Source organism: Haliaeetus leucocephalus, unplaced genomic scaffold (genome assembly GCF_000737465.1).
Source record: "Haliaeetus leucocephalus isolate CR32 unplaced genomic scaffold, Haliaeetus_leucocephalus-4.0 Scaffold656, whole genome shotgun sequence".
NCBI lineage: Eukaryota > Metazoa > Chordata > Aves > Accipitriformes > Accipitridae > Haliaeetus > Haliaeetus leucocephalus.
Window position 1 is genome coordinate 5,668,239 of NW_010973092.1, and position 72,089 is coordinate 5,740,327.

General features: G+C 43.5%; 1 protein-coding gene across 1 annotated transcript; it reads right to left on the minus strand.

Annotated features, from left to right (window-relative positions):
* Nucleotides 1-1,090: 1,090 nt before the first annotated feature.
* Nucleotides 1,091-29,333, minus strand: RASGEF1C (RasGEF domain family, member 1C). The gene is made up of 13 exons (XM_010578895.1): nt 29,157-29,333; nt 27,406-27,528; nt 24,675-24,812; nt 18,561-18,773; nt 16,337-16,411; nt 12,586-12,681; nt 11,382-11,484; nt 11,201-11,280; nt 10,467-10,562; nt 5,176-5,271; nt 3,689-3,812; nt 1,598-1,670; nt 1,091-1,167 (listed from the first exon to the last, which is right to left on the minus strand). Exons 1-13 carry the CDS (start codon nt 29,331-29,333, stop codon nt 1,143-1,145), a joined length of 1,419 nt encoding a protein of 472 aa, XP_010577197.1. The 3' UTR covers nt 1,091-1,142.
* Nucleotides 29,334-72,089: the final 42,756 nt, after the last annotated feature.

A 72,089-nucleotide genomic window follows, 5' to 3' on the forward strand; every position in this document is an offset into this window, starting at 1 on the left:
AGAGAGAAAAATGGTTATCTGCTCATGAATGACAAAGTCTTTAGTGCATTCATTCTAGTCTGAAACCCTTTGTCTTCTTAAAGCATACCATGTAGTTCCCAAATTCAGAGCAATTACCGCCCCCATCCTCTTAGTATCATGTTGCAAAATAAACAGTACTGTATTAATTGGAACCTGATAGATTTTTTTCAAATGGTAATGCAGTATCTTTTTTCTTTAAGTGTGATAAAACCTTCTAAAAGATGCAACTCAGCATCAACGAAACTAGGGAAAACACTACGTACATTAAACAGAGGTAAGTTGAGTCCAGAGTCATTTGCTTCTTCAGTTCAACTTTAGATGGGGGGGGGGGGTCTTTAAGCAATACCGGCTACACTCTGTGCCCTCCTCAGATCTGCCAAGATTCACAGTAAGAAAAGGAACAACAGTGGTGGGAAGAATAACTAAGCAATAGCCATACTTCAGATTGTTCTCTGTAAAAATTCATGGGGTTTGTACGACTGTCCCATGCTGATGTGGTCTATATGTGACATCCGTGTATACATATGAGCGAGCAATGTCAGTTTTCATCTGCTGGAAGCTTATACCTGTAGCAGTCAGTGCTTTGTTCAACAAGGCTGGGGGACTGCTAATGTAAGATTAAGTTCTTCTTTCTTCATTCAGCAATTAACCAGATTGCTGCTGTGTCCGTGTTTGATTTAATTTTACAATCCTCAGAGGGTTTAAAGAGCTGCTGTCTGAAGCACCTGCTTCTGAAATATTCATGTGTATTTTTTTGCTTTCCTTTTTTTATACTTTTCCATTCTCCTTTGCAGTACCATGGTTCTCCATGCTCCTGATTTTCTTATGTTTTCCTTCAGAGGCAAAAGTTACAGTGATCCTGACGCATTTTGGGCACAGCCACAAATAGTCTGTTTGTCCTTCCTCTCTCTGTCTTAGTTAGAAAAGCGTCATTGTGCACACAGTTCTGTTGATTTCAGTGGATGAATCCAGTTCATCCATCATGTTAGGCAGTCAAAAAAACCCAACCAAAAACTCAAACAAAAAAATTGTCTAAATCCCAAACAGGCATCTTTGGAATCAGTAGTGCAAAATGTTTGCGGATTTCTTTTCCTTGACCTACTGCAATAATCTCTTAATCTTCAAGTCTTTCCTAAAATAGTGGATCTGTAAATTTAAAACATAAGAATAATGAAAAAAAAGCAAATATAAAGGTAGGTTGTTTGGTTTTGTTGTTTTGTTTTTTTTTAAATCACTCTCTTCAGATTCTCACTTATACCAAACCATTATACATCTCTTATAAGAGATATAAACTGTAGGAAGATCCAGTTAACCTAGGGCATTTTTCATCTACACCAGGCCTCTTTTGCATGGGTACAGCACTCTATAAATGCACAAATGGAGGGTATTCTTTAAATGGTGGATAATTTGAGATTACGATAAGCTTTTATCAGTGCCTCAGCTCTGTAGATTAGCTTTAAGTGGAAAAGACCTCCATCAGAGGTCACATTTTACATGTCAGCACTTGACAAGTTTTAACTATCAGTGCAGCATTTTGGAGGTGCTTTAGAAATGAGCTGATAAAATGAGTGGTTACCTTAAGGATTTCCACCTGTCTTTTTCTGTCTGGTTTTCCGGACTTTCACTTTCATATGAAGCCAGATACAACCCTGGAAAAGGTAAATATGTGTTATTCCAACAGCAACAGTAACCCCCTATCACTCTGCATTCTCTTATGTCCTATATTGTAACACACAGCAAGAGAAACTTTAAAATTTCATGGTCTGCCAGGTAGCTGGTAATCAGTAGGACACTGATGTTTAGCTCACATGTCTACCTTTGGAAAGCTGTTAGGTTCATTTTGATGGAACAGTAAAGAAGCCTAGAGTTAAAATATGTTAGCATGACCTTCTTATAACAATATTCAGCAGTTAAATGGTCTCTGGTTTTGCGTATAGAGCTTTGGGCCTATTTACTCCATTGCAGCACTGCTACCAAAGTGTTATATGAACATTAAAAAAGAGAGACCATGAGAGCTGACAGCTAAACAAATAAACTTTTTAAATTAAGGATATTCTCATCACTTCACACAACCTTATCTTCCTCAATCTTTTTAAAGCTTATGGGGACATGGTATCTTAAATGGATACAAAACACCCTCAAGGTAAGAATGAGTTATAGAAACCAGAGAGGGAACACAGTAGAAGAAAATAAACAGGTCTTTTTTTTCTGCAAAACTGTGCACTCTAGGATGCATTTTATGACACCAAAATGTGTCTAGGCTGTAGAGTCTCCTCTGCAAAAGCTGGCGGTGCATTAATATCGCACTGTCTTCACAGAATTTTTTTTAAGTAGGCTGTGATTTGTGTTCACACACATTTCCTCATTTGACTGTTTAGCGATGCTTTATTCTTTAATGCTGGAATCATCTCAGTATTCAAGTCTGTGCTATGATTCAATTGCATTTTAATATTCAAGTGTTGGCCTGCTATTCTGCCATGCTGTGACAAGCACAGTACAGCTGCATTTCACATACCACTGCTGCATCTCTCTAATATATTCTCCCACCTTTTACTCAGGGCAGGTCTTTCTGCTCAGCACTTCCCCTGGGTAACAGGGGAGGCCTGCTGTGACTTCTGCAAAGGACATCTCATGAAAGCAGTACGAATATAGGGGAGGGCATGAGAGAGAAAATCTGCAAACAATTAGTGGGTTGAGGTCATCCTTTTTTGGTCCAGCAGCCTGAAAACTGCACTTCTACCCTTGACTTTCACTTTCTGTCCCTTTAGAGCCTAAAACCAGAACAAATGCCTCCATCCTATCTCCTTTCAATATGTATTACTTTAATCACATTAATTATTCTATTTTGGCAGTCATTCTTCTTAGGATTTAGGCAGGATTTTTGAAGCAGTATTTTGTGTTCCGAAGTAGTCCGTGAAATAAAAACTGTCTGGTCTGATTAACTTGGATTAGTACAGAAAACTGCCTATAGAATCAAGAAAAAATAAACCCAACACCAGTATAGCTTATGGGAATATAGCTATAGACAATTCTGTGCGTGACAATGTACCAAGAGGCAACTGACACAAACCAATATGAAATGACACAGTCTGACATGCTGGATACCAAACTGAAGAGGACAGATAAGTATAAAAAGACAATCAGAGAAATAATTTCAGAACAGGGCTTTCATAGCTACAGCTTAAATTAATTACTAGAAAAGATTTTCTTAAAAATTCTTTTCTGCAGATAACATATTTCTTTGCTGTAGTAGAGGAGGTCAGCTGGACTACCATCGCCGTGGGCTGTGCTCACTGAAGGGATGACAGTGTTGGGTTTGCGGAAGAGATTAGTTCTGGCTCCATCAATCACAGAATGAGTGGCTAAGGGACAGCTGACATTCATAGCAGTCCACAACATGGTTGTGTGGCCTCTTTTTGTGATTACAAAAATAGGGCCACAATGGCAACTTCCTAGACAGTGCCTTATAGAGAAGTTATGGGCAGGAGAAAAGCAATCAGGCAGCAGCTTCATGAGCTAGAAGGTTATATTTGCAAAATCACAAGCTGTGTGACAGGAAAGCTAGGAAAGAACCAGGACTGGTCAGTGAGAGAGGTCACCAAAGCATGGACCAGGGTGTTAGTAGTGATGAAGAGACATAGTGATAAGAGATTGTACAGAGTCTTACCATCTTCAGTAAAAATGGGCGCAGTATGCAAGTAGTGGATGATGTTAGGGTCTTGTTCAAAGGGACATTCCACTTGCTTCCATGTTATAAATTCTCCTACTTGCTTAGCCAGTTCCAGAAATTTCTGTAAACATAAAACCATTCTACTCAGATACAGTAAGATTATCTCAGTAAAACAAACACATCCAAGCAGAAGACTGTGATCCAGGATCCATCGTGCCAACCACAAAGACATTAGGAGAAAAGACCCTCATATATATTAGAAGGGTACCTTTTCACAGTTCATTTACAGGGGAAAGAGAGAGGAAAGGTGTGCTACGTTTCTTCTTACAAGATGTCTCAGTTTGTACTCAAATGAGAATGTATCCATGAACAAAGCTATGGGTTACACATGTATATTTAGGAATAGAGGACATAAACATTGATGGAACAGGAGGGAGCAGAATTAGATATAAATTACACAAAGTGCAGTGACTCCAACGCCTCACAACTCTTCAGGCCTTCTAACATTTCTGATACAATTTAAGGCGATGCCAGGCTCAGTGTTTTAGGCATGACTCACTATCTCACAATGCCAATAACTGAAGGAGAAATTTAATGCAACCCAAGTGACACTGAAGAAATGATTTACAAAGAAGTTGAGAGCTCAAGAACTGTTTTCTCATTGACACCGGGCAGTTCTTTCAGAAGCACCTCATCCCTGCCCCTCCACCAGAATGCAAGAACACAGCCATCACAAGGCATAGCACAATGCAGAGCACCTGAGTGCCTGCACACTGCCGCTAGCAACGAGTTGTACCAGCGTAAAACCATCCGCTCCAGCAGAGAACTGGGGTTACTCAGGATACGTGACTAACACTACCTAGTGCCAGGGCTGTGGGGGAATATAAATCTTCTACTGCATTTAATAGAAATTCTTCTGTGTAAAACCTACAGACAGAGGATAAGACATTCAAATCCTTACATCAGCGGCATGACATTTACCTCATGGACACAGTGATTCTGTACTCTATATGTAATTCTGCTTGCATTCTAACTTTTCTTTAATGACCACAAGTAATTTATGTCTTACTTTGCCAAACCTCTTTATTAAAAATACGAAAGGGTTAAAAAGGCAGATAAAGTATAAAGCATTTTATACTGACTTGTTTATGTGTGTATATAAGAAAAATAGTTTTCCATGTTTTCTGAAAAAGTCATCTTCCCCTCCAAGCCATAAGTATAGCCATTTATACTACTGACACTATATTTCTAGCAGCCAACCAACATCAAGCAAGTTAGGATGATCTGCTTGTAATGTTTATGTAAAACATACATATTAATTCTTTTAAAAAACATTCTGGGATTGGTTTAACCTTCATGCAGTTACTTGAGATGGTCCATTTTGGCATATTCAGTCTTTGCTGGTCTGCGCTGAAATTGCAGGCAAAAGGTCTCAGATAGTGCTATCAGAATGGGATAGATAAAAACATTTTTTCAGATCTTACTTCAAAGTTGACATGTCCATTTGGAAGGCGATTAGCACATCCTTCATTCAAAAAATAAATGTCTTTGATCAATAGGCTGAAGAAGGGGATCACAATCTGTGAAGAGAAATGACATAACTATTATCTTTCCAATTCAGTATTTTCTCTGCACGAAAGAAGAACTCAATCAGGAGAGAGGAGAAAAAAAAATACTAACTTTTCAGTGTGCTACACAGAAAGCAGTACAGTGAAAGGCAAACAAAAGGGCAGTAGGGTATAGAGACACCTTCAGCCATCAGAAGAACGTAGGCTGAAATGAACTGAACACAACGTTCACTGAGCAGAATAACATGACTAAGAAAATGCTAATATTCCAGTTTATTATCAACAGCATCACTGTCTGATGGCACGATCAGACAGCAAAGAGCAAAATAAAATTGCAGAACTCTTCCCTTCTCTGTTGGGTCTTTGTAAGCAAAGATGTTGAATACACAAATCGAGCAATTTAAAGACAGCTGGGAACCAAAGAACCAGTATTGTCCCTGAACAAGGAAAGACAGAATAAAATTTGATGACCAAGGACTTGTGTGTAAACAGTTAATCAGGAGCCGTTTCATTTTCAGCAGCTCCATGTATAGCTACCTCTTGAGGCACGCAATTTCCTTCCTGGTGCCTGATTAGTACAACCTGTTTCTCCAAATTAACCTGCAGACAGCAGGATTGAAAATATTAATTTAGTTGGCAGGAAACTGCCAACAGTAGCCAGAGAGATCATTGTAGCACTCAAAATAAGCCCTGGGCATCATCCAGGGCAAAGTGGCATATAGCAGTGATCCAAGCTTTCTCTCTAAACCAGCAGAGCCAGGTCATAATTTGCTATAGGAAAAGTCTACTTCTAGGTAAGACTCCTGAAATTAATGGAATTACAGGAGGGATAAATTTGATGCCAGATGTTCTACAGCAGAAAGCAGTAACAGCGCTTCTGAGGTGCATCCCCAGCACACCAGCTGAGACCCAGAGTGGATTAGACTCCCTCCAGGTCCTCTTGTGTCACAGCTCAAAGGGAAAAGAAAGATAACACAAAGGACCAGTCCATGACAAAGCTGACCCCCAGGGCTCTGGGATTCGATATTCAAATCTGAGTCTACCCAGCTCTCCAGCAGTGGCACTGTGACAGAAAAAGGCCACTTGGAACGTTTGAGCTATAAGGTCAGCAGCCACCTCTGTGAGCATTTTCCTGTGGCAGCAACACCTGTCTTTTAAGCCACTAAGTACAAACTTAATGACCATGAACTTAAAGGAAAGCACATTGCATGGCAGAGTGTCCAAATGTTTCCACTGGCCTATTTGTAAATTAACTGAACTGTAGCTTGTTAAGTGTGCACCAAAGTTAAAGTGCCTTCATGGCGTGCAAGACCAGCCAAGGGAGCAATCCTTTAGTTAAGTATTTAATGTCGTACTGTTAGTCCATCTCATGCTGTACCTCAGCTGTAGTGGGATATGAAATGGACCTAGAACAGGATTGGCAGCTGTTATTTTTCAGTCTACAGCCTTCACAAAGCAACGGTGAGTGCAAGCAAGTCATAGACGCAAAAACGCTTACTGAGGAAAGGAGTCTACAAGCTACTACCAACTCTTGCTGTGAAAATGGAAGCCAATTTCTGTTTCAGCTAAAATACCACATGCAGTAAACTGCTAAAGATCTGCATCTCTGCTGGCTTTTTTATGGGACAGCCATAGATAAACTCTGTAATGTCAGTGCGATAGCCGTAAAAAAGCCTGGACTGATGCTTCAAGAGCCACTGGCATTATTCTGATACATCCCACTGATACAATATAGGAATGGAAACAAAGCACAGCCTAACCCCCCAAAAATCCTGAGCCCTCCTATCAGGGTAAGGTGGAACAATTTTTAGTCAAACTGAGCTAAGTGTGTTTCAGGATTCATGTTTATATCATCCAAACCAGATCAATCAACGTGAGGTAAAGAATACAATTCAGTCGATGTAGTCTGTTTTCTACCAAAAATGATGATAACTCTGTAACCACTGTGGTCTTATAAGGTGGAAAGATACAGAGAGCCGGAGCCAGATACTGATCCCCAGCTAGAAATTACTGCCAGGTTCTGTCTACATATTTTTTGCAGGCACATGTGAGCTTCTTCTGCCCTGCACCACACTGCCTGGGAGCTAGGTCACCATCATTAGTGGTACTAAACATAAACGAAAAGCCTTGCTGAGAGGGAAGGTATAAGAATGTGGGCTCAATGCCATGCTAATACAGCTACAAAGCCACCAGTCAGCTCAGAGCACGGGCAGAGCTTGTTCTCATCTGCATCCAAAAAGCGTCAAAGACATACCCTAGGATACCAATTGTCTACACATTTCCAGGGGATTTCTGTCTTTGGGTCACCATTTATTTCCCCAATAAAAATATGTTACTCTGTATGTTTTGTTTTCCAAATTTCTGTAGGAAAAGCAACAAAAGTGGATATAGTTACATTCTAATGTTGGCTTCAGTCCAGGCACTTTGCTAGCATAAAATCTGGGTTAGTGCCAGAAACTCGTATTTCACTCCCTTTTGAATCACCCCCCTGTGCCATCCAACCCACCCACATGCTGGAGGACAATTGCCTCCTGCAGAAAGAAGCAAGCTAATGAGATCGGACATGTTCTTCCTCCATAGTATCAGATGGCAACAACACACAGTACTGCACTGTACATACTCCCAACATTTCAAAGCCAGAGACATGTCATTAGCACAATGCAGGGTTTCCCAGTGGAATGACTTAATTTTGGAGGTGGTATAGGTCAGCTGACTGCATAGATAAAACCAGACTTAGTTCCTAACAAGTACACGCCTCTGAATTCTGCATGAAACATCAGCCCTTCTTCATTACCAGTTTTCTTGCCCTGCACTTTGGCAGGTTTATTTCTGTTGCTGTATTGCCCCTCTCAGCTTTGAGAGCTGCCTTGCCGTGCCTTTTTACAAGCCTGCTTGTGAGCAAGTAACAAGTAGTTATGACTATGCCATTTACACACTGAGAGAAGGGCTGGATCAGAACAGTGCGGACTGAAGTCAGGGGATCCTCCACGGGTATATTGAGATCCTTCTCCTACAACCTGTGCTGCAGTCTCGCACAAGCACCCTGAGGATGAGGATGGAGCGGGTGACAAAATCAGGCAGTGTTCTTTGTGCCAGAAGGCCAGTGTCACATGGGGAATTTGGGTGAGATATGTGCACAGAGCAGGAGGAGGGAGGGTGTCCCAGGTCACTGGCTCACCCTGTCTCCCTCTGAGGATATCATTTAGCCCCTGAGCTGTGCTTCTGCTCAAGTGCTGCGCAAAACTCAGCAGCCAAGACACCAGGCCTGAGAAGAGAAGAAAGTAACACTTCTGGTAAGACTGCCAATTACGTATTAGCTCTTTTGAGCCCACGAGCAATTTTTCTTCCTGCGAGACATAACCCACTGCTTAGTCTGTTGGTCTGTGACAAGAGTGCTCCCTCCAAAGCACCTTCCTTCTCAAGCAGATGGACTGAGGCCTGAAGCCTCTATCTGTGCTTCTGGGGTGTCCACTTGTCAAGAAGAGGGGTGGAGGGGATTGGGATCTCAAACTTTTGTAAGCACAATTCAGTTTGAAGATAAAATTTTCTTCAGAGTGAGCTTTGCTGCAAGTTTGCCAAGAAACAACATAATATTCTATCAAAAAAGTGATCATGTTCTTTCAATTTTATTCAAACTCATTAAAACAAATAACTGATAATCCTGCTTATAAAAAGAAACAAAATTCCTTAATTCCTACAGCAAGAATTACACGATCTGCTGTATCTGACACCGTAAAATACCCAGTATGAGTAGCTACCAAATCATATGCTTGAGCATTTTCTTGAACTAATGTTATCTACACAAGGGAAACAGAATATGGACTTTTTCTTATGTAAAATAGATTCCTTTCAATCTAATAACCTCTCTGCCCTCAGTCTTAACCAGCTAGGGGTAGAGATATAACAGAGATTGCTAACTTCCACAGGAAATTAAGTCAAACGATAAAGCAACTGGTTTGAATATATATGATGGTTGCAGAAGAACTAAACTGCAGAAGCATCTCAGACTGACAAGTCCTTACTGCCGTGTGTGAGTTAAAAGAATTTCTCTGCCGGTCACAAACATCCAAAGCCATCGTCTCTTCCTTGCACACAGAAGTGCTTTTCAGAACAACTCTGCGTACTCCCATTGCAGCTGAGCCAGCCTGCGACCAGATGCTGATCTCATTTCACTGTAAATGCTGTGAGATTCCATTAGCTTCAGCAGATTTACATCAAATTTACATGGATGTGAGATTAGCATCTGGCCTGGCTCCTTTAGTGAATGAATACTAAATTCCATATTATGCTTGTTCATGCAGCATCTCCTTTACCTTAGCTATGCTCTGTGCAGAGATTACCTATTTATGACTATGAGCAATTGCAATGTTAAAAATAAACCCTCTTTCACAAAACAACAACAAAAAAAGAGAATTGAACGGAGAAATAAGAAAATTAACAAGAAACACACTGGGGCACAAAACAGGAGAATCCTGCACTAACATCTTGCCAATCTGATTTTTGCAGCATCAGTGACATCTCAGTAAGCTACGTATCTGCCACGAGCACTGATAAAATACTTCAATTCTTGTCACTGAGATGGCAGCAACAACCAAATGAGATGAAAATTCACAAGGACAGAATCTCACCCCAAATTTGCTGCAGTGGATTCAGAACAGACTTCTTTGCAGGACTTGTGGTAAGTCATCTTTCCCTCATGTAAGTGGAGAACCACCTCATCTCTGAGTGCTGCGCCCTTTGCTCTCTATCTCAAATCACACACTACACAATAGGGGCTTGTCTGCACAGAGGCCTGGCTGGCACAGTTGTAACAAAAGCACAGTTCCACCTGGGCCTGCCAGGCTGATGCTCCATACCAAAATAAAAGTCATTTTAGTCTGGAATACCTGTTCCATCAGGTTTATCAATTTAAACAATGTGAATTTTCCAGGGATATAGAGATGCTTGCAACAAAGTCCTCCACGCTGTGCATCCGGCCCTCTCTAGCTCCCCAATGTCCGAGAGCAAGTCCACAAAAGCCCTGTGATCCATTTCAGACTCCTTTCAGCCACCGATTTACATTTCTAATTGCATTTAGCAGTGCACGAGCCTTGCATTGGTGACTCAGGGAAGGGAGGAGAGCATTTGCATCAAGTCTTTGAGCTGCTGACTCTCAGCAGCAATGCACACCACCCATTTGGAGATAAAAGGGATGTGGTCACACTTACCTTCTCCCTGTTGCTGTGTGCAGTGAGGGATCTGTGAGCAGCCCCCCGCAATGCTGTTCTGTAGTTATAGAAGTTACCAGTAGGGTCCATCTGGTGCTAGATACACAAAAGAAGACACATTGGTTAGAAAGCAACCTGGGTCCTCTGAAGATAACCTCACCCACAGCTGTAGTAAACCCCGAACAGAGCCTAGCCTACACCTTAAAAAATCCACATACATACAAAACCCATGAGCCAAAGATACAAAGAGAGATCTACAGATCATGGCTGTTTGTACCTCTGACTGTTCTAGTAACAGCTTACTGAGCTTCTATGTGAAGAATAAGGACTGCACATTTTACATATGCCAAATCCTGGAATCCTCAATACAAAAAACCAGCCTTGGGCCTTGTTCACTCGACGTCCAAGGTATAGCTTGGGAGCTTTACACTCAGCGTTGTGTCTGTGGCCAGACAAAACTGGCATCAGTGCAAGCACTATAGCTTGCGTATGGGCTCATATTTTGGGGTTTTTTTCCTCCTCCTATTTGAGCGCTCTGATTCCCCTCTACATATCAGCAGCTTCACACCTTCCTCACTATAGCTGGGAAACTTCAGCCAGAATCTGGCCCTGTGCCTATGAAACATGCCTGCAAACATCTCATACCTGGATAACAGTGTGAAAATTCACAAACAAAAAGATCCAGAATATAATTCAAGCAGTGTATCAGCACCTTGTGGTAGTTTTTTTTTTACCTCAAGAATGAAAAATTTGGCTGTTTTTACTTTTGACCAAGTCTTCTTTAGCCTGGAAACTGGACTCATGTTCATTCCAGCTACGAGTGAGAAAGAAGAAAAGAGCACCATGGATAAGAGTTGGGTTTCCTGTTTCATCTGTGACAGCTGATGGAGAGACCTGGTTAGAAGCTGTACTTACAAATGATTGCCATCAGCGAATTAAAATTCCCTATGTTAAAGCACTCTCGGGCAACGTCAATGAAGAATTCAATGACTTGTGCTCGCTGTTTCTTTTTTGCAGGCTGCAAATTAAAATAAACAAATATCTGTAATAAGCATATGCAGAATTGGAGGGCATCTTAGGCATTTGTTCCATACATAGCATGGGTCCAGGCACAGCTTGGACCATCTGCTATCAATCACTGGCCCTAATTCTGTTCCAGCAATCCAGTGGATGCTGGTGACTGGCAGTCTCTAAAATCAAAGCTTTCATTGCAGTGACACAGAAGAAATTCAAGGCAATTCCCAGGCTCGCCTCAGTTAATGTCTTAGCGCTGGAACAGGCAGCCCCAACAGCCCTGAAGCAGTGCCTCAGCTCCCTGCTGGCCTCCCTCAAGCCAGTGGGCACATCAGCACAGACTTTCCTAAGGGCAGGATTTCACACCAATGTAACAGCAGCATCTTTGTCCCAGAAAGACTTTGTTTCACTGCCTTAACCCCTTTTCCCTCTTCTGGCCCTTTCGGCAATATGGCCAGGCCAAATGGTAGCTTGCATTTTAAATACACATTTTAATTGGACTGGAACCACCCCACCTTTTCCAAAGATGATCTTCAAATGGTAATGCTTTTGAGTTACAGGCTATCTAGGCTATTTATACTATTACTATTTCTCCCTTGCACACCCTTTTCAAAGGAGAAAACATTAATTTCATTCTGATGGGGCCAAGTTAAACAAACTAAAACCACTACCAAGTTAAAAAACAACTAGTCACAGCTACAGTTAATGGGCAGCAGGACAAAAAGCCATGCAATGGGAATTCACATGCACAACACAGTTTTAGGTGACAGATAACAAATACTGCTCCACTAGAATCTTTTTCAGCAAAAATCTCACAGGATAATTCACAGCATTTTTCCCTCTCTTTTTCCCTGCAGAGTTCATTATTCCACACTGTGCTCCTGATACATCAAGAGAACAGTGTATCCCCTGTGTGTCGCCAGCTCTGTTTTGCAAGATGTTTGTGATTTATCAGGTCACTTCTGTGAGTGCAGTATTACTAAAACTAACCACCAGATGCTTAGCTAGGTCATAAGAAATAAATCCCTAGGTTTTCTTATTAATGTAAAATCTCAAACTGGTACTTCAGGCATGTGATAAAACATGCCATGTACTTTTCACTTACCATGCAAATTTCTGTTGCTACAAGATAGCAGAGTCTATTGAACCATTTCACATAGGCCTCAAGGTTACTTGTCTTCTTCTGTTCACTGAAACAAGTCTGGGAGAAAGAAGCACAGAAAGACATATAACTGTGTTTCGGTTAGCTGCCTGGTCGCTAAGATAAATACTACACAAAGGTAATTATTGGCCACATCTCTCACACACATGGAAGACTGTGCATTGAGGGCCCCCTTCAAAAAGTCAGTAGGTAGGTGGGTGGTTGGCAGATGCACAGGGTCTAGCTGAGTGTGTCACACTGCACAATTCACACTAGTGTACACAAAACAGCCTCATTTTGCCTGCAGCAAGTGTTTGCCAACACAGTCTGCACTGACCCTTGTTCACTGGTATATTAACAGCCAGGGCATTGCAGGATTCAGACAGCAACAAGAATATGCAGAAAAAGTAAGACAAGCACAGTCTTCCATAGCACGCTTGGTTTGTGGCTTTGATTCCAGGACTTCCTTCACTTCAGTAAATGCAATCACCCACAGCCCTTTTCTGGAGGGGAGAGACCATAATTTAGTGAAGTGAACAAGAGATAAGCAAGAGAAAACACAGTTCTAGTTGCTTCTTTATGGAAAAAAAAATATTTCCCGTATTGAGGTTTCAGGATAATAGGCTCTCTAGCGACCAGCTCTATCTTGATGGCTGCTCTTGAACAGGTCACTTACATGCCAGAGATACTTCATCGATAAAAGCCATTGCAAGAAGCACATTTTTCACTTTTTTTTAATGAAACTTAACACAAATTCCCATAACCGATACAGGCTGTGGGAGCAGATACTTGGCTGAACTCTTCCAGTTCCTTTGACATCAACAGATAGTTCGACTGCAGCAGAGTGATAGGGCAGTTCACACAGCCTGAAGATGTTGCTTGGGATTATAAGAATTCAAGTCCTTTTCCCAGCCCTAAATTCTTAGGCTGTCCATCTAGGACACACTGCTCTCTAGAGTTCACGTGATTTATTTGAACATTCATTAACATCCACTAGAGGGTATCAGAGAATACTGATTTTTTGTTTTATTAAGAAGATCATTTCCCAGAGCTACCATAAATATGTGCCCCTAAGAAGAAAATCACAGTGCATAAACACAGATCTGTTAATGTCAATGGTACTACCCATATTATGTAAGTTAAACAAGTGACTAAAACCCCTTAAGAAATGGGGCTTAACATGATTCCCAAGGTAATTCAAAGTAAGAAAATATTCACCTGTGATTCTGTACACAGGCGTGTTTAGAAACAGAAATCACAGTACCATGCTACGGAGCACATCTTAACAATCCTGAAATTCCTAGCCACATTATGAATAGCCCACATATACAATAAAAAATATATTTTAAAAGCATCTCAAAAGTAAATGTCAGCAAGCAGCCTGTAAATATCAAACGACACAAAGGAAACCCAAAGCAGCCCCAGTCTACCCATAGCAGTTGCCTTTCATGCACTCTTTGCTATTTCTCATTCCCTGTTATAGCAAAAAGTACACAAAACCTAGGTTTTGTTCTGAATATGGTATTTCCATCTCAACACTGTTGTCCTGTGCCAGGGCATAAGAACCACAGCTAATACCACAAAACTTGTGAAAAATGTGCAACAGCTGAAGTTGCAACAGACTGCTTTTTAAAGGTTAAGCTTTATAAATGGCAACAATATTTAGCACCTCCCTAGCATCTTCCATCTGCAACTCAAAGTGCTTGATAAACATTCACAAGTGAAGCCTTTTGAAGCCCTCGTACAAGAAAGATGTTTAATATGATCTCCAGCTGGAGAGGATTCAGACCAGAACCAATTCCCTGTGGTTAACAGGGGTGCTCTCCACAGGTCAGGGAATGATATGTCACTCCACGTAAGGTTTGGACTACTATGTACAATGTTCTCCCAGGTCCCACACAATCCCTCAGCTATACCTTACCCTGGTGCAGAGGCTCTTCTAAACCATCGCTGGGACCTCTGGTCAGCCCAGGCAGAGGCTGCAGAAAAGTTCCAGACTACCTCTGCTTTTATCAGCCTTGCTGATTTGAAGCCCAGTAATTTGTTAGTACCATGTCTTGTGTGAAAATGTTACAGCAGTTTTGCTTTAACTAAGTAGGTCCTCCTGGGGGAAGACATTGCCTTGAACTTAAAAGGCAACACAGTGGTGCATTCCTGCTTTGCGCCTATTATTTCCTCTGTTACTGTGCACTTCCTTGAAGTCACAGAACTGTTACTGACAGCACCTCAGTGTTCAGATTTGCATCTGAAGAACATGCGTAACTGTCAAATAGCTTGTCATAGTCTGTCAAGATGATTTGCTCGGATTTCCCATCCCACCATTATTTTCAGGCTCTCCACCTCTCATTCTAATCCTTCCCGTCCACTTTAGCTGACGTTTCCTTATGTTTACTTGGTAACCTCAATTTCTCTTCACGTCTTTGTGGTATTCTGTGCTGGCCCTGCATTTGAAATTCTGGAGACAGCTGCAGCCATTGTGCATACACTAGTTTATTACTGAACATTTCCTTCTTCCTCTTAGCATCCCTTCCCCTCTATGGCTTTATGCAATTTGATTTCACTCACTGCTGCTTCCCTCACACTCTTCCAGAATTCACTCAAATTTAGTGCCCTCATTTGATGTCTTTCATTTTACTTTGATACAGATAATGACAACTGTTTATTTTCAGTCTTGTCCCTCATGTTTGCAGCAGGTTGCTGAAATCTCACTGTGGCTGGTTTGGTATTTCATGCTTCTGTCACATCTTTGCTACCTTGGGGTTCCTTCCTAAAGGATGTGATCAATGCTCAGAATATTTGAAACACCAGCTCTACCCACTCCCCTCTCCCCAAAACAAACTGCAGAATCTCCATAACTCCAATAAGAGATGGAAAGAGCCAATGTTGCACTTTCTATTCATCTATCCATCCATTTTTTCACCATTACAAGCTATTCTGGTGCTCTTTGGGCAGCACTATAAAGAGAGGTCTTCCTGTTATGTTCAGCATCCAATGATGAAATTCTGCCATTGATGTATGATCTCAGTGGGAGCCCATATGCAGTTCTGGGGAAGAATTTTCCACCCTCTTTCTTTTCTGGCAGCCTGTGAAATCTCTGACTCTCCCTCTCCAGCCAGGAAGTCTCTTTCCTTATTGAGGCACTCCCTGAGATGCTGCTTCAACCCCCCCCCCCACCACTGGAATCACTGGAAAGGCTCCAACTGGCTTCCACAGACTTTGGATGAAGCCCTGATCAGGCACTCTCCATTCCCTATGGTGCTTTGGGTTAAAAGCTATTGTGTAGAGAGAGAAGAGTGTGTTGATTCATGACGCACTGACTCATTACTGTGGTGTCTGGGCACAGATTATGGGCATTACATCACATCCAGAGTCTTTACGCCTTCAACACTGGGAACAGACGTTCCCTGGCCGTGTACAGCCGCAAGCCATCTGCCCTGGTCAAAGCAGGTTAGGAGGAACAAGCCAGAAAGCAGAACATCAGGGTGCTGGCCAGTCCCAGGCCAGGACATACTCTCACCAGGAAGGAATGGCAAGGACCTGCCAGTGTGAGCTCTACCAACAGGTCCTATCCTTGCCACAAAAATACAGGTCATCACTTGGCCTGGCCATCATCAACATGTGCCCCAGGCCCTGCTCTTATATGGATCTCATCACATCGGTTCATCTAGAACAAACAGTGATCCCAGGAGACACTTCGCATGCAGACAAATCATACCTTGGTGCCATCCAGAGGGTCTTTATGTACAAATGCCTGCACAAACTCCTCAGGTCCAATGTGACTTAGCCTTTCCTATTGTGGGGGGGGAAGAGAGAGAGGAAGAAATAAGAAGGCACCCCAGAATCTCTTGTGTTTCTCTTGGTAAGGCATCCCCGTTATCTGCCAGCTAGAATGGTGTTACTGAACTGGTAGACAGCCAACTAGCACCAGACATTAAAATTCGTAAGAACAATCAGAGTTATTTCAGCAGAAAGAAGAAAATGAGAATAAATATGTCTCATTACTGACAAGCCAGAATAAGAGCCCTCTCCACTGCACAGAGAGAAAGGTACTGGATGCACAAGACCCCATCTGGGAGCCAGCAGACCTCAGTTCTGTGCTTGGCACTGCCACAGACCTGCTGTGGTCCAGCATTACTCAATAGCCTTGTTTCCCAGCTGTTAAAATGGCAGTAATGCTGTGATCCGGTAACCATAGCAATCCCTTGCTTATCTGCACACACAGTGCTCTGACCCTACCTCCCTACTCAGTGAAGCTCAGGTGATACCCCAGGGTGGTGGCTCTGTGCCACTGGGGAAGGAAGGCATTGAAGATACATGTGCTTACATTAAAGGCATTGCTGACACTGTAGAGTGGTACAGGCATTAACCAAACCAAGACTAAATAAAGCATCCAGATCTCTCTTAGTAACTAAGACAGGCCATCTCCACCAGCTTCTGAACAAACCTGGCAGTTCCAGCCACACCACTGGCCTTCTTAATAGGCTTTTCAATTCCCTTAAACATGTTTATTAGAAAAAAATATTTTCAGCAGGTTGTAGGTCACAAAGGTATTTCAGAGGAGGTATTTTGGAATTCCCACAGCCCAAACTTAGGACACTCAAGCAACAATAAAATCAATGGTAGTTTTGCGTAAGTGAAAATTTTACAGCTACTCACATGCTATTTCCCTTGGCTTCTCACCTTGCTACTGATAACTGAACAGGACTCTTACCGACAAATAACTGTTACTAAATAAGTAGCAGATAATTCTTACTAACAAATAAGCATCAGACAGTTTTAGTGCAGAGTAGCTGGTGTACCGGATACAGTAAGTGAAAGAAAAGGTAGAGAGCACTGATTACAGTAAAGTGGAATGAAAACCTCTGGCTGCATTAGTTTTAAAAGTGCCGTGGTGCCCTGGTTACAGGGAATCTCCCCTTGGAAGACAGCTGTACTGCAGAGGAAAAGAAAAGCAAGAGACAAACTCCAGGCAAAAGGTCTTCTACTCTGGGGCTTAAGCTATATAAAGCAAAAAGAGACAAAGTTGCACGTTCTGAAAACTAACCAAGGTGAGAAGATGATCCTGAATTTGGGGTTTCTGAGCTGTTCCACTTCTTGACAAATAGAGTGTCAACTACCTTCAGAATTCCCAAGGCTAATTCCATGATATTCACTCCAATCCACAGTCCATTTCATGGTTTGTTTTTCCAGCCTTCCTCTCAAGGATGAACACTGTCTACAGGAGGACAGGCAGCAGGGAATCATTACAGCATCAAGAGATCTGCAGATGGCAGCAATGTTTTATGTTCTTCTGTGAACATCCAGGAGGTCTACACAGAGGACCTGAACCTGGGAGAAGGCTGTGCAACACAACAGTCTGTCCAACATCCTGGTACTGCAATTGGAGTGATTACCATCAAAAGCCTGTTTGAGAGTGAACTGCAGTCCAATGAGGGAAACAGCAGGACTTTGGGTGGGTGGTATTTGCACACCCTTGTATGTCCATGCACAAAGTCCCAAAGGGAAGAATGAAAAATGCATCAGACAACTCAGATGCTTTGTGTATCTGTAGGAACAGATCTGAACTGTTAACATTTCTTCCAAATTAATAAAAGGGCTAATGACCAGCCATTTCAATAGCACCTTCAGGTTGTGGGGCTCAGAGCACCTTACAGAAGTAAGAACCTCCTGACCTTGCTGGGACTATGACTTGCATTTCACAAATAAACAAGCTGAAAAAGTAAAGTGACCCACCCCGAGATGCACAGAACACTCTGATATATAGCTTGCTTCTCAAGCATCTCTTAACCTGTCAAACTTTGCCTCCTGCTGCAGTGCTCATACAGCATGGGATGTGCTGCAGCAGTGCAGACATTTTTTGGTTATGTCTGGAATACTTAGCAGCTGATGGCTTAAAATAATACCTCTGACTGCAGAAGTTGGGAACCATTCCCACTTACCAGCTCCACATGTGTCAGCTGCTGAGCCAGAGTGTAAGGGTCACTGCAGACACTCAGGATTTCTCTCTGAATTGATGGAGGTTTACTTTTAAAGGCAACCAGCTTATCAGAGACAGCAGCGCTGATCTTGACAATCCCTTCTTGCCCATGGCTGAGGGTTGCAAGCTTTTGATTCAGGGTTTGCAAAAGCTGATTCATCTTTTTCCAGTAGGCCTGGAAAGACAGGGAGAGAAAGAAACATAAACCATCCACAAAACTTGACAAAGGAGTGTTTTTATGCTGAATTTTCCCTTCTGCAAAATACTCCTAAGCCAGCAACAGGTTACCATTTTATTTTCAACAAGCCTATTTCAGAATAACCAGTCAGCTTAATTACAGTTCTGTGCTCCGGACCACAGAAACAGACTGCAGTCAAGAGATGAGGCAGGCAGGACTGGTGGGTTGGGCTGGCACTGATACTCACATATTCCTGCCAACATCAGGATCAGAGGAGAGGTAATGCTACAACATGAGTTACTGCAGCTTTCTGGAGCACAGCAGCATTCGATACCTATCCTTTATGTCAGCTACATGTTGGCTGAGAACCGTACCTGTTAGTGGTGCCTAGTCAACTCCTATTTATTAGGAATAAGAAATGTTTCTAATGCTATTCTCTCCATCCTTTTGAGCTGAAAGCAGCAGAAGCATGCTGCTACTTGCTACCCAGTTGGAGTGGTCTGAGCTTCGTGTAGCTTTGGGTATTTAATATCCAGAATGTTAATTACTGCTGAAGGAAGCTCATATCATATTCCAAGCACAGCCGCGTGCTCAGCAGGATGATCATTACTAAGTTGCTCAGGTTGTTTTCAGAGCTGGAGCAGCTCTTTAACAGACAACGAGTGGAGCTGCTGGCCACGGAGGATGGGCAGAAAGAAATGACTTCAACTCTTCACGACTGACAGATGCAGACATCATAAAACTGAGATAACTGAGAGAACTGGTGGATGGGCTCTAAAGACAAGGATTAATTGGAAATGTCCTTGGGCAAAAGCTTCACAGGGAACACGAGGTGTAGCCTGCTGAGGAACACGGCCTCATGGGCTTTCCCAGCCAGAGAAAGGAGCATCAGGCAGGGGTGCAATGGGTGCTTGCTCAGTTTCAAAGAGCACGGTCACTTGGGAAAACAGTTTGCAGGCTGGCCTACTGCCAGCTCCTCTTCCAGCACAAAGACACACAGTGGAAAGATCCTCTGGCTCCCCACAAGTGGAATAACTCCTTACTCCCCATCCAAACAGAATTTAGTAACATCAAGTTGCCAGTAACATCAGTTTGTAATCTGTCAGTATGAAACCAGAGCTGGCAAGGAGCCCTCTTCTGTGACATCTGTACTGTACAGCAGATGTACACCCCGGCACCCTCCACGTAGTCCTCATCATCGCAACAGGACTTGGCCAGATTGTGCCTTCCCAAGAAGACCAACACACACCTGTGTCACATCCCAAGCTGGACACAGCCCAAGTGAAGTCTTGGGAAGTACTCCTGAATCCCATGGTTTAGATCCAGCCTTTGTCTTCTTCAGACTTTTGTAGACTGTGGATAGTCTTCAGTGTCAGGCATTGACAGCACTCATGTTTCAGGTGTTCAAGGTACCAGAAGCCAGAGTCAGCGCTCCTCTCACCTACACAGGATCCCATCTGCACACTGGAAGTAGCATCTCCTGCTAGTTCACAGTGAAAAATAACATGCGTACATTTACCCTGTTTCCATTACAGTCTGAGGCTGGAAACCTTCAGAACATCTGGTTCTTCAACTTTTGCTGCAACACTTTGTAACTTTCATACAGCGTTTCTAGCAGAAGGTTTCACATGGCTGAGGAAGCTCTCATTTCATTCCAGGAAGATGCTCCCTTGAGCTGGGCTGGGGATGTAGTCAGGCGTTTTTTTTGCAAAATAGACCTGATAAGTCTGAAATGAAGCAAGTACCTAGAAGGCAGGAGGGACTTGTCTGGGAGAATGACGACACATGTTCTGTTCGGAAGCAAATCACACAGGAGGAGTGAAAACTGAGTGAGGAAGATGTAAACTTCCAGACTACTGGCCTTCTTCACGTAAATCCTCAAACAGATGGTCACACTTTAGATTTACAAAGACTCCTGAACCCACTACTGACCACCATCTAAATATTTCTCCGGTTTACATCCAGGTGTGTTTGCAAATCTCAGAGCTTATGAAGCTCTACGAGTAAAATGTTATTTTTTAGTGGAAACTCAAATAGCGACATATTTGGTATTTTGTGAACATATTTTGTAAACAGGAGAATTAATTTCAGGGGTGAGGCGGGGGCATGCCACTGAAATCCAAGTTTTCTACTGAACATAAAACGTTTGGCTAAAAAACTTTTAGCTGAAAACCCAGTTCTCTTTCAAAAAGGAGTTTGGATGAGAAATCTTGGACCAGCCATGTCTGTGCAGGATCAAATTCTTCACTGTTTGGATGAAAAGCCAAAAAGCAGCATAAAATTGCTTGAAAGACATGCATATTAGCCAGTCTTTCAATAAATCCTTATCAAGAGATCTAGTTTCACCTAGTTTTGTAGGGAATATGGCACAAAAATATAGATATAGACAACAGTAAACAAAGACTCAGGTAAGCCAATCGCCTAATAAAGAATTAAATGAGAGACACACTTAATGAATACAAAAAAATTATTTAGAAATTAGAGCTCTTGAAGAGACTCACTGAAAATCGGTTGGGTGCACCTTTGCCTAGAAAGCTTTTCTGTGCATGTTTGGGGAGAAATTAAAAAAAAACCCAACAACTGCTTTTGTCCTTTTAAAAGCATTTCCTGCCTTCTTTAAACTATGTTCACTAAGTGAAAACAATATTGTTCATTACCTTCAACATGCTGGTAATTATCTTGCCACAAAGTGACCCCCCATTGTACCGGGGCTGCATGCTGGACTCTATCAACTGATTTCACTTCATTGCCACATTAACAGTCAAAAGAAGCATATTACTGTTTAATATTTAAAGAAAATGTTTCGTTCTTAACTGGGAAAGTTCCTCTGAAGACAGCAGGCCTCAGCAGGTGGCTTAGGAGCTCAAATTTTAATTAAAATTTCTAACTCTAAATGCAAATCACAGCACTTACTAAGAAATGCTTCTCAGCATGGACACCTTTATAAGCACATCACAGAGCCTTTAGAAAGTGGACTCTACAAAGGACAGGAGCATACGCTGCAGGGGAAAATCCTGCATTGACCTACATGGACTAGATGACCTCACAAATCTTTCAATCTTTAATTTCTGTGATTTACAATGGGAACAACTTTCTTCCAAACAACTAACAGACACCACCACTCTTTTGTGCTGTCCCTTAAAAAAGGAAATTTGCATTTGTAGGATACGAGCTGTTTCTTAAATTAATTATTGATTTTGCTTAGGCATAATCACTTGCAATTACAATGCCTAGTAATATTTGAAAAACAATGATTTGAACCTAATCTAGTCTAAGGCCCCCCAGGGCACCCATAAGCATTGGTACACAGCTACGCATGCTCCAGAGCAAAGGTGTGCAGCACTTGCTCAGGTTAGGCAAATAAACTATTGCTTTGTATGCAAAAAGTTGATTTTTAGCATTTATGGCTCTTCGCCAGGACAGTTACTGCTTTTAAGAAGCACCCGCAAAGCCCCTGTTCTCTGCCCTTTTGGCTGGTTCCTTCTTTCCAGCGGACATGATTTTGGTGGGTCTGTATGGGTTTCTCTCACTTCAGATGCTGAAGGGCTGCAAGGCACCTTTTTTGGTGGCTGGCAGAAGCAAGTTCATTGCCTCTTCCCCTTGAGGGAGAAGTTTTACTGCGCTGGCCAATGGAATTGAGGCCACCTTGGCTCTTTCTGAGAGTCCTCTGTGTTCCCTTCACCTCCATCAAAGTGTCACGCAGCTTCCCCTTCCCACCCCTTCTCTCCCACGTGCTGGCCAGCCCAGCCAGCCGATCCATGCCAGCCTACAGCTATCCAAAAGTGCCAGCTGTGATGCCAGACCAGCCCAAGAGCAGCTGTTTCCATTTCTCTTGTGTTTCATGTGGGTAGGAGGGTCCAATTTCATTTCCGTTGTGCTGCAAGCCTGCTAGTTCCTTCTCTCTTCTCTCCACCCCTCTCTTTCTCAGCCTTATGGGTATGTGCTTTTTGTTCTACTGAATTGCACCCATCTGTGGCCTGAAGCCAGGCCTTGATGTAGCCAATGGAACTGAATTCTTCCACATCCCATGGTTAAGCTAGAAGTAATTAGAGACTCTCTACGTACTATTCGCTCTTAAACTTATTATTTTAATGGACTTGTGGTATTTTTAATGTTTCGGAATTACTTGATGGTGTTGACCCACCTGAACTTGCAAGCAGGTCTCCCAGAGACTCCGCTCACTGTGTCCTACTCTGCCACACACATGGCTCATGCATTTGAACACCAAGACCATACAGCCATCTAGATTGAGTTTCTGCCCAGCAGGCCACACACTGCTGTCTTCTGCCACTTCCACGCTCCCAGAGAAGCTACATGTCCATAAATATTTGTATTTTCTTTAAACGTATGGACTGTCCCTTGCTATGTCACCATAGCAGCCAAACAGGATCTACCTCAGCCCATAGATCCAGTGAACTTTGATGGGGATTCCAGTGGCATTAGTCAAACTGTGATCAGGGTCTGCTGCTCTGTGCCTGCTTGCCTCCTGTCTGGGTCCCTGCTTTACAATAGCAACCACCTCAAGCATAGGGCCTGTGGTCTCTTTTACACAGGACAGGAAGAAGTAAGCCAAACCCTTGTTAGATTCACTAAGAAAAAAGATAACAAAATGCAAAGATTGATTAAAAAAAAACCTACTAGACTGAAGACATGTAAAGTAAGGAGTGGAAAATTAGATTTCAGCACAGGTAATGAAGGACATAAGCAAATGGACAGGGTGAGACATAAAAGGACCATAAATGCCCTTAGAGAAAGGAAGCCTTCAACAGGTACCTTCAGGCAACTGATGATCTTTCTTAGCTCCCCAACGCAATCACTTGACTGGCTGCTTGCTCCACTCCTCATTCACTAAACTAAACATCCCGGAGCACTCCTTGAGCCACTGCTTGGCCAGGATGGTTGGTCTCAGGTCACGACACTTGTCTTGGTTTTGGATGGGTTAATCTTCTTTCAAGTAGCTGGTACAGTGCTATGTTTTGGATTCGGTATGAGAAGAATGTTGATAACACACTGATGTTTTCACTTGTTACTGAGCAAAGTTTAGTCTAAAGTCAAGGATTTTTCAGCTTCTCATGCCCAGCCAGCAAGAAGGCTGGAGGTGCACAAGAAGTTGGGAGGGGACACAGCCAGGACAGCTGACCCAAACTGGCCAAAGGGGTATTCCAGACCATGGGACATCATGTCCACTATATAAACTGGGGGGAGTTGGCCCTGGGCAGGGGATCGCTCCTCGGGAACTAACTGGGCATTGGTTGGTGAGTGGTGAGCAATTGCATTGTGCATCACTTGTTTTGTATATTCTAATTCTTTTATTATTATTATTATTGTCATTTTATTATTGTTATTATTATCATCATTATTATTTTCTTCCTTTCTGTTCTATTAAACCGTTCTTATCTCAACCCACGAGTTTTACTTTTTTTCCCAATTCTCTCCCCCATCCCACTGGGTCAGGGGGAAGTGAGTGAGCAGCTGTGTGGTGCTTAGTTGCTGGCTGGGGTTAAACCACAACGATACTTCACTCCTCTGCTAGACTATAACTCGGGAGATCACAGCTCTGTTGCTATTTGAATTGTGACCACCACGTTCAGTCTATGGTATGCCTCCAGATCTTCTGTTTGTAAAATGGGAATGTTGTTATCTTACAATTCAATGTGCAGTAGATAAATTCCACTGATCACTCCAATGTGTCCGCACATCACTACCACAGGGGTACTTAAACCGAGAGATGTCGCTTTCAGGGAAGCGACAGGTTTTAACCATCAGAGGAGAACAAAGCTGTGAGAGTTCCCAGGAAGAGGCATGGAACAGTACGTGGCAAAAGAAGGAAAAAGGAGGAACCAAGTGGGAAAATGAACTTAACATCTCCACACAACATCCCAGGTCAGACATCCTCACCTCATCACACGGGGCTATCCTATGAATCATGTCTTTCAGATGGCCAATCATCCGCTCTTCCTGAAAGTCATACGGGAATGTCTCTGTCCACTCTGTCAGCAACTGTAAGATTTTGGGTCCAAATTTTCTGATCCGAGCCTGAAATGGAAACCAGAATGATGGATAGGGATTGAAATGTGTTTACTATTAAAGACTCCCAGCATACATGTACGTCACTGAATGTGGGGCCAGATTTTCAAAGAAGGCACTTATGGTTGCACCTGCAAAATCTGCACACATGCAAACAAATAGTGTGGTGCACAAATCATACATTTTGGCATGCAAAATATACCAGAGCTTAGATGCATGCACACCTGTCTGTTTTACATGCAGATTGAAGTACTCTGCACATGCAATTGGCTGGTTTATGGTTGGATGGACATTTTGTTGGTGCAACCTCTATACCTTTTTTAAAAACATCTGGCCTTTTTGCTGATTTGAACTTTATGTTATTCCCTTCTGTACTTAAAACCCTCCTACATTTTCATCCTTCCCTGAAAAATTGATTGGAATGTGGTTCTTGACCAACAAAGAGGTGTTTTTTGTTTCTTTGCTTTCTGGCTGTATGAAAAAACTGCTTAGTGACCAGTGGCAGATGTAATATGAGGAAGAAGAGACGGACAAAACATCAGCACTTTAGTAACTTTACCTGGGCTACTGATAACGTTGCTCTCTTCCCACATGAGCTCAAGGTCATGATAGGACAAGGATGCCCACTCACATAACACACAGCTGATGCCCACTTTACTTTTGGTGTAGATTTATCTGAGAATGCAGCAGTGGGAATAGTCAGGAAGATATGGGGCAAGGAGGGAAATGGGGGGAACAGCACAATAGCTGCATTAGTGTTATCTCAAAAGACAGCCAGTGTGGCTGCTTCCAAAACTTTCATCCTCCGTTATCCAAGAACATGTGAAAACGAAATTGCATTAAACAACAAACGGCATTTTTATTTACAGAAAACGCAGACCAAAACAAACAGCCCTCTTCTGCATCCTATGTACTGTAGCTAAAGTGTACCCTGTAATCAGGAAAAATTACACTCTTGAGCTCCACAGCTCTCTGCTTTTCAAGCAAGGTGGTTAAAATGCATATTTCAGCTTTCCACCAACAACAGGTTTCAATGAACCACATCTCTAAAAATAACTGCTGTCAGCTAGCATTAAGCTCATGCTCAAAGACCAGCAGGTGGCTGCTAAAGGGAAAGCTTTATTGGAAACTACAAAGGTCTGGGGAGACATTTGCTCCAGATGTGTAAACTGCTATTATGAATTGAAGGAGAGGACTTTGTGCAGGTCACAGGACACAGGGGATGGGAGGTTGCTTGTGTGCAAAGTTTTAAGGTCAGCCCCACTCTCAGGAACACAAAATCAGCTGTGTCCCACCACCTCTGTGTTACTACAGGCCAGTCCAAAATGCAGATTCATTTCAGGCAAATAGAGAGATCTTCGTAATAAGACAGTGTTTCTCATTTCTTGCAAAATTTAATGAGCAGCAAAACTTTGCAATGGTCATATTTTAATCCTCCTAAACTTGCATCTGTCAATAGCATCGGAGAACAGAACCCATCACACCTTAGTATGGTGCACCTCATACAGATATTTCTATTAACACTGACTGTATGGGCAACCCAAGTATCAGATTTCCAAGCACTCTGGCTGATTGCTTTCCATAGTGAAGGGAGAGCTCCTGTTACTCATGCAACCAGCTGCCTGGGCAAAAACAGGCATATGTGTTCAGGTGTTGGTGATTCAGCATTTGATGCCAAAAACACTGTTTCAAAGCTGGGAAGGCTGATCTTGAGAATCATTTCAGAATTTGGGGGTTTTTGGAAAGTTGCAACTAATGCACGTTCTTCTCCCCTCCACTGCGCTGAAGGTGCATCTCCTGCTCCAGGTAATGTACTGGATAGGTCTTCATCAATGCACCAAGGAGAGCTTGGGTGGAATCCAGCACTGAACAGGATCCAGTGGGATCCATCTCCACCGCACTGTCTGTGGGACTGCCAGAGGATGCACATGTGTTGTTACACACTGTACCAGTCTGCACAGTCCCTAGGGCAAAACAGGAGGAGTGCGGACGCAGTAACAGCTTGGATTTTCTCATTCTGTTAGCTTATCACAGCCTCACTACTGCTTCAGCTCGTTCCTGGTGTGCCAGACAGCGCCGCTCTGCAGCACGGCTGTGTGGACGATCTGTCAGTGCTGGCAACGGGAGGTTAGTGGGTAGCTGCATGCTGTTATGTAGCGTTCAAAGTGACAGGTAAGGCCAAGAGGAAATATTACTGCACCAGAAGCAAGAAAGCAAAAGAGCAGACGCATTAAGTAAAAATGGGAAAAAAGAGTGGTGTGTCAACATCTGCAATTGACAGTGTGTGAGGTTTACGTCCTACCTCCTTGCATCCCGCAGGCTTCATCAGAGCCTTAAAGAAGTTAAGAAGGGAAGTCACCTGGGAAGACTGAGATGGGGGAAAGGGAAAATTAGAAGAAGATTTGAAGTGACTAGTGCCTGGAGCACTGCTCTTGGACATGGATACTAGGATGCCTCAATGTCAGGATCTCAGCAGCAGCTGTCATCCTTTATGAGAAAGTTTCATTCAATCCAAAGGGAGGCAAAGGACACACACCAGAGCCCCAGAATTCTCTGCCCGTTGGAAATATCTCACATTTTTCTGCTGTAAAGATAAACTAACCTTGTCCAGCACGGGGTCGTCCAGCCGCTGCTGCTCAATGCACTTGTGACAAACACGGGACAAAAGTTCATGGGGTTCGATGAAGAGTCTGGAACTCAGCAGGAATGTAAAGATATAGGCCTTCTGCAGGAGAAAGACAAGCAGACCTGCTGTAAGCATCCGCACAGTGGGTAGTATTAGCCATAAAACCCCAAACTCCACAGTTTTTGCATTTCCACTGGGACAGACCTTTAAGTCTCAAAGATGTAAGGATTCCTGACCCTGAAAATGGAACTGGTTACAGTGGGTGCAGGACGTAGTGGCATCTCCTTCCTCAACAGCATCCACTTCCAGCCTTTGGTTGCCCAAACCCTACGCAAACATCCAGCAACGACAGTGTGTAGGTCACTCTACAGGAGCAAGCCCAGGTATAGGAGACAGCGCAACCAGGGATGCACGGACACCAGTGAAAGCTAAATGTGGAGACACTCAGGCATCTCTGTGTCGTACTGGGTTGGGAGCTGCAGATGCCCCCAGATTAGTCACATCTTGCTACTGCCCTGCAGGTCTCACCCAGACTGTTTTAAGGAATACTTCATTTATTTTACTAACTCCCCAAATTTCATTTCTATCAGCCAAGCCATATCATATGCAGTCCCACATCTGTGAAGCTGTGGGAAGCAGGCCTGTTGGATAAATCCTTGGATTATTTAAAGTATTCCAGCAGTGAATTTAAAATATATGCATGAATCCTCAGTTGTTTGCATCCTGACCCCTCCTGGCACCTGAATTATCTTCTTTCCCCCAGACCTAGCCATGCTCCTGAGCAGCAGGTATAATATTACACATCACACGTGGCTTAATGAAAATCTCACAGCCTAATCTGTCCATTACCTATTTTTATTGCCTTTCTGTTCTTTTTTTTTAATTGATATGCTTCTCTATTGCTTATTTTTAGCTGATCAGAAACTGAGCTGTGGGTAATTTAAAACATGCTGTCTGCTCTGCATTGATAACTTTCATGGTCTTCTAAACTGCCCAGAAGTCAATGCTACTCTGTGCTTTGAAATACAAGCCTTTCCACAGAGATATATTAGCACTTAAAAGTCTTCCAATCAAACTCTGTCCTGAATTCCACTGAGGATGTGCAAAATCCAGTGAAGTCAATGGCTTGCAAGACCATAAACCTGCTTCCAGTTTAGATCCTGACACTGTTGGTGAAGAAACACTGACTATTCACTGATGGAGCAAGGATTAGGATCTGGACCGTGCTGTCAGCAAAGTCAGTGTGAATACAACCCCAGGTAAATTATGAACCCATCAGAAGCAGCATCTCTGTTGTCACTGAGGGAATGCTTTGTACATGCAGACAAACCTGGATGACTTCAGCAGCCACTGAAATTCAGCTAATTTAATGCCAGTTCAGACTTGAAGTTTTTTGCTTCGGTCTTCATCTAAACCTCTCTGGGATGCACTGCTATTTTTGAAGTGCTCCAACTGCTAGATCACTAATTCATCACCACCACAGCTTTCCCCCTCCACCCCGTTCTCTTATTTAAAAGCAGTATCAAGTTGGGATCTGCTTTTTCACAGGAACAGTTATAGAGCAGTGAAACAGCATTTAAAGCAATGCATCAATTTACCAAGCTTTAATTGTATGCAGCTTTTTAATTAGCCCTCTTAACTCAAAATTTAACACATTTGCACTTTTGCATGAAGTGCTGCCCCAATTCATCAAAATTAAACTGTTTATTATACTGTGAATTGCTTACTTCAGGGTAGTAATCAGTGGTAGGTATCAGATGCTGGATTAGAGCATCCAGAGATGCTGAGGTAAGGTTTCCATCCTGGAAGATCAGTCCTCCTTGTTCATCTTCTTTTGAAGTATGTAGATGAGGGCTGAAGCCACATGGGGTAAACATACTGGTAGAACTCAGTGTTTGGGGCATGCCTTCCTACAACAGAGAGAAACTCACATCAGGGACAAGATCCATCAGATTCACAGCCACATCTGTCTTCTGGTTGATTTGAAAAACACAAGCCACTAATGAGAGCTTCCTGTTCACAAAATTAACATGATCCCTCCATTATAACCTCTTTTATCGTTGTCATTGGCACATCATGCCTGCGATAGGAAATACACAGGAAAATGGGACATTTTGATTTATGCTTTTGGGCCAGAAAGTGATGGCAGCTACTTTGGGCTCCCACCCCAACTGAGAGTGTCTGTGATGATTCCCTTTTTGCTGCCATCCCTGGTCAGTCCCACGTAGGAGAGGCAAGATACTTGGGGCTTGAATTCAGCAGGTTCCTGAGCAGAACAGAGCTGTTTGAACCTCTGTACCCCCTGAGAATGAGGCAGGGAGAATTTAGGGTGAGAGAGGGAGAAAAGAGTGGTGCCACCTAAGGCTTGCTCAGGATGGACTTGGAGAAATGCTCTGTGGCTCCCACGGGACAGGAGAGGTGTCAGAGTGAGCGAGGGGGTCGAAGCAGGAGCAGAAGTCAACTGGAGGAGGATGGAAAAATGAAGGGAGTTGGAGGGAACACAGAACATGGGAGCTGAAGAAGAGATTAGAGAACAAGGAAATGAGAAATGAGGAAGAGGGAGAAGGCAGACACCCGCGCTATTTTTGGAGCCTGAAGTTAGTCAGTCCTGGATCTATACTTAGGTACTAAATAAATGTTTCAAAAAGATCCTGAGCACTCATCGACTTCACTAGAGATGCAGAGTCCTCCACACCTCTGAAAAGGAGGCCAGGCAAACACGGAGCGCATAGTCCAGTTTTAAGCTCCCTATATTTCAGTTCTCTTGGTTCTTCAGGTTGCATTCTAGGCTCCGTCTCAATTTTGTGGCTTACAATCAGCTTTAAATGTTTCTTCTGCTGAGCAAAGTTGTTTTGTTCCTGATTTGATGCAGGGGGATGACAGATTTTGCCCTGAGAGCTTTAAAGCATCTCCAGCTGCTCTGAAATCCCCCTAGAAGCTGCTCCACTCTCAACTATAGGCAGCATTATAGGATGTAGACTGGGAAAAGGACAGCGCATGCTCACTCCCAGGTCAGCAAAGGCATCATCCAGAGCAAGGGACCCCTCTGTGACCCAAATATTTGCTTCTAAATTTGATTTTACTCAGTGCGATGGAGGATGGGAAAGAGATGATGGAAGGGAAGAGTCCTAAAGCCAACCTCTACTCCTCTGAGCAGGTACAAAACTTCTCCCAGGACTCCAGCTCTCCCTCCTGAGCACAGCCTCTGTCTGCTGGAAGAGCAAGACCTGCACCCTGCAGCCTGCTGAGCCGGCATCGACCTCCCACGTAGGAAGGCACAGGGCCACACGCTGACACTGCCTGCCTGCTGCTACGCCTCAGCCTGCTGGTGCTCAGGCACAAGCAGTCAGCAGATATGCATTATTTTTTAATTTATTTCTCTGCCCTTTTCTGTATCCTGTTCCGTCTGCTTTTCTGCCTCTTCACCACCCCGCACAACTCCAAAAGCTGCCCCACGGATTTGGCTTAAAAATTTGAGTTTGCATTTCTCCCTCGCATACATCGGTAGATGTGCTGTGACTCAGTCAGGTCAGCTTTAGTTACACACACAGTATGTTGTATTTACTCCTGAAAAAGCACCTCTCTGCCTGGTACAACCCATCTACTCCCCCAGGCTCACTCAGGCTGCTGCAACTTGCCAACTCAGAGCAACCTTGGGCCGCCGAGGATGAGAAGGGCAGTGTGCCTGTAAGCCAGGCAGGGTGTGAAGCCCTGGGAGAGGCTGGGAGCTGGGTCCCAGCACCGTGGGAGATCAGGCTTTATGAGCAAAACTTGCGTGACTTCATCCTTCAAAGGAGGGACTGTTCTCTGAGAGCCAGCGGTTCGGTTATTGCATCTTATCTCCTTCTGGGAGGCTCACATGGGCTGGGAGCGCGGAGTGCCTCCAGGATTTGCAATCAAAGAAAAAGGAACCAAAATGTCAAAACCAACAAACTCCTGCCTTGACTGAAAAATAAAATAGATGTCAGGGATTTTAGTTTAGTTTAAAGACCAGAATATCTGAATGTCATCCTAGCCAGAATGGAAGTTGAAGTATCTAGTTTTAATGAATGTGCAGATGTGCCTGTTAATAAGGCTCCAAGAGCAAGTAATTGCTGCTTTTTGTACACAGCTCAGACTCTGTGTAGTAAATGGGAAAGACTGCCAAATCCCATTTGTTACTTCTAACACGCTCTATGTTATATCTTGTTTCTGTAGCAATAATCCCAAGAAGGATTGTATGTCCATATAGATCAACAAATAAATCTCATAGACATATAACTGTCTAGATGAGGAAAAGAAAAAGTTAAAACAGCTGTGAACTTACAGGACACATCCTGGCTTCAGCATAAAACAGAACTAAAGTAATAATTTATTCAGTGCAATCCCTCACTGTCAATGCCATTTTTATCATCAAATAGAAATGTATCTAAACAGGATATTGCCTGAACTTTTGCATCTCATTACATGAGAAATCTTGCTGAAATACATAGTAATGCTTCTTAAGAAAAAGTTACCTTTTTTTTTTTTAAACTGAATAAAACCAGCTGTCCAACTGTCACCAAGATATCCATCTTGGATATTGTTTAGAAATTAAATTTGTCTTTTTATTATGACGTTCCTGGTCTAATCTCAAGTTTTTGGGCAAGGCCTGTGTCATATCTAAGATGGTGCCTGGTTGCCACCTTACTTGCCCCTGAAGAAGACCTGAAGGTTTTAACTTCATGCATTTTTGCTCCCTGTTAACTGATACTGTTATGTTCACAGCAGGATAAAGGCCAACTGTATACAGACTAAAAACCTGTTGTGCTACTAAGCTTGATAATAACTAACATCAATATTTGGCAGACAGGAATTTAGGACAGGGACTTCTCTGCTGGCAACACCTAATTTCTTTTTTTGTTCAGGCAGTTTCCAAAGTACTCTTTTCAAAAGTACTAAATAGAAACAAGATCTTGCTTTGAAAGAGCCCAAGTATGTGGTTGCCTGTGGTAGGTGGAAGACGAGGTTTTGCTGTCAATCACTCGCAGAATAAACAACAAGGGAAGCACTAAGAGAAGAAAACAAACAAGCACACAACCTCAAGAAGATTTGTCTTATTATACTGACGGTGGTTTGGATGATGGAAAAGGTAGGCAGTGTAGACAGAGCCAGACTCTTCTCAGGAGAGCACAGTGACAGGATGAGAGACAACACCCCCAGGCTGCAGAAGGGAAATTCCAGTTGAATGTAAGAAAAAATCCTCCCCTGAGCACCACATGAAATTGGAAGAGGGACCTGGAAAGGATGTTCAATATCCACCCTGGGAGATTTTAAAAACTCAACTACACAAGGCCCTGAGCAACCTCCACAAACTTTGAAGTTAGCCCTGCTTCAAGCAGGAGCTTGGACTAATGACCATGAGAGGCCTGTTCTGATTAATTTTTCTGTGATTCTAATACACATCTTTCTCAAACTGTTGCAGTATTGCCCCATTTCTGGGCTTTTTAATATAAACCATGGCAAGTAAAAATCGAGTCCAGATCATCAGATATTTATAAAGAAGTCCATTTTGGGTGTAAAAACTTTTTCCACTTTTCCTGGAAACAACAGCTCGCATGTGGCAAAAATGGCCCAAAACCTCACTTGAAGACCACTTGGAATTAACCTGAAGTCAATGAGATTTAAGCACGTGCAAATTCAGTAGGTAAGTGCTTCCCTTAACTTTAGTCCGATTCAACATGCAATGTTTTGCTGTTCCTCTCATTTCAGAAGGAAATCAAATGCCATCTCAACCAAAATTTGCAGGATGATACAGAGATCTCAAAAGCATCTGAATTCTTCCACGTGCCATAAAGCTGAGCAGCTGGTAGAGAAGAAAGATCCAAATTAGTGACCTTCTGGGCAGAGAGCAGCAGTGTAAGCTAACCTGTCACTGGACTCAAGAGGACTTGTATGGAGGTGAGAAACCTTATAAATACATCAGCTGAAGGAATGACGTCCGCCAACCTTGCTAAGTACAGGGAAACCTAATCATGCAAGAAAAAGCCAAACCCCCAAGTGTCACAAGTTCTGCTGCTCTTATGCATGCTTACTAAGACCTAGAAATTTCCAGCACTAAACGTACTGGAGGGCTGGTGCCCTGACTTTGGAAAGAGATACTGCTATACACATGTCCCAAAACCAGACTTCATGCTTGTGGGTTCAGAAGGAGCAGAGATGCTTTGCTAACAGCACACAAGCTCTGGTAGCAACAACAAGGGTAAAATGTAATGTGTGCCTTGAAGACCACTTTGATAAATGGTGCTCTGGAGGGAGCGCTGCTGGTGAAGGAATCTTAGTGAAGGGCAGACTTCCACATCCCGCCATGCAAAATCACAGAATCAGAATGATTTGGGTTGGAAGGGACCTTAAAGACCATCTAGTTCCAACTCCCCTGCCATGGGCAGGGACACCTTCCACCAGACCAGGTTGCTCAAAGCCCCATCCAACCTGGCCTTGAACACTGCCAGGGATGGGGCAGCCACAGCCTCTCTAGGAAACCTGTCCCAGTGCCTCACCACCCTCACAGTGAAAAGTTTCTTCCTTACATCTAATCTAAATCTACCTTCTTTCAGCTTAAAGCCATTACCCCTTGTCCCATCACTACATGCCCTTGTACAAAGTCTATCTCCAACTTTCCTGTAGGTCCCCTTTAGGTACTGGCAGGCTGCTCTAAGGTCTCCCTGGAGCCTTCTCTTCTCCAGGCTGAACAACCTCAATCCTCTCAGCCTGTCTTCATAGGAGAGATGCTTCAGCCCTCTGATCATCTTCCTGGCCCTCCTCTGGACTCGCTCCAACAGGCCCATGTCTTTCCTGTACTGAGGACTCCAGAGCTGAACGCAGTCCTGCAGGTGGGGTCTCATGAGAGCTGAGTAGAGCGGGACAATCACCTCCCTCGACCTGCTGGTCACGCTGCTTTTGATGCGGCCCAGGATACAGTTGGCTTTCTGGGCTGCAAATGCACATTGCCGGGTCGTGCTGAGCTTCTCATCAACTGACACCCCCAAGTCCTCCTCCTCAGGGCTGCTCTCAATCCACTCATCACCCAGCCTGTATTTGTGCTTGAGACTAATGACTGATGATACAAGTAGCTGCGCACATACAGCATTTAAACTATCTCTGTGCTCTAAAGGACTGAGACCTGGAGATGTGAAAATGTCTCTGCACCAGTTAAAAAAATGAAGGAAAATTCAAGGGCAGACTGCTTCTGGGACTGGTCTCTGTTACACAGGACCTCCCCTGTGGGAGAAGGCAGGGCATGTGGCTCCTTCCTTGCCTACAGAAAACCAAGGTTATAAGATGAAAAAAAAAAAAAAAGCAGATTGGACTCAGCACTGACATCTGCAGAAAGGCAACATAAAATGCTACTGAGTTGGTACGGAAGCGTTTTGCATTAATTTTACCAAAATGTTATGTCTACCAGCAGTGGCACAGTGCAATCAATAATCCCAGCTCTGTGCAGGTGGTGTTGAGCAAGAAGGCACAAGAAAGGTCCCTCCTCACTTGTTGGGGTACTTTGCAGTAAGGTGTCCTGGTGACCCTCTATCCCCAAGAATGAGGAGGACAACGGTGTCACACCGGATCATAGTGGGCTCCTCAATGTTCTCCCCAATCTTGGGATTCATTCAGCCAAGGACTCTCTGATTGGGAAGTACAACAGTTCAAGCAACAGCTTGTTCAACTGTGGCTTTTTTGGATGATAAAGTCAGGTTTACTGGAAGTGAGTCCATTGCCACTGCGGAGGAAATTCACTTCTGGGATGTTATGGTAATAACTGGAACAGGGGGTCTTCTCTTGTATTTATTTCTACCTTTATTCTTCTTTTGCTGTTCTTCTGTTTCATCATTCATCATTCGTGGCTTTTATTGGCTATTACAAAGTGCCTTTTCTTTACATTCTTTTAATATATTTCATACTTTCTTAAGATTAGAAAAGAAATTAAAAATAATGGCAATCTACTGCTTTTTAATCTTTCTCCACTGGACAGGACAGCTCAGTATTCCACCACAGTGATGAAAATAGGCAATCCACAGACACTTCTCACTACAAATCATGCTGCTTACACAAAAACATTTAAGGACTTGGTTCACTGAGCCAAACCATGGAACCAAAGGATCACCAATGCTCGGGAGAAAAGCCACCCACAAACTCTCCACCTATCTACATCTGCAAGTGCCTTAAAAACTCTGGAAAACCAGTGCCCAAACCTGGAAAACTGAGCAGGGCATGGCTTAAAGAAAGGACTGCCTAACCGTGCACATAGCGTGGGCCAGCCAATCTGCAGCAGGAGAGGTTCAATGTGCTAGCGGATGGCTAACAGGCTGCTAGCTCTGCCTTCCTGGTGTCAGCCAGGCGACCTGCAGCAGAGCCACAAAGGTAAACATCCCACCAGCATCCCCAACTCCACCGCCTGCTGTTACAAATGTCCCCACGGCAAGTACAGTTAGTGCTTACGTGGACATGAAATGTTCAGGAAACATTTAATGTGTTTTTCAGTGGCTTTGATGTGATAAGTGTTTTATCTTTTATCAAAAACTTAATCATGCTGTTTACTTTTGATCTTCATTTCATCTCTGCGTTCCATCTGCTCTGCCTCTCTCAAGGGAAGACAAGAGCTGGTACCATGTGACGGATGGAGCGGGGCTGCAGACTTATCTTCCCACCCACTTAACTTTCAGATTAACAAAATAAATAAAACCCTTCCCACTTCAGGGATGAAAGGCACAAGCTTTTGACAATCTCCCACCAGAACGACAGGAGCTAGAGAGGATGGCAAGGGAAGGTGTGGAGGCTGGGGTGTCAATCTGTGCCATGAAGAAGCCTCCAGTTTCATTCACTATCCCAACCATGACAGCGGGCTCCTCCTTACAAGAACTCAGAAGTGCAAGTCAGTGCTCAGTGAGCACGAGCAGGGGATAAATCAAGGGCATGGGAGACTCAAGGTCAAGCATAATTTGGCAAGGCACAGCCTTTAACAAATATACCAAATCTAGAGTGAGTTGGACTGGTTCTTACTCCCATCTGGGAATATAGGTGGGAGACATCTCCCATCCCATCCCATCTCAATCCTGTAAAAGTCTTGATCAAACTTTCATGAAAACCAGAGTTCAAGGAAGTGAAGGTGGTTCACACTAAAACATTTTGGAAAAAACATCTCGGAGAATTCTTGGCCAGCTTTAGTAACCAAATCTATTATCCAACCATCACTAATCTCTCTGTGTGACACTGGAAGAGCTTTGCTGAAGGATTTGCTCTGCTCCAAAAGCATCAGGAACTAAGGGATGGAACAGCAGGAAAAGAGAAAGAGTCACAAGCAACCAGCATCTTCTCTAGATGGACGTTGGCCCAAATGATCCAATGGACTGCACAGGGCTACAGGTCAGAGTAGACATACAGGTCTCCTCTCCTTCAATGTTTAGTTGCAATACCACCAAAACCAAGGCCCTGTTTGTTCTAATTCACATACAGGTGAATCCTGCCCCAAACAAAAGTCACTACTGTGATGGACAAACAGTAGGATAGGAAACTGGAGCCAACGATGATCTACTTAATGCCACAGGTGGAAGAAGAACCAACTCCTAGTCATATTCATTGGGCTTTGGGGTCCAAGCTATAACCAGAGTTACCATCTAGGTAGCTTGGAAAAGACTTTGACTCCTAAGCTGAGACTCAAGTGGGTAATGGCTGAAGAAGCAGAAACAATTGCACTGTGGAGCAGGCTGCACAGTGAAGGTGAGTTTCAAACCCTTCCCATTGAGAACTTCACAGACAGCCTGAACACACAAACTAGAGCCAGGAGGATTTAGCTGTTCATAGATGCATTATTTGGCATGAAGACAATTCTATCAATGATGCTTCTCCTCTCTGCCACACGATCCCTGCAGGTCAGGATATGGTGTGAGTCCTTCAGCTGTTCACCATAAAGCCCTTGCTTTCTGCTCCATCCCCTGGGAAACAAACCTTCCTCTGTGTTCTCAGCCAGGACAGCGTGAGACATAGTCAGGTCTCATCTGCCTCGGTACCTGCCCACCACTGCCATACAAGCCCTACATACCGGTGGGCTCAGCGGAAACTTCAGTAACAGATGCTTGTTTTTCTCTGCATTACTTTCAGTAATTTTCCAGCTATTCATCTTTGCAGAGAAAAAAACTTCAGAAGATAATCATAATGAGTTAAAATTCAGATTTTTCTCTATTTCTTTTGTAGGGAGGGAAGCAGAAGAAAGAGGAGAGAAAGAATTCTAATGTTTCAGAAAACAAAAGGAAAACCACTGCAAAGTAATTGCTTCCAGTTGTCAAGGCCATGGTTATAAATGTTTTTTTCAGCAAGAGTACCTGGCATTAACAAACTCATAACGTATTTGATGCTGATGTAATTAGAAAACTGGTAGCAGATGTAACTTTCTTTTCACCTTTTCAACAGGCCATAAAACATTCAATTTGCAGTCCATGAAGTTGTGAGATTGCAGAAAACTCAACCTGTCAATCCCAATACTGTTGAAAATGGTTAAGTGAGCAATATAATGAAGCTACACAACTTAGAAACGCAAAGGAATGACAGGGGAAAAGAACCACGGGACAGAAAAGGTGGGGAAAAACACTTAAATACAATATTCTCCAACTCAGTAACAATGATTACATTTCGATGCAGGCTGGCTCTCTCCCCTTTCCTACCCATTCCTTGTAGCAGTTGAGGCACTTTACTGAGATTCCTATGAATGAGAATGCAAAAGCAGCAAGTGAATTTGAGGGGTTTGAGTATCTAATCAGAATTAGACAACAATTCTATTTCCTTTGATCCCACCTGGTTCTCACCTCTTAGTCACCTCCACTCCCAAATCACGTCCCTAAAGAATTCACCCCCACAGCCCTCACCTGTAGACCCTGCAGATGTGTTACAGATCAGGAGGGGGAGGAAAAGTCCTGCCAAACCTAAACCAGCAACCATAAAAAGCAACCTTGGGTAAAGTAAGGGAAAGGAGATCAGAGCAGCAGAGAGCAAGAGGACGGCTCTACAATGCGTCGTGGTACACAGCACCCCAGAGCAGGGGAGGGGTGTGGGCCAGGAGCCTCAGGGTGCCTGGAAAACTTTTTCCTGTGTAAAATTCCTTTTGGGGGTGATAAATTCCACCATACACCTGGTTTGGCCCAAACTGAAGTGCTCGGAACTGTCCTGGGAGCTGCTGGCACCTGAAGTTTGGGTGAGCGCTGCTGCCCATCCCCTCTCCTGGGGAGGAGGGATAGGGCACAGGGAAGCCCCAGCCCTCAGCACAACGTGGGGAGGGGGATGCGCTGGGGAGCTCCGGCTGGGGGAGAACAGGCTACGAGAGCAACCGAGCTGCAGCTCCCGTGGGGCACTGGGGAAGCACCTAATGCACAAACCCTCTTCATCCAGTTTTTCAAGGAAAAATCCAAACCAACGTGACTTCTGCTGTAAAAAGCAGCTACAAATTCATACACTAAGCAATTCTTGATGGGCTTCCAGCTTCCCTGTGAAAAAGCATTCTAATCCAAAAGAATAATTCAAAAATTTCCATCCAGAAACCAGGCCCAGCACCTCCAAAGTGGCATTTATACCACATCACCCCGGCAGCAACCCAAACTCGCAGAGAAGCCCTCAGTCTCCATCCTCTCCCTGCTAGCACTTGCGCAACCCATGGAGCAAAGACTACCAGTCATGGCAGGCACAAAAACAATCCTGGCTTCTTCCTTTGCAGCAACCCTCCAAACCAGAAAGGTCCGGTGCGAACAGCACCTGGAGCGTAACTTCATTCCCCTATAGACATTGCAATGTGACAGGAAAAAGATTCGACTCAAACCCCGCAGAAATTACTGGGCTTTACATCTCACATACTTACTCCAGGCTAGAACAAGAACTTTTATTCTCAGAGATACGCACATAGCTGCATTCAAAGTCAGCCAACAGGAGCGGTATGCGTATGTCTACCAGATGAATTTTTTTCCATCGTGTCAGTAAGAATGATCACAGCTACTCTTGTACTAGAGACTTATGAGAAATATCTTGCAGTCAAAATACTACAGTGAAAAACCAACTATGCTAACCAATTACCTCAAAATCTGATGGACATGCCTCAGAAAGAGGCCCAATTTATAGGTAAGGAGGCATTAAATCAATTACCAGCATGGTGCAAGCAAGAACAAGGTCACCTTGCTGAAGGAATGTTTCTGTTTATGCTCTTGTCAGAGTATTTTGTTCTATACAGAAAAATGAAAACCTGATTATCATGAATTTGGTAGACTGGTCTGAAGTAGAATGTAAATCAGAAACGAGAAGATTTATGGCCAATTAAATTGAACTCAAATCAAAATCCCATTCAGGCAACAGTTCCCTGGAGGCTTCAATTTGTTAGTGCCACATTTTTTTAATAACTTTCTTTTTCATGTAACATCAGCAATAATAAAAGCCCTTCAATAACAAGCGGAGCCGCGAACGCATTATTTATCTTAAAATGCCATCATTGCCTGGAATCAGAAAGCATTGAAAGGACGCACCATAATTGCTCAGGAACAACCCCCCATAAACCTGCAACGGGTGTAAAGCTTTTTTCTTAGTCTCAGAACAATGTCTCTTTTCATTAATCTGGTTCAAGTCTGAAGTATTTCTCCTGAGTAAGAGCAAGTTGGCACCGACCCTGGCATGAGACTGAACGCAGCCTCTGATGTCTCAGACCCTTTCCCAATATTGCGTGTGCACGTGAAGTACAGGGCTGGTGGCATATCTGTGCCTCATCATTATCAAATTTTTAGTATTATTAGAAAGAGAATGTCTATCAATATATTCCAGATGCCCTTGACAGTATTCAAATGTATGCTAAAGGCAGCAGTCTGGATTTCTCTCACTTTAAGCTAGGAAATCTATTTTCTGCTCTAATGTGCCTCTCTCCCCTTACACCTCCCCCTTCCCCCTGAGTTCCTGGTAAAACCCTTAGACAATATAAAACCTATTCTGGTGTATAGGATTTTTTTTTCTTTTTCTTTTTTTTTTTTTAAAGAAAAATGTATCCTTTTTCTTACCTTAAGGAAAATAAAATCCTTCTTTTTCTCTTCCTTAAGGAAAGAAAAAGGATAAATAGAACATAAATGGAACAAGGAAAAGGAGAGTGCTTAGAGTAGGAATGAATTAGTGTACCTTTTGTTAAACACAGAATTGCAAAATTTGCCCCAAGTGAAGTCAGAGCTCAACCAGGCATGGACGGAGAGGGAAATCCCGGAACAAAACCATGCAGGCAGCGTTCCCAGAAACCACTGACATCAACAGGAGCCTTTTGGCTCAGTTCAGTCGTCGCTGTCGGGCCACCACTGTGACTGCCTGGAAATCAGTCAATGCTTGGATTTTCTTGCTCAGGCAGTAGAATTGGTGAGGAGAGGAAGTTATTTAAGGATAACTAACAGTTGTCAATCTGAAGGGCTGTGCGGTTTTGTAGGGCAGTCTGCAGCATCATCAAACTCACACTTATAAACAAGAAAGCTGCTGTGGGAATTTTATTTAATATCTAAATACACGGGCATGACATTGCAACTGCCTTCAGCTCTCAGCAGTCACCTCCTCTCAGGAACAGCTTCTTCCAGGCCAAACCTGGAGGAATCAGAGCAGCTTAAAAGCAGCATGGCAAAGTCTGGCCCCTGCAATACCGACAGCTTTGCATGAGCCAGGACGCCTCTCCCCATCTAAATGAATGCTGTCTCCACTGCATGCTGTCAGAATTACAATGGAAAGCCCGTAAATAAAACAAAAATGCAGACCTCAGTCCTCCTCTCATGACATCTTGGTGAGAACAAGTCCTGACAGGAATAAAAAACCTCCCACACTAAGCAAAGCAATTCTGCTATTTATGCAGAAGGAAGAAGGAAAGCTGTATATCAAACAAATAATTACAAGAGCAGCTTTATCAGTCCCTGCTGATTACTCTCAGCTCGGTTTGATGATTCTGCCAGCGCTCCGCAGGTTGTTCAGAGAGGTGCATGTCACAACATTTCACTCGCAGTTCTTTCATTTATTAGCACCTACTGCTACCTGTCTCTTAGTCAAAAATCTTGGCATACATTTAGAAATTGGTCTCCTGGAGTCTGTCAGGGAGGTTTAAAAACCTGTAAATCATATTTTTATATATACACATACATCCTCAGACAGACTCTACATGCAAATATGAACACATAATGATGTATTTGGGGCATTACATATGTAAAAGCAGTTACATAGAGGCACACACATTTTTATATAAGTGCACTCCCCCTCCCCAATACATAAATGCAGCGATTCAAGTAACTTGCTTATCACTGCTCCAGTTTGGGTGGGACAATATTTGACTTTTTTTTCTTCTCAAATTCGCTAAAATAATAAATGGAAGAGGGTCTAATCTTTATCTCAGAAAACATCTATGCCTTCTGAAGAGCAACATAAGCTCTGACTGCCACCAATGTCAATTTATCACCACTGTTAATTACACTGTATTTGAGCAATGCTCAGTTACCAGCTTAGCACAAACGTCTGTTAGATTTTTGCTCCCAATTGTCATGGTCTGCAGGCATCCTTGAGATTTATGTCCAACTGCAAGGCATCCTTTGTGGCAAGTACCTCTGTGCTTCGGTGTGCAGTGCCCAGCTGAGGGGACAGACAACTACGCACCCGATTTATGGTGCTCACATCCCCTATCCTCAACTCGCCTTCAAGAGCTGTGCGCAGGATTGTCGACAAGAAAACTGAGAGGTCAGAGCTGAGCCCGTCAGTGATGCATCCAGCCATGCAAGCTTCCTACATAACTCCCCCCAAATATTGCCTGAGGCTGTAGAGGCACTGATGATGACACTCAAAGACAGGACATGCCTCCCTACCAGGGAAGATGGACAGAGCACAGGGACCACACCAGTGCAGCCCACATCAGGATCTGGTCTTAGCTATAGATTTGGGTTATTTCATCCTAGCATCCCCGGAGTGCTCCTGACTGACAAGCAGGCTCTTGTGCTCTATGAATGGCATATGGACGCATCTCCCTACAAGAAACGAGCTCGTGAGCTTCTGGATTTCCCCTTCTGGAGCACCATCTGCGCCCGCTCCCAGTCCCACCACCCACTACTGCGGCGTGACCCGAGGCAGCCGGGCACATGCCGGTGCTGGGGCACTCGCCAGCCCCGTGCTTCTCACACGAGGCGAGAAAGCAGCAATGTCATCTGTAGCTGTCCCCAAATTTAAACACGTTCACGCTGGAATATGCTCAGCCCACGCAAGTTCAACCTTCGCTTGGGCAGGCAGGGAGTCTTCTGCTGACAGATTTTCTCTGGCTGCATTAAGTATTTAAAAAAAAGAAAAAAAAAAAAAAGAAAAGACTCTACTGACATTTAGGATAACACAGCAAGTCTGTAGCTGGAAAATAAATCCATCAACTTCAGAAAGAGGAAATTTCAGCTGCAGCCCAAGCACCACCGCAGGTGAAAGCGCGGGGCCCATGCGGGTCCCGCTGGGGCTCCCACAACCCCGGGAAGCAGCATGCTCAGACCCAACCACCTCTTCCCCAGCAGGCAAGGAGCACGGGCGAGTCGCTGCTGAGCTGGCTAATTGCTCATTAGCCAAAATTAACTCTGCAAGACAATTCTGTGATCACTGCTAGAAGTCTGTCATTAAAAGGGACAGCAGACATTAGTTCTTTGCTTCCTATCAAAGCACCAGTGATGTGATGCTCTGGCTTCGGGATCAACAATCTGCTCTCAGAGAAACATGGGAACTGTCCATGCCGAGCTGCCCACGGTCCATCCAGCTCACCCGCCGGCCACCATCGGATGCATCATAGAAAGGGGCAAGAGCACTGCAGAGGGCAGAAATAGAACTGTTTGCTCACTACAGCGGCCTCTTTCTGCTCTCAAGTAGTAAGAGACTAGTTCATACCCTGAAGCACAAGATTTAATATCCATCCAAAATCTGCTACTGTTAGTTTATTCTCAGTGCCCATATAAAAATTATAACCTTCAGGAACCTGCAAGCAGGAGCCTTCCTAGAGCTATGGTAGGGAGCTCAGTGAAATACACGTGCATTGGAGCAGCCAACTTTAAATATTAGGGGATGAATTATTTTCTTGGCATAATTCCACTGATTTTTGTGGTATAAAACCCAGGGGTGAATATGGTCCAAGATATACACAAAATGAGCTAAATTCTGAAGTGTACTTGCTGACCTCATAACTCTTCAGCAGTTGAAATGTGGGTTACAAAGCCAATTTCCATAAAGGACATGTTCAGTTAACAGTGAGAGACTGTGCTGACTCGAGCTGTGTGAGCATACTACTGAGATATTTCCCACATAATCTACATTCATTCCATACTTTTTGGAAGTGCTTCTCAAAAGATGGTGTCAAGGGTGCAAATCCTATAGATCAGAAAGATATGTGACCCGTCAGAAAGCACAGAGCTTTTTTAACTCATTATTCTGGTTCTTTGAGAAGCCACAAACACCACACATGGTTTTTCTTCCCTGCAACCTCCAAGGCTGCAGGGTAGCAGCTTCCTTAGGGTATAGGCAGCCCAGATGGGGACACAGACACCCCCCTCTGTAGTGCTTGAAAAAGGACATGCTATACAGAGAGACAGCGAAAATCCCAACTTTTGTCTATGGATAGGGCCCGACGTAAAAAGCTATACTCATTCACTCATTTTGCGTATTGCTTGAGCAACAGTGAGGTTTTTAAATCAGCAACTACCATTGTTACGAAATTGTACTATTTTAATAACATAACAAACTACCTGATACAAAATTTGAATGTACACCAGAGTTGTTACCCTGTGGCTAAGTGTCTCACCCTTACTTAATCTTCTACAACTCCAGACCTGCACAGACGGAGACATACACAACAGGACTTTAAACACTGTAGGGGAATTTCTGGTAAAATTATGCATGTACAGATATGCAAATATGTAGGATTTGCAAAAGGAAGAGTCTAATGTCACCTGTAATCTCTCAAGCCCGCAGATTTATACAGGCAATTGAAGAAAACCCTTGACTTTCCACTCCGCATGGGAAATTGGATGAATTGCAGGCTCAAATTAGGTCTGGCATCACCACATAGCTGGGGCCATATTCTAACCATTTTATTTCTGTTCAGTGGCCACAAAATCAACAAGCCCTTGAAATCAGTGTGACTATTCAAAAAGTATGCTTCTGCTTCATGAGGATAAGGGGAGTCAAATCTGCTCCCCAGATACAACTGATTGCTCACATAAATATTTACAGCAACAAGGTTAGATATCACATTTAAAAATTCAGTCTCTGGTATTTTGCAAATTTTCTAGGAGTGCTAATACCAAAACCAGAAATGTGCAACTTGTCTTGAAATGTTTATTCAGCTAAATAATCATTTCAGTTTGAATAATTCTGAAGGAGCTGAGCCAGTAGCCTGTTTCAAACAAAGAATATTGATGGGAATGAGCAAACACTGGTTTATGCTCAATTTAAGGCAATAACTAGAAGAAACATACAGCTCATTGTCAACTGGATATAAAACAAGTAGGAATACGTGACAGGAGAGAGAGGCCTCAAAGGTTATTTTAGTACTGCTTAGAATTTAAATAATAATAGAGATTGGTGGTCAAGACATCAGCAGTGTGTCCAAAACTTGCATGGATGGCTTCCCAGTGCAAAACACCCTGCACAGACCCAGTCTTTGGGAATAGGACTCAGGTCGCACCCACACAAACATTTACTGTCACAGGAGCTTGCAGAAGGATAGACAGAGGACAGATGAAGATTTCATCGCCAAATGCTTTGCTGGGATGTCCCCAGCTGCAGCTATGATGGACGCAAGGTATGAGAATCTGATTAAGAAACAATCTGAACTCCACAAAGGCAAAACTTTGGAAGTGAGGAACATAATGAAGCGTGCAGCATTCAATACAACCAGTATGTGGATTTGAATGTTGGTTTGTAAACAATACTAATTAATTGGACCAGAAAATATAAGAACGGCAGAGACTCACACAAGCCTTCATCAAAGCTTTCAGCAGTACAGCTGAGGAGTTGAAACACCATATACAAACAGCGATGCCCCTTCTCCTGGTTGCACTACGACACTACACTTTAGATGTGGTGTATGGTTATTCTGTCCTTTGGGATGGCACTTTAAGATCCAGGATGCTTCCCTTGCATTTCAAATTTTCAAATCCCCATTTCAGCAGTCCCTGCTGTATTTTTAGATGGCACTGAAATTTCACAGTTGGTATTTCCTTAGTGACGTACAAAACTACCAAGAGAATCTATTTAGGAGGGAACTGGGGAGGTAACCAGCTGGAAACCCATGATGAAGGAGAGACTACTTGTTACTTCCCTGAGGGAGATGGAGAAGAGTAAAAGTTAATGGAAGGATAATCAGGAACTCTTCAGGGATATCACTTTATAGGCCAGGAGCATATATAACTGAGACTTGTTTGCATATCAAGAGACTACAGGAGAAGGTGTGACAGCCAAACGCAGCTTATGAAAATATGGCTATCTGTAAAGCTGATAGCTTCCTCACATGTGAAAACACAATCCTAATGCTCAACTTGGCAAGTGAAGGCTAAATAACATCAATATGTCTGTTTTGGGCAGCCTGTACAGTGAAATCACTTCTTATGACATTCACAGTGTTTTCAGCAGACATGCCTGGGACTTAGAGAAACAAGCTGGTTTTTTAGGGATTTCAAGGATCCCTGCTTAAAATATCCACAAAAATGAAATACTCAAGCTTTAAAACAACATGGTGGAATTAGGTGCTTTTTAACAGTCAGTGAAGAAAAAAAAACAACTCAAAGATTGCTCAAAAACACCATGTTACGCTACAAGAACAGGACAAGATGTAATTCAGCTTTAGAGAAAGCTCTGGGTATTTAAGCTCTTCAAGCAGTTTTAACAAATTAAAATACAGAGGAGGTGCAGCGTCCAAAAGTACAGCTGTAATGGCTATTTACCTACTCTGCAAACACCAAAAGCAGTGTGTGTCTACAGTCATACCACCTCACCTGGAGACCTCCCCATATCTCAGCAGGGCCAAGAGTCCCTGTCAATACTGGCATGGGAGCCCTTTTAGGAAATACGAGGAGTTCACCCGTATCTGAATTCCTCCCATACTGTAATAAGCATTTTGTTCAAGTATTATCTTTTAAATACAGATATCTGTGAAGATCCCCCCCCCTTCACACCAATACTTCCATTCCGCACATTTAATCCCCCCAGCTGGTCCCTGGAAGTGCCACCGAACTTCAGCCAGATCTGTGCCCTGACCTTCCTGCCAAGGCCAGCACAAAACACTCCTTCCCTTCCTGCTCTGGACTGGATGGCAATATCGCTACAGCCTATTAAACAGCATGAAAAGGAACGACTACTAAAAGCCTTTCACCGGGCTAAGCAATCAAACGCAGGATTTCATTATTAGAATCTGTTTTGTCAAAAAGGAGGATATTGGCCAACATTTTCTCAGTCTGTTTTCTGATCATTTCAGTGAAACCTTTCATATCGGCCAACTCCAGAAACGTGTGAGAAATTAAGTTATTTAGCCCATTATGTCTCTTTTACGATACTAATGACCAATATTCTTCTTTCTTGTCCAGAGCATTTTTAAGTGTGTGCCTGCCATTCATAAATATATAATTGCTTTCTTGTTTATAATTTTTATTAGCATAATGAATATTTAGATGGCTACCACATAATTACCTGGGGAGAAAAAAGTTCCATCTTATATATGGTACAATTCACCAATATTTTCCAGGACTATAGTCCATTTTACCAGCCGAGTCATTTCTCGGTGGGAACTCAGTTCTGAAATTCCCAAATCCTCCACTTTTAAAGCATCCCTTTTCATGTTACATCAGCTCTTCATTCTGCTTCACTGCCACACTGCACATCATGAGAAGCCAGAGTCAAGAGGTTACTCCGGAGCTCAGTCCATCATTATTCAATGCCCATTTCTACAAAAGCCTCCAGGAGCTTCCAGTTTCCAAACAACCTCCCATGAGGAAAGGTTCTGGTCCAGCACCATGTCTCCATCCTCTCTAGAATCCTGTGATTTTTTTTTTTTCTCCTCTCTCTCACATCTGCAAATCTTTGATAATTTTCACCTTCTCTAGGCAGTTCAATGACATTTCTGATTTGCAAGTGAGTTCAGGCAGGAATTTTACCGGATGAGTAGTTTCGCTATCTGCATGCATTTTGCTATCACATCAGTACTGGCTTTCTTCCAACCAGGAGACTTAGAAGAATCCTGAAGAGGTCTTTGTATTCAGACCAAGGCTTCTGCTGAGCTGTGGGCACTATCTGTAAAGTGACTCTATGAAAATGACATCATTGCATGGCAAATGTTCTTCCTACAGTAAATTTGTTTGGCATGCAAAGTCCAAACTGAGCTTTTTCAAATTGTCAGCATCTTGAGCTCAGTCTTGCAGCTAAATACAACGTTATATTCTTTCTACTTCATGTCTCGCACATCAGCAACAATACGGACTCAGCAATCAAACCTGAGCTGGCGTTTTTTGTGATGACTCACAGAGCTGATTAAAATACAATTGCTCTCTCAGATCTGGGCTGGCTCAAAACGGCAGCAAATGTATCAAAGAGGTGTCTCTTAATTCCCCACCCTTTGTTCAGAAAATTAAACACACACAGAGAAGAGACAGATGCAGTAATGGAGTGTGCATTTAACCCTCGTTTGTAACCAGTCCAGCTCTTAACTAATGGGGCTTAATGTAGTTGTACATTATGATTTCAGATGGGCGTCTTTACTCACGCTGAGTTATGCACTCCATGAGTAGCAGTAACAAAACCACGTACTCACCAACGGAAGCACTGAGAAATAAGGCTGGAGTGAGACTCTAAGTTAAAAGGACATTTAACAGCCACATAACCTCCAAATAGAGGCTCTTGACCTATAGCAGGCTTATTTCTAATGCTGTGTTTGTCACAGGTGACATGAAGTTACATGCTCCCCAGACAGTAGTGACACACAATAGAGAAACCTTCTGCCTCTGAAGGCAAAAATATTTGTCCTTGTCACCCAGCGAAAGATGGCAACCCCAGCCCAGCGTGTGTTGTAATCACACCAGCACAGCGAACCCGGGGGAGGAAAATTAAAGCAGCAAAGAGGTAGTGCCTACCTTTTGAATCAATTTATCTAAGGGCATGCCTGTAGCCCTCCTCTGTGAGGCACCGCTGCTGTGCACTGGAAACAACTCTGAAGTAGTCAACAAATATTGACCTCGAAAACGCCAGCCAGACTTTTCTGTATGAACCTTGGATGTGACTCAGCGTGGGAATACATCTTCAAAAGCAAGAGTTTCAGACAGCATTCTCTTGAAAAAACCTCCCAAACAAACAGTTCATTTCAAATTGTTCTTCCTTCTTCCTTTTGTTTTTGTTTTTAATTGCACCAGGAATGAGCTTTTTTTGGCTACTATTTTAAAAGTCTAGGCCTCGGAGAAGTTCTGCCAAGTCCTAGCAAAACACAATGTAATTTTAAAATTACAGTCTGACAAACTGCTGCTTTGAGGCAACGATCATCTTCTAAATGACCAGGCAGGCTGTCTCAAATCGCTGCTTTACATGAGCTAGAGAAGGGGCTGCAAGGATGCGTAGCGGTCACTGCTCTAGCTCCATACAGGCCCTGGACGTCAAAAACATCTGAACATCACTGTGTTGCTAGTGAAAATCCCAGGGAATTGCTCTGCACTGTCCTTGCTCAGCCTGAATTTGCTTACTGTGCTGAGACATCAGGATGGTACCAAGGCAAGTCTGTTCATGTCTTGTTACAACTCCAGATTGATACCACAACAGCTCCATCAAATAACAATAAATCATGTCTCACAGATATGATTAAATCCATTTGTGTTATTTCAGTCTGAGCAGGACTGAGCTCTAGAGAATACTACACAGAGATGGGGCACACAGGGAACAGCAGCCATCACCTGAACGAGTCTGATGCTCCAGACAACAATCCGGATTTGAGGTCGAGGTGGGACTGAAAAAACAGTGACAGATGATCTCTTGGTCTCACCAGAGATGGGAGAATCATCTATTTTCACTCCTCCAAATCCCTCTACAGCTTTCAAACGCACCAACAATAAAGCACCGTCCAGTAGGAGCAAAGTAGTCCAGGATAACCCTGCAACCCAGCTCTTCCTAATAAATTAGAGTGATGGGCAATGGCACCTCCACTATCAAGCCCTGCTCTGGAATTCCACTCTGCGCCTCTGGGATCACAACACGCAGGGAGGGTTTGAGAAGCTGTCAAAGAGCAGAGAAGACACGCTGCTGCCTGCCCTTCACTCTACACAGCCATACTGCAGGTACCGAGATGATGCACTGCAAAGGATAGGACATAAAGGGCCAGGAAGCAGCTGGCTGAAACTGAACCCAAACTTCAGAGACATGATGCTACTCGGCAAAGAAAAGTGGTTTGGAGAAAGTTCCAGCCACAATGCTGTCTTTTAGCCCAAAATAAGCCCATGCCTTGCAGTCATCAGCCTGGGTCCAGGCTGAGGGACAGCGTGTGACATGTTAGCCACATTGCCAACAGCCTTGCTGGCAGGCAATGAACAGCTTTTTGTTGCTGGATGTGAACCCACATCCTTCAGCTGACCTTCCAGAGGCCATCACTTTGAACCTGTGTATCGCCATGTCCCTACAGCCAAGGCCAGTGCAAACCACCCACAGTGCCACCTCCCAAGGTGCAGGACCCCAGAGAACCAACACCGGCAGCGCAACCTGGAGCCACCTGCACCACAGCTGCTGCCTCCAAACAAGCAGGGAGAGAGGGCAAAAGCAAGAAAAAAATATGAATTGTCTTGTGCATGCTCAATCACGGCACAAGATGATTTATCCAGGGTGGAATTCACCCCTGAATTTGCCCCGGGGGGGAAGGGCAAATTCACTTTTAATAGTTTACATACTTGAAAAAAAAATAAAATTCAAACACAGCGAGACACTGCAGCCCAAAGCAGGCATGTGTCCCTGTCTTCCAGCTTTAGCAATCTACAGAGCTCTACTTGCTGCTAGCTGTAACCTAGAGCATTAACACTGTACAAGATTTATGTTTAAAGCATATTAGTAACACTTTTTAATGATGAAGGAGGCATTTTAGCAAACAGTAAATTCTGCAGCAGCTCTGTTTGGCAGAGTTATCAATAATCCTATTAATGACAAGGTGCAATTTACAGCAAACTGGCAGTGGAAAGGAGATACAGGACTTATGTGAAACAAAAAGATAATACAATATTATTCCATTGACTGTGCTTTCTCTTAATTGCCTTGTCATGTACGCTTGGGGCACACAATCTATCACGGATGAAGTTGTTTGTTCACAAAGCAGCACGCAAGAGGTTTTTAATCCAAGATCCCTCTAGCTACATTTCAGGATTTATTTCAAAGTTGTCTTTAATTTTTCTATTTTATATAAGTTTATCCTAATATTAGCAAGCACTCCTCTGAAAAGAAACTGCTGTGCTCAATCATGCTACTTGTACTGGATTATGTGACTGCTTACTAAGGCTTTACTCAGTAAGACTGCAGAGACATGATCTGCTAAACAGACTGCAGATCTCGTGTCTCTTCCCCGTCCCCAGGTTTGCAGAAGGGCTGCTGGCCCTCAGGACAGAATCCAACTAATATTCATTTGTGCATGTCCATGTGACCCATGTTCAACATGCCAGGTTCAGTGCACGTATAACCAAGGCATCAAGAATACCCTCTGCACAATTACAAAGCAACTCTACCAAACTGAATGCCATAATTTCAATGTAACAAGTATGCTTTACCCCTAAGAATGTATCCTATTAACACATGAAAAAACACACTGGCAACTTTCAAGATTGTAGAAAGATGCATTTGAGGTTTTAAAACTATTTAAATTATTTGTTTTCTTTCAATATTAAGTCATCTTCAGGTGTCTGTGTGGGAGGGCAGACAGATGGTTACTCAGCTGAGGAACTTGAGGCTGTTCTGTCTTTGTACAATGGTAACAACCAGCAGTCTGGAAAGAAGATGGGCTTCAGACTGGGCCAAAGTCCAAATACAGGAGAAAAGACTACGGAAACATCATTTAAGGGAACTGCTCAGATCTAGCTTTTGTGTGGTTTTGCTTCAGCTTCGATTCCCAAGACTTTCACAGATGGATTTGGTCATTACGCCATAAACAGCTAAAAAGCCAATCTTTATACCATATATAGTGCTAAGAATGTAAGCTACGCTGGGAATGAAGATGATGATGAATGAGTTTATTTTATTTGTAGTTTTAATTATCGGGTAAATTCCATTTACCACCTAGAACGTGAATGTGTTTTATTACAATAATATGCCTCTGGCATGAAGCCAAAACAGAGCTTGCAAGCAAGGGGGAGGGGGCGTTAAATTGTACTGGCTGGTGTTGAAAGCACTTGACATTTCTCCATTTCATGTCTTAGGTGCAACATCATAAATAAGCTCAATAAACTGTTGCTTACAGCCCTGGCCAATTTGAAACCCTACCTGATAGATTTATTTCAAGTATACCCTGTCCTCCAAAGCTGCTGGGAAACAACAACTTATCACTGCCAACCTGTTATTTCAAGATCCGACATTGTCTGTAGCATCAGCGAAGCCATTTCCAGTGCTTGTTTGCAGAGCTGCTGAAAGTGACTGGAAGCTGATTGTTGCCTGCACTCATTGCTGAAGACACAGCAGATAAGGCAAGTGACATTTAGCTGCCCTACATCACTTGCACTGCCAAAAATGGAGACCACAAAAATGCAGAAACAGATTTGGATTTTTTCAATTCATATTCCACAGTTTAGGAGAAGTAGAGAATTACTCCTTGCTTAGGGTAATAAAATTGGCCAATCTTTCTCTACAGCTGTACTCACACAGCAACCAAGTTGACTTACACTAGAATAATTCAAAGTTTCTCAGAACTTTCTCTTACAAAAGCCATCAGTTTGGCTTTACCCGCCTCTGGCAAACACAGAGCAAAGACCAGCTGAGGGTATTTCTCTAGCTTGTTAAAATACACACCTGTGGCTGGCATCCTCCATGCAGATGACTGATGTTAAGAGGACTGGGACTTGGACTTTCCAATTTGTGGAGAGCCTTACCTTAAAACAAACGCAAATGAGACAGTCACGGTCTATTCTATTAGTTCAGGTACACGGTGAAACGAGTGAAACCAATTCAACCCTGAGATCTGACGCCTTAGTGACAAGCAGTGCAATTGCTTTGTACAGCCGATGCAAGCTGGGAGCTCACACCACAAGAAGCATTTGCAACACATACCTATCTTTGGGTTCTCCGACTCAGAAAGCTATTTTGCACCCATGCTGTTACGCTGCTCTGGCTGATATTTCAGCTTGCAAATCAAACCCTACCCTGTTCATCCCTTGACAAGGCCACTCGCCACCCACCACCCCCTGCATGTTCAGACTCCTACAGCAGCATTTCCCTCTCACACATTCAGTGCAGCAGTTTGGCCTCTGATCCCAGCTGGAGCTGCCGGGCAGAGGGAGACAGTCCAAGAGATTTCCACATTATCGTGGCTCTCCATGAATGACTTCAAAGGAACGCACAGATCCTATCTTCAGGAGATTAGCTGGAAGTGTACCGCCTGCATAGGCAAGCTTGTTCCAGTCTTTATCCTGTAACTTGCAGGATTTCCATACAGCAGAGAGAATTCAAGACCGCATTTGCCAAAGCCTCCTACGCTGGGTCTACAGGATGGTCATTTTCAGCTGCCAGAGCTATAGAGAAGATGGGACAACACTTACAGCCTTTCCTATAGGACAGAGAGGTGTTTATTCCAAGGTACACAGCAACCACCATTGTTTTGGTTAATAAGTATTCAAATCTTGTCCTGTTTTGAGTTCCAGAATTACTTTTACTAGTTAGTTTACACAACATACATAATTACATTTCCATGAATACAAACCCCATTTCCTGTCATGCCTTTACATTGAAATAAACAGCTCAGTGATACATAAATGCACATGTTTGAAGGACAGCAAGTCCCTGGGAGCTTTGGGTGCATCCTTACAGGAAGGAGTTTTGCCCGCAAAGCGGAGAACAGGAGCTGCACCTGCCATGAACAGTAAACAACTTGAAAAAGTACGTGCGGGTTCCTGTGTGCAGCTGTGAAGCCCAGGGGAAGCTCCATATGCTGTTAGATTTCTACTTAGTGCTGTCAGACAGAGGTTGCTTGGGCTCTGCACAGGCTGCCGTGCACGGGGCTGGGACAGTCCCTGCTCACAGCTTTGTACAAACACAAGGGCTTTCTTCCACAAGTCGGATTTCCAGCAGCATTGCAGCTGCAGCAACTGCCAAGTATGCAATGAAGCTACCCACACTAAGGCTTTCGGATGCACTTGTGGATTTTCACAAGTGTCTCCATGTTGGACAGACTCTCTGGATTCCCAAACATCCTACCAGGACAGCACTGGAGAACCAGGGACAGAGAAAAGGCACATTCTCCATACATTTCAGCCACTGCAGAAGTTATCAGAGAGATCTCAGTGAAGGAAACATAAGTTGAGCTTCACCTCCACATCCTGCTCATGCCAGCTGGAAAAGGAAGGATAGGGCAGAAAGAGAACAAAAAAATGACATGGTTGTGGTCTTCTCCCAACAGTTGCAGCTCAGTGTACTGGCAGGCTCCAGGCTGGGCTGCTGACTGCCACCCCAGCTCCGAGAGCCAAACCCCCTTCGTTCATCCCAGCCCGTGCACGCTCAGGGTGCCTGGCAAGGTCTGCCTGCAGCGTGTTCCCGTTTCCTCATGTAAACCAAAATGTGAATGAACCTCAAAGTTACAGGGTGGCAGAGAAAGATGGTGCAAGTTTCCCTCTCCCGGATGAAACCCGGCGTTGTGCCAACTGGTGCTGCATTATGCACATCTCAAACTGCTCCAGCTCGGCATTAGCATTCTGGAGCACAGCTTTATCCTCCTGCCTCAGAGACCAGCCCCTGCTTTACATAAATCTTTAATGAAATGCTCTGCCTCAAGCACCGATGCCTATGAACAAAAGGCGGAGTTGAAGGAAAACACGGTTTTACTTCCAAAAAACCAGAGCAGTTCTACAGATAGCACATGGAAATTACACTTGCTACACCTCTCTGGGATCCCTGAAGCACCACTGAAGAGAAGGTAGAGCATCAAGAAGAGTGAGGAGCTGGGAACAATTGTAAGTACTTTCCAGAAAGGCAAGGAATAAAGTTATACAACTGTGGCACATGCTAAAACACAGCGGGACCGATCCAGTCTCCCAACACGCGTGTCTGGTTGATGCACACGCGGGGGAGGTTGTAAGGCTGCGTGTGCCGGGTTGCTGGCATCAGATGCTCCACAGCAATGAAACAGGCTTCCCACTGATCAGGAGACCGATGTTAAAACCTTAAGAGTTAAAAACGCACGCACAAGTCTATCAACTTTATATTCCCTCTGGGATTCCAAGCGCTTATGGTTAATGCTGTCAAGTGTTTCAAGCGCTTTCTTCACGAATTTAAAGGCTGTAAATGTCCACCTCCCTCCGCAACACACGCTAAGTAGAAATAAGAATAGAAACTGAGACTGTACTGTTGTGAATCATCACTAGGAATTGTGATTTTAAGATAAAACTAAGTACCACGAAACTAAAGATAAAATTGCAGGGGCTGGCAACACAGTGCAGTAAGGACAGTTATGGTCCTGATGCAAAACAGTGACCAGGAGATGTTATAAGGCCTGCAGAGCTAAGAACGCAGACTGCAATGCAAAGACATCAAGCATTTAGGGCTTCATACTATAACACTTGATTGATGTTTTTCAAAGCAGTCTACAGGAGTTAAGGCATGTATCTTCCATTAATCTTAATGGAAAATGTTTGTTTAAATCCACAAGACTGCCTTGGAAAAGAAGTATTTCAGCTTCACAATCTGGGTTGGATGCCTAAATTTTCATTTTTAATATTCACATCTGCCTGTAAGCCCCAGGTCAGTAAATCATTTAAATGTGTGCTTCAAAATGCAACACCAGTAAGGCTACTCATGTGCTCAAAATTAAGTAAACATATAAATGTCCCATCCAGCAGAGATGGGGTTGCTCACATGGTTCTGTATTTTGCTGAACTGGTGCCTAAAACCTGCAGAGAGGCTGCCATAAGGAAGTTAACCCTCTTGCCAACAAATACCATAGCGTTACCATGCTTATTCTTATAAATCAATGCAACATCAGAGACGTGCTCCAAGACAGACTGGTGTCATGGAGACATCAGTTACTTGTGCATTTTGGCCTTCTCGTACATATTTCAGGCTCCCAAATCAGGGATCTGGACTAAGTTGGAAAACAGGACCCAACTGAAGATTTTTCATATACCCCTTTAGTTTTTCTGAGCAGCAAGACTGGACTAGGTTTTCTGTATCACATAACAGCTGTTGTGAGGATTAAAAATAAAGCACGAAAACCCTCCAAACCCCCAAAACAATACCTGAAAATAACAGTAACATGGAGTAGAACAAACCCTCCTCCCCAGCTAGATTTCAAATATACAAAATACAGAGGGCTTTGGCAATTCAAAAAATACCTTCAGCTTTGGCTCCCCTTACCTCTGCAGGAAAGCACAGGATGACCAGGGACAGGAACTAAACTCAAGAACTTGAGCCGAGTGCCCAAAGATGAGCAGGGGGTTGTTACACCCTGTGGGATGAGGCATTTTGGGAAGGATAACCATGAACATTTGGACCTAATCTCCGACTTGGGAACTGAGGTCTCTGAAAGCCTGGAAGTATTTGGATCCCATCATCTGATTCTCACTTACCCCGATCAGCGTAAGAGTCTGACAATAAATTAATGACTTCATGCACACAACATTTTAGCTTTTTAAAGCCAAACAGCTATTTGTGGCTGCATTTTGAAACTCAGAACCCAAAAATAATCATATAAAAGCTCAGCCGTTTCCATTTGCAGGCACATCCAAGGTAAGCAGTAAGTAGGTAAGACAGCAGTTGGATGTTAAACATAATCTGGTGCGACCATGCGCAGCGTGAAGGAGAGATCCTGTTCTCCCACCGCTGCCTGTTGCTTTCCTTGCAACAGAGACAGCAACTGGCAGACAAGTGGGGTGACTCTGTTCAATCTGCTGATCTAGCAGAAAATTAACACACCAAGAGGTAAAAAACCCTCCAAGGACTGCTCTGCCCCTTATCAAAACTGAACACTGCCCACAGGATGAGCCCAGGGAGTGCACTCCCATCAGCCACACAACCTGCAAACCCGAGGCAAGGGAGAGGGAGGAGATGCACAACTCCAAATGAGGAAAGACACTGTCCCTTTTGGCATCAGTTCATGGGATGGGTAAAACCTTCAAGCCATGCTCTTGGTGAGCGAGTGGCATCCAGCACATGTGGGAGAGGAGACAAAGTTGTGGATTTTTGGGGCTAGCTGGCAGACAGAGGCAGGTTTGCAGAATAATACACAACCAGTACATGCAGAGACGCACACAAAAAAAATCACAGCATGCGGCTGGCAATCTGCATGACACTTTCCCACAGCTGTGCTGAGAGGCACATTCAAATTGAGGGTGCACATTTGGCCTCCCCTCCGACCAGCTGTAAGCCTGGATGAAGTCCTGCCAAGCACAGAGGAGTGCCATTTTTCATACCAAATCCCTCCTCCCACCCTGAAATCCTCCATGTATTTTTGTAATTTGGAAGAAAGACCACATGCGAGAGAGAGGCAAGAGGATTCACCTACCCAGCATGTATTCATGGTTAGGTGCTGAAGGTATGTGGACCATTTGCATGGGGGCAGCAGGCTCATGCCAGCAGGTACCAGTCACAGCAGCTCACTGTTGGACAACTGCACAAACTTCCATCACCTTCCTCAGGTGGCTATCGCAGTCTGAGCTGTGTCCACATTGTCATAGAGAGACACTCAACTAAACCCGATTGAAACAATCTTTTACTCATTGCACTGGTACTGCCAGCAGAGAGAAAGCAAGCTGCAGTATTTTCTGCAGCCCTCTATTCATATTCTCTCTGGTAAGGTTATTATGCCAGCTCTTCTGCAGGCAAACACCTTTGGCATCCACATCTTCCCAAACACACACAGACCCCTACTTCTACATTATGGCAAGACAAGGGCTTACGTGAACAGCTACTCCAGGTCACAACATACCCTGCATAAAGAATGGGGTTTCCTTGAACTCACTTCTGTGCGAATGACAGCATCATTTTCAGAAAAAGCAGCTCATCTTGATCCTTCTGAGTAATTCCACTGATTGGAGCCACCAGTAGATTGCTCTGTGGCTCATTAATTACACTCAATGTGAATAATTGCATTACGAAAATAGACTGGCTCAGGCACCACTGAAGACAAGTCAGAGCAGCCAGGGATGGCAGAAGCTGTGCACCCACCTGTACGAGGGCCACCCGAGCACCCTGACACCAGGAGGACAGTAGAATGTGCTTCTGCAGCTGCAGAGAACTCAACTCCAGAAGGTCTGCAGCTTGTCTGTTCTTCCCTATGGATATATCTTGCTCCCGAGTGGATGGGGCACTTCATGCCATAGTCCCAGACGTGAATTTAGTATGCATGATGGTGTTCCCGAGGGCAACGCCTACATGAAGCAATGCTAAACATGCTGACAAAGGCAAGGGAAGTGACCTGGAAATGGCAAAGCGAAGCAAGGCAAGAAACAAAGATGAGGTGGCCGAGGAGAAACGTTTGCTCGGTTATATTGATAAAGGCCGCTGAGGAATGGCAATGAGTTTTGTCTGATACAGTTGGTGCAGTGCAGGCGTTGCTAGGTGTCTGATTTGGGCAAAAGCTCTGTAGATTGGCAGTCAGAAGATTAATCCTGTGCTGCCCAGAAGTGGTGGGGGCTACACACGGAAGAAAAAAAAAAAGCTACTTTAGTTTTTTATCACGTAGAATATTACATCGAACGGCAGAGACGCACTGTCCTGAGCACAGTAACAGCTTCCTGGCAGCAAGCACAGAGCTGCCACACAATTCTGAGCAGCTTAAACTGTAATTCTCAAAGCTGAGGTCCTTTTTTCTTAACAAGAAGCAGCAGAAAAATTACTTTTAATATGCAGAAGTAATCACTTGTAAAATCAAAGATCAATTCTAAAAAACTAAAGAGCTATTTTTCATGACAGATGATGTTTTAAACACCGCAAGAGAGAAGAAACTTCCCTTAAAAAGGTGCCAGTTAATTAATGAGATTTGGTAAATGAGTGCATTTCCTGCGCAACAAACTACAGACTTCCAAAGTACATTATGTTAAATTGGACAAAGGCCCATTATTCTGGAATAAAAGATTGCCCACTGGAGGGTTCACACTAAAATAAGTATTCCAAGAATATCTTCATCCAGGAATACAAGTAGTGTATTTGCAAGTGGAGACCAAGCAACTCTTAAATGTAGTCGTATCTCCTAAAGGAATTAGTACCGTCAAAGATTTAGCACTTAGTAGCCAAAGAAAACACGATAGCTGGGCCAATTAGTTTATACAAAAGCTCAGGAGACAGAGGGATGAGCTGCCTCTTGCGAATACAAGACCCTCAGGGCAGGTGTATGCTCTGTAGTATAAAGTCATGAACTGTCTCTGTACCCTGCAGTATACCATACAGACATCACATCTCTCAGCCTGTCTCAGTACCCAGGGACTACAGTGTACTTTTATTTCAACAGTGAACTACAGTGTGAGCTGGTTTGTCTGTGGTTAGCTGAGCATTTGGGCACCATGCCGCATTATGGGGTATGGACAGGACAGGGTGAGCATCCTTAGCACTATGCAGAAGTCCATGGTGGACTTGCACATTATCATCAAGTGGGTGAGTGCATGGCTTGAGCACAAGATAGTGGTGGAGACCACAAATGGGATACACGCTCCCACTTCACACTGGAGGACACAAACACAGCAGCTTTCCATCGCAGTTCCCCGAAAACCCTAAACCCACTGAGCGATCTCAGGGGTGTCACTAAAAGCCGACAGAAAAGAAACCAGCCACAAGACCAGTGTGGTTTATAAGGACTCTCCCCAGCTCAACCTGTAACACTCTCAAAGCAACCTCCTCCAAATTCCTCCCAAAACCTTGCCTACAAAAAGCTTTAAGCCAGCACGGCTCTCAGCCCAGTTGAAGGGAAGCTCACCAGCAATTCATGCAGTGGGCTCCTCGGCAGGTAAGTCATTTGGGATAGACACCATCTTGACCACACACTCCAGGTGGCTGTTCCCAAGGCCAGTGGATGATAATCCTTAGGAGTCTATGTGCTACTGACACAGAAGGACTACTCAAGTTATTCTCTGGAATAACAAGCATAAACCTTACCTCCTCAGGAACATCTCTCTAAGCAATCTCACTGCAAACAGCCAAAGTCAACTCACCAGGATGCCAAACTCTTGACTTTTATTATGGTAAATTATTCAGAGCAGAAGTGTCGCTTTAGCAGTGTAAAATTCCTTGCCATTATAAATATTTTCACATCATAACCTTCCTTCTCTTATACCTGTGGAGTCTTAGACCACACCAGTTTCTTCACCTTTAAACTGTGCATAGCTGTCCTCACACAGAGGACAGTCCCCAGCTTACCGGGACACAGAGCAAAACCCACAAGAACCCTCTCTAGATCTTCAGAAAGAAGCATTAATATTAATTTCTTACAGCAGTGATTTTTTTTTCCCCATTCCCCCAAATAAATTTCCCTTTCCTACCAGAACACCCAATTATGCACACTTCACCTTCAGTATAATCAATATATTGATACAGAAGTGAATGCCTTGCAGTACATCTTTTTACTGCTTTAATACCCTGACTTTTCCCTATGGGTGTTTGAACTAAATCCATTCTAAACCTTAACTGTATTTCTGTACCAATGATTTCCAATTCAAAGGCTTTGCATTGCCAATTACACACATGCATGCGCATACCTACATGTGCATCTTCTGTTAATACTTTAAGTGATACTTGAATCCTTTAACGTTCTCTTCCAGGCCTTTTACTATTTGCCCCACAATGCTATTTAGGCTACCAATTAACCCCATTGAAACATCACTGTTGCCTAATGCTCTTACAACAGCTGTCAGAGACAGGACCATGACACAAACCCACGCATTCCCCTTCTCATATGCAGGGACGAAGTCCTGGCTTGCCTATAACCATGTTTTTGCTAACTTATCTAGGGATGAAACCATTTAGTATTAGTTATTCACAACTTCACTTACCCACGTCTGTTTTGGTCGTTCAGAGCAGGAGGGCTGAGCCGTGCTACGAAAAATCATCGCTTTTTCTTCAGTGATCTGTTTGGCTCGGCCAGTGCTATCAGTTAACAGATTTTGCATGCTAACAGAATGACTATGACCGTACAGCAGCAGGACAGCACATCGGTATGCTATAGCAGCTGGGACACATCATGCCCCTGATCTCCTATAACATGCCACCCCTGAAACGGCAGTAGGGAGGAGCACTACCTTCCATTTCCAGGCCTGCTCTCATGCTGTCAACCACCCCGAGGCGCGGACACGGGCAGCAGATTAACCTGTCACAGACAGGATATGTCTGAAGTCTACAAAGGGCTTATCCTCCCTGCAGCTTGTGCCAAAATAGCTGGGGAAACAAAGTGGAGACGCAAGCACCTGGATGTTCCCCAGAACCTCAGTCTACAGTCAGCCTTCCAAGAAGCTACTTGTATATCTATGAAGTCTTCAGGACCATATTGGTTCTCACCCATAGGTGATAAAAGGAAAACAAGAGTAGAAATAGTCCCTTCCACCTGCCCTGGCTGCCTGGGTATTCTTGCTAGTAGCAAATGTTTGACTTCTCAGTCTGGGTGGTTTTTAAATTGAAGTCACCTGCAGTGTCCTGTTTGGGAAAGCATTTCCTAATGTGCTTTTGTCCATTAGGATAAATGCACATTTCTGTGCTCTGGTTAAAAATTGAGACTCTTTCCTGATCAAAGGAACTCAACTTCTATGTTGCATAAAACACTACAGAAATGAAAATGCGCTTTTCCTGTTATGAGCATGAAAAAAGAAAAAGAGAAACCTTCCTACATAAACATGATAGAACAGATGCTGAAGTCACATACTAAGCATTTTACAGTTGTTCAGGAAAGAAAATAAATACAAAATTTGAAGTTAATATTCCTCATGGAATGAGATTAAAGATATTATTTTACGCCCTACTTGTAACATCATAGTAATTTTCATCTGCACTAATAAAAATAAATCAGAAGCTTATCTTCCATGCATGAAAATTATCATTTCATGCAACAGTCACAATGTTTCTGAGACATATGTGCCCTTTGGAACTCCTGCCACAAATAGAGCTGAATTTAGGGACTGCTGCGTGCACAAATTTATTACACCAATTCTTTCCAAAGGAGGATATTGTCATGTACAAAATGCAATGTGAGCAGCTAGAGAAAAGCATCTAGCACTGAGTAAAGACTCTTAGCTTTCAAGAGGAGAATAATTAGAACCGAACAACTCAAAAAAAATCATATTGCATGACACCAACTGTTGGGTGACCAGCAGAGCCCTGTTTGGAGCACACTTGCCACCCAGACACAAATTAATGAATTCACAAGCAGTCCCTGTCTGCAGCTCAGCCTCTCATGAAGACACCCATTTGCAGAGCAGGATACAACTTGCTGTTAGACAGGAGAAGTTCAATAGTCATTAACCAAAAGAGCCCCCACTTTGTGCTGCTGCATGCACTACAAATCATCTGCCCACAGGTTTTGTCAATCTCATCACCCACTGTTTTGTGAATGCTGTACCTGGAGACACTGAGCAATGCATCAACACTCCCAGCCCTCAGCCAGGGCTTTTTCATAGCCAGACTCCAAAGCTGGGAAACCGTAACTGCTTTTTGAGCAATGCAAATAGAAAAATCCTGGAAAGACAAAACGGTTCATCTCAAATTTGCATACAGCAACTTCTTCTCGCAATAGTTCACTCTTCAAAAAAAGAGCTATGTGAAAAAGGAGAATTGAAGCGGCCAGTTGCATGTTGGGAGGTTTACTCCAAATCCTCCCAGGGAGCCTGTGGCAGGCTTGTAAGTGCATGCTTTTCTTTTGCAACCCAGGACAGTAATACATTCAACTGTGCTAAAGCAAAATTGTCAGGTGCACAGATTTAAGGAGATAATACAGTGAAGGCTCAGGGACTAGATATAATCATAAAAAGATGCAGGCAGAAGCTGCTTCCTCCTTGCTCTTTAATATCAATCGTCCCCATTGTTGTATTGGATGGCGAGGGCATAATAGCACAATTGCTTCAGAGGAAAGGGCGCCTGGGGTAACCTTTTCCTCAGCCACCCGTGGCATACTCTCATGACCCAAATCCAAACCCAGCTTGCCCCTGATCACCCCTGCTCTTCTGGCTCAGAAAAACCTGGCGCTGGTCACCAGTGCAAACGGCTGCATTCAGGTGTGAGAAGCACCAGATGTACAAGGGTTCACTGTGCTGTAGCCAACACTGTCAGGCGTGTCGTGGTTTAACCCCAGCCAGCAACTAAGCACCACACAGCCACCCACTCACTCACTCCCCCCACGACAGGATAGGGGAGGGAATCAGTAAAAGAGAAAACTCAGGGGTTGAGATAAAGACAGTTTAACAGGTAAAGCAAAAGCTGCCCATGCAGGGAAAGCAAACCAAGGAATTCATTCCCCACTTCCCATGGGCAGGCAGGTGTTCAGCCATCTCCAGGAAAGCCGGGCTCCATCACGCCTAACAGTGACTTGGGAAGAAAAATGCCCTAACTCTGAACATCCCCCCTTCCTTCTTCTTCCCCCAGCTTTCTATGCTGAGCATGATGTCGTATGGTCTGGAATATCCCTTGGGTCAGTTGGGGTCAGCTGTCCCGGCTGTGTCCCCTCCCAACATCTCGTGCCCCCCAGCCTGCTCACTGGTGGGGTGAGAAGCAGAAAAGGCCTTGACTGTGTAAGCCCTGCTCAGCAATGACTAAAACATCCCTGTGTTATCAACACTGTTTTCAGCACAAATCCAAAACACAGCCCCATACCAGCTACTATGAAGAAAATTAACTCCATCCCAGCCAACACCAGCACAAGGTGAAAGTCTAAGTTGCTTAAGAGGTCAGAAATGACCTTTCTTAGATTCTTCTGTGTCTACCTTTCTACTACTGAGCTCTGCAGTAAGTCTTGGCAACATGCAGATGATCTGAGAAGCTCAGTAAAGCCACGGATGGGAAATAACTAGGTATGGTGGAGACCCAATACTACATAAGCTGTCAAAAAACCTGCTTTCAAATCTCTGGAAGCCATGCAGAAAAGATCTTCAGAGCCATCTGCTTGGTCCCTGTAAGCACTCAGTCACACTGGAAAAAACAAATCCAGCAAACTGGAAAGCCCCATAGCCATCTTTCTAATAGCACATGGGCTGAAGTCTGCTACCCCAGTGCTGGCGACACTTGGTCACGCATGCTTTTCTCTCTCTACTGTATGCTTGAAAATGCTCTGTTTAAGACACAGCTATGTCAAATAGTCTTGTCACCATCTTCCAAATAACTCTTCATATGAATGTCTCGCATTTTTCAAGTGGTGTCATAAAACGTGGGGCTGCACACACCACAAATACTGACATATTTCACTAATACAATCCAGTAGCAGCATATGGAGAATATTTATACAGCTCTTTATTATTTTTTATGAAAGGTAAACGACCCTTTTGGTGAAACAGTGACTTGAGCTGACAGCATCTTTGTTTTTATGAAAAAAATACCAATGGTGGGAGGGTCAGAAGGTTTGCAAATCTAACTTATGGGTACAAATTCCTCTGGTCCTGTTGTAGGAAAACAACATTCTCTTCTTCCCAAGATTTTACAGTCATTTATCTTTTAAGCTGGCCTTGCTCAGTTAGTTACTTGACAAAGTAATTAGTAGAAATAAGAACATACATATAAATAAAATCCAGATATTGACTAAGTGAGTCTTGAAACCACAAACTTCCATGATTTAAAAGTCACTTCCTTGACCTACTTTCATATCTTAAGGTCAAATACTTCTAAATGAGGAAACAAGTGATTCTGCTCGTTAGTGCAGGGCTAACACTAAGCAAAGTTCACTGCATGCACTGGTCTGCTACAGCATTCCCAGGCCCAGGAAGCAGTAAGATTTCAGATGTCTGAGTCTTAATTAAGTCTTCCTAATTGCTGCTTTACTAATTGGGGTGGAGCAGTTTTGTCATTATTTTAGCTGTTGATGAACAATTAAGTAGAATGCAGCATTAATTCCTTCTCGATCTACTGAGGGAAGCCAACACACATTCAAACTCAAGTGAGAAACCAAAACTAATCAGAGCAATGCAATATTAGCACATGTCATCGCACCAGGTGGAAAGCCAAGAAACCAGCACCGGGTCCCCACAGTGCCAACCACAAAGATCATTTCAGCACTCCCAGCCCAAGCTGGTAAGACACCAAAACCTCAAAAGTCTTTGCATTTGCACTTTGCTCGCTCACAGCAATAACTCTAGACAAGTCCTATAATCTCACTGTCCCTCTGTTTCCTCCTATCAAAAGTGGATAACAGCCTGTCTCTAACATGGAAGGACACCTTGATAAATGCACTAATTATCACCAGACACCCCACCCAGCAAGTGAGATAGAGGCCATTTGTTTGCCTAAAAATCTTCTAGTTATAAAACCACTACCAGAAAACTCTGCAAATCAAGACCCTGGAACCTGATTTAATTAAATCAATGAGAATTATATCATTAATTTATAAGAAAGCTCAAACCTAAACAGGAAATTGTTTATATTGACCACCATACATAATGCTTTCATCTGCTGAGAGCAAATGCATTTTTATTATTCTTAGCACTGCAGAAGACTCTCATCTACCCATTCGGCAGTACCTCTGCTATCGAACAGCCCTTGGAGCCCAGCTGCACCTCCGCTGCTCCATTTGTCATCTCAATGCACCATTTGTTCCTCAGAACACAGATCATCTTACACAAAGCAGTTGTCATGCATCTTCCCAGTCCCTACCATCTCAAGCACTTTACACATTCCTCTCCACATGTGCTCATAAAAATCACTTGCCATAAGAGTTTTTAAATGGGGCTTGTCAAAACATCAAGATAAAAGGTGTGCAAGACAAGAACCTCAGATTTCTTGTGCTACTTGCTGAAACACCCATACACACAGCCTTATACAAGAAGCTTTTCTTTCCACAGCATACCACTGAGATATTTGGACGTGGCTTGTAAAGGAGAAGAATCCTGCCGCGAGGGGAGGCGAGAGAGACAACAACCTTAAAAGGAAACTTCATGCATGTAAGAGCCTACAAAAAGTAAAATGTGGCTATCCGTAACAGAAGCGATTAGGAAGTGATTTAAAGTAGTTGGAAATACTGTTTCAGTGGTTGGTTGAACACCACCTTTAGAACACAAACATTCAGCAGGCTATTTATAGTCCAAGGGGAAAAGCTCCTGATTTCCCCTATCCAAGCACAGCAGGCCACAGTCTTCTCAGTGAAGAACATAAATTTTGAGCAACTCCAATAGACATGAACGAGTCACTGGATTTATCTCAATTTAACCGATTTCAGAAAACTTAAAGAAGCGATACTCAAGACAAGCGCTCTTAAAGACACTCAAACCCCTACTAGACCTGCTATTGTGTAGATAGCAATTGCTGGTTTATTGACTGCAAAACGCTGTGGATCAAGCCTTAATATTTGCTAATATCTCTGCTAAAATTGGCCTTTAATGGTCCAATCCAACTCCCATTAATGAGAAAGGAACAACACCTATTTTCTTTAATGGAGTTGAATGAAGTTGTAGCAGTTAGCATCTGATCAGGAAAAATAAAACACTTGGACCAATTAGTCTTACTGGCTGCATTTTATCTGAGATGAAAACTTCAAATATAGGGCTACAACGGAGAAATTATACTGCTGTTTCCAAATAAAAGAAAAAAAAAAAAGGGGAAGGTGTTGAGAAGTGGAAACGTACCTCTCATTCACTTGGGTGCAATTCAGAAGTAACCTTGGCAAAGCCAGGGCAGCTCCAGGAACATAAATACACAGTGACAAGGAAATCCAGCCTACTATCCACATCACATATTTCATGCTTCTTTCTAATTCACAGTAATACACCAAGTTAAGCTGCTTATTAGATGGGCACATTCTCCTAACCACAGCCAGACTTGTATTTTACATTGGGCTTACCATCAGTACTGACGGCCCTTTAATCATAATTCTGCTGTCATTTGTGGTTCCACTTTGGAAGATACTTGCTTTAATACACAAACTGGGTAGCTGTTAGCACTGCTATACCCCAGAAGAGAGGGGCACATGAGTAATGCCACGAGAGGGACTTAGTCCTAACCATCCCTATTTATACAAACCTCTTGCACATTTTCCTAACAATCTATATGCTCAAATACTTGTTGGCCTACACGACACTGTGGCACATGCTTCCAAGCCCCACAGTACACCAATTCGCAAATAATGACCTTCCTGAAATGACCTAGTAACAGCTAATAACTGTGCCATAAAGAACAAGGTTGTTGCACAGAAGGTCTTTCATGGAATGAAAAAAAGACCAAATTTTTATTAGCAGAATCACTAATGGATACATGGTTCTCATGTCATCTACTTATTTTTAAGAAATGCCTAGTATCAGATAATGAAGTTACCCTAGAAAACAAAAACAAACCCCAAAACAGCAATTTCAAAACACACACTGCAGTTTGGCAGCTTATGAATGAAATGCTCCGTAGGTGTTTGTGTACATTTATAATTTACTACACCACATTAAGAAATAAGACAACTGCAAACGACAAGCTGATGCTCTCCCAGCTGTGTACACAATGTAATGATATCTTCTACCAGGGCTTAGTCAGCCTCACAACCAACTTCTCACTTGGAAGACAGACAGAAGGATCCAAAGGATCATCTCCAGCAACTGAGTAACAAATGGCAGTAACTCTGCCTTTATAAAGTTTGTATTGCTGGTGTTTTAAAGCAGTACACACTGAACATCTGAAATGCTGTTTAACATATCATAGAATCGTTTAGGTTGGAAAAGACCTTTAAGATCATCGAGTCCAACTGTCAGCCCAACACCACCATGCCCACTAAACCATGTCCTGAAGTGCCACGTCTACGTGTTTTCTGAACACCTCCAGGGATGGCGACTCCACCACTTCCCAGGGCAGCCTGTTCCAATACCTGACATATGCACATGCCAGGAACAGAAGCACTAATCCTGTTCCTGATGCACAGAACGAGTATACAAGGCTTGCGCTGGCAGTCTCCACGGAGGAGAGGAACAGAAATCTCTCCTCCAGGTCTTGGCACAGCAGCAGCCATGAGAGAGGCTGCTAACCTTGTCCTCCAGCAGTGCTTGGAGATGGGGAGGACTAATTGCACCTCTCCCTACATCTCCTTTCCTTGGAGCAGGACAGAAAACGCCAAGGGACACTGCTCTCTAGCAGGGACCCACTGCCTGGTTCCCACCTCTTGCATATTGCGTGCATGAGGCACGAGTAGTTCAGCTACGCCAAGGTTCACCCCCAGGTCCTGAAAGAGAAGGGTCCCATTTCACCTTGCTCTTCTCCAGACCTTGCCTTCATCCTACATGCCAAACTTGTATAAAAATCACTGCTAATCCAGACATCCGTATCTCACAGCTCATGTAGGACCAAAGAGCCAAGCACTCGACATGGAAGTAAGAAAATAGCTAAATAGCTAACAGCCTGTAGCCTTAATCTGCAAATATCTAGGCTCAGATACTGTCCCTACTGACTTCTGAAGAACTGCTCACATGCCCCAAATTATTCAACTATTTAAAGTATCTGCAAGATTACAGGTTTAACATACACGTCAGTTTTTCATGACAATGTATTTTAAAGAGAGCAAAGTAAACAGAGTTCAAGTCCTGATCTTCCAAACCTTGCTTGCTTCCTGACTTGGTTGAGTTGGATGTGATTGACACAGTGACCATCATTAAAATGACAAACTGATTTAAAAATACAAACAAACAAAAAAACCCAAACCACAAAACAACTCCAAACAAAACCAAAAACAACTTCAGCACAGAACTACTTGATTCTGTCAGGTCAGGACTCTGATCATGTGCCGTGACCCAAAAGGATAAGTCAATAAGCCAAATTAACTCCTTCACCCGTCTTTCACTTTTCCTTCTTTCCCCCCTCCTTTTTCTGCCAATAGGCATTGTACTTTACCTTGACCTTTGAGAAAAACACAGAGGACCCCGCAGTGTCTGTGACCAGGTGACAGTGGGTATCATGTTAGAGACCCCCAAACATCTCCAACTATTAAAACCACTGAATTTGCAGCAGCTTCAGCAGTTAGACTGCAGGAAGGGAACAGGAACAAGCTGCTACCTAAGTAAAAAGCACACCCAGTCTGTATGTGGAGAGTGAACACAAAGGTTTTAAGGCTTCGTACCCAAACTCGAGGGATGCTGCCTTCTGAAAGATGTGAAAGCCGGAACCACAGACGCTGGGACTGCAGGGTCAGCCCCTCTGGAACATGGCACCAAACTCAGCCAGCCACACAGTTAACTTTTAAGCATGCTCCCAGCTCAGGAAAAAAATCTCTGGATGCAGTTTTAAGCACGTAACTAATCCTATGAAACTTAGTGAGACATAGGCTTTTCTTACGTCCTTACCAGGAGCAGACTCGATGTCAGTGTGCACGGAAGTGCCTCGCTGATTCAGGCCTGATGCAGTGACTAGGTCATAGGATAATTTATACAACACTTCCACATGTTCTTAATCTTTCAAACTGGATTTCGCTATTAGAGCCACTGTTTGCAGTTGCACCTGTAACCTTGATGAATTATTTCATATTGTGTCATCCTAATGGCTGAATCATAAGTGACCCATGTAACTGTAACCCCCAACTCCTTTCTGTACACGTGGATAAGGAAGCTCTGCAGAGTTTCAGTTCCATGAACAAGATGACAGATTTGAATGAAGTGATGGAAAAGACTGGAAGATCTCAACAGCCACCTTTGTTGTCTGCAGACCCACTGAGTACACGTAGCATCTTGCCTGTATTTTGGCTTTAGTATGGCTGAAGTCCCCTGACAGCAATCCAGGGACAACCACTGAGCCCTGGTGCTTTCAGAGGGCACCTTCTCCAGTCCATGGGGCAGAGCAAGGGACTGTGTGAAGATGTTCCTGAAGTCTGCTCTCTTGCCCAACTTCTATAACCCCGCATGATCCTCATTCCTATATCCTCTCCTGAGCTCCAGCCCTGCAGAAAGCATCAGGCCTTTTACCAGCACCCACGTGGAACATTGCAGCTTCTTGCACTTATGACTTTCTCTTCTATCTGCTTTAATTTGTGGAAGATGTGTGGAATGTGAGCCTCAAGCCCAGATGACCAGGCTATACATGGTATATGATGTTTATACACATGCATTGAACAGACTATATGTACATGTTCAAAATTGCTGTAATCAGGAAATGAGCCATGAAATGTGTAAGCGACGGCACATTAATACTCTGTTTTATAGCTTAAATTAGAATCTTTGGAATTTCACAGCCAGATACTTTTAAATAGGTCAAAAATGTGGTAATCACACTTAATGATCGCACTGTGATATGCGCTGCATCAGAGCCAGGAGTGAGGAAACCTGAGCAGAATGGGTATGAACTACTTGCACATTCAAAAAAGCTTTTAACAAACATCAAGTGACTTTTATACCAAAACCAAAACACATAGCCCAGGCAAGAAGCTTTTTTGCTTTTGGTCCTGCTCTTCAGAAGTGAGCTGCAAGATTCCATATGATCACAGGGATCAAATGCCGTGCGCCTCTGTATATTGCTTTTAGTTGGCATTGCACATTAGCAAAGGCTCCAGATTTGACCATTTACAACCAGTGAGCATTTAGTGGTGGAAGGAAAGCCTTCCCCAACAGAGGAACATGGTTTATTACTGTATTTGCCCATGCACATTTCACCCCTGGTAGGCAGAGTTAAAACACATTCCTGGGTATCAGCATTTTGATTTCTTTTAAATAAAAGAGCAAGAATCAATGGACCAATCACAGTAATCGTCTAGACTCGAAACCAGGGAAACCCTTCACACTTTTTCTAAGTTTAGACACATGCTTATGTTCTACTTACATCAACTTGACTTTAGGTACAATAAACCTGATGGAAAAATTGTGGCAAGAATGAGAATTTCAGCAAAATAGACAGTCACTGCTAATTAATCCTGTCCTGTCAAGCTGCTGAGGCATAACCAAAAAGGTAAACCAAGAAAAAAATAAACCAGCTATATTCTGTGGAAACAAAGTCAATGTTTGTCTACTGTGAAAGTACAAAGTCAGCAGGGGAGACTGCTTGGAAGCTTATAAGAAAGCAGGAGAGAAATGTTTTTTTGGTTTCTTTTTTCCTCCAGTCAAACTCGGCTTCTTCTAAAAAACAAAGCAAGGCAAAAGATGAAAGGCCTTCTTTTCTGAAGCCAAAGATGAAGAATACAAAGAATATTAATGACTAACAAGTCTGTCTGTAAATGCCATGAGCTTAGCTGTAGTAGGGACAAAAAGGAAGAACAGCACTGCTATTAACTAATGAAGTTTCTGATCTAACGAGCAGTGATGAAGGCTGATTGGGTCATTTATGGAATGGAGCGTTAGTTCAGAAGAACACAGGTTCCCTGCAGAGGATAAAAGGAAAGAGGGAAAGATGCCATTATATACATGAAAAAGCTCAGGATGGTTGTGGTTCATTCACAAAGCATGTAAAGGTAGTAAATTCCCAATTACGTCTTGCCTGTTCCTTACGCATGTTTGTACGCGCAGGTACACCAGAGGGCTATCCTGCAGGAAACTCAAGAACTGCTGCAAATTTGTCACTTGCCTTATACTACAGAACATCGGATTTTGATGAATCGCATTTCCTAAAGGGAAACTTCAAAACACACAGAAGCTTGCCTTTGTCACGGTTATTTGATGCGGCACAAGCCTGCCTGGCCAGCACAGCTTCCCGAGACCCCAGCATCCCGCAGCGGTCCAGGAGGGTCTTTCTGACAAACGGCAGAGCAGCAAGGGAGGCAGGCGCCAGCCTCTCACCTCCACGCTGCCCTGGGACAAGCACTGCCATGCCAGATCAGTGCAAAGCGTGTTCCTCCGCATTTTAAGTTTGACCATTCTCTTTTGAGAAATTATTTGAACCTAAGGAAATGAAGCAAAACAAAACCAGGCAGAAAAAACAACTAACTCAGAGCCCAAAGTGACACTACGCAAACTTCAGATATGGAAACTGATTCATTTGCCAGCTCATAGGCATACACACCTAGCGTGTCTATATTTATATGCATGGACTCAGGCGCTCTGCTCTGTAGAGGCATTCTCAGTATTTTTAAATCAGTGATAAATGAAGAATTACTGCACTTACAGGAAAGAAAATGGAAAAATCCCTCTTTCTCTAAGCTGTGACCATTCAAGCTACAGAAGTCTTGAGACAGCAGCTCTCCTTGCAACATCCAGCAAGTCTGAGAGCCAAGACAGATATAAAATTTTCTCTGAGATTCCTTCCCTTGACAGGCTACTGCTCACTTCTGCAGACAGACCATATTTTGGATTGGAGTCTGATCCAGTAGACGATATGAGAAGCCTTTGTGTTGGGATGGAAATCTGGGGAGCATTCTGATCATGTGAAAGATAGCAATGTTCAACCAAGTA

What these genes read in the sequence shown, in the direction of transcription:
- RASGEF1C (XM_010578895.1), bottom strand. Translation starts at nt 29,333, where the DNA reads ATGCCCCAAACACTGAGTTCTACCAGTATGTTTACCCCATGTGGCTTC. An exon ending in ACGACCCCGTGCTGGACAAG is followed by an intron (nt 24,813 to 27,405) that starts GTTAGTTTATCT and finishes TTTCCATTTCAG; the next exon opens with GCTCGGATCAGAAAATTTGG. An exon ending in GGATAGCCCCGTGTGATGAG is followed by an intron (nt 18,774 to 24,674) that starts GTGAGGATGTCT and finishes CTGTCTTTCCAG; the next exon opens with GCCTACTGGAAAAAGATGAA.